The 72089-nt window shown below is 37.1% G+C and overlaps 5 protein-coding genes and 1 pseudogene across 5 annotated transcripts in view; all 6 read left to right on the top strand.

The window, feature by feature from the left end:
• The window catches only part of LOC102389129 (olfactory receptor 4F21-like), a 936-nt gene extending 646 nt beyond the window's left edge, over positions 1–290 (top strand). Inside the window, exon 1 of the mRNA XM_006062402.3 lies at positions 1–290. This exon is cut by the window's left edge and continues 646 nt beyond it. Coding sequence (XP_006062464.3) covers positions 1–290 — 290 coding nt within the window.
• Positions 291–15328: 15038 nt separating this feature from the next.
• LOC102389469 (olfactory receptor 4F15-like) lies at positions 15329–16264 on the top strand. Its single transcript, XM_044925531.1, has one exon. It carries the CDS (start codon positions 15329–15331, stop codon positions 16262–16264), a length of 936 nt encoding a protein of 311 aa, XP_044781466.1.
• A 19973-nt stretch (positions 16265–36237) lies between these two features.
• Positions 36238–37235, top strand: LOC102391774 (annotated as a pseudogene).
• Positions 37236–50617: 13382 nt separating this feature from the next.
• Positions 50618–51556, top strand: LOC102392445 (olfactory receptor 4F15-like). The gene has a single exon (XM_006062409.3). The coding sequence runs from the start codon at positions 50618–50620 to the stop codon at positions 51554–51556; it is 939 nt and encodes a 312-aa protein (XP_006062471.3).
• A 13734-nt stretch (positions 51557–65290) lies between these two features.
• LOC102389782 (olfactory receptor 4F6-like) lies at positions 65291–66229 on the top strand. The gene has a single exon (XM_006062404.3). It carries the CDS (start codon positions 65291–65293, stop codon positions 66227–66229), a length of 939 nt encoding a protein of 312 aa, XP_006062466.2.
• Positions 66230–68271: 2042 nt separating this feature from the next.
• On the top strand, positions 68272–71622 carry LOC102392757 (olfactory receptor 4F4). Its single transcript, XM_006062410.3, has 2 exons — positions 68272–68310; positions 70651–71622. Exons 1-2 carry the CDS (start codon positions 68272–68274, stop codon positions 71620–71622), a joined length of 1011 nt encoding a protein of 336 aa, XP_006062472.3.
• Positions 71623–72089: the final 467 nt, after the last annotated feature.

Raw genomic sequence — 72089 nt, 5'->3', positions numbered from 1 at the left:
TTTCCTACATCTTCATTTTGGTCACTGTCTGGAAACGTTCTTCAGGAGACTTATCCAAGGCATTTGTCACTTTATCAGCTCACATCACTGTGGTGGTTCTTTTTTTCACTCCATGCATGTTTCTCTATGTATGGCCATTCCCCAAATCATCAGTTGATAAATATGTGTTCATTGTTGACTTTGTTATTACCCCTATCTTGAATCCTTCCATATATACATTAAGAAACAAAGAGATAAAGGTAGCTATAAAAAGATTGAACAAAGAGGGACATTATGCCAGATTTTGCTGAGTAGAGCTGTGTTTGGAACTCTAAAACTATCCATCTATCTGTCCTTTAGATATCTACACTAGGCATCTGATATTTAACATGGCCAGATATGGACATGGCATCTACCCCACTGAACATATTCCTTGAGCTCTGTAGAGAATCAGCTCTTTGCCTTAACTACTACTGGAAAAGTGAATCCAACAACAACAACAACAAAAGGTTATTTTAGTATACAGTATCACTCTTTACTAAACCATATTTATAATTAAAAATGTATCATCTTGATAATAGAAATAATATAATGACATCTCTTCTGTTTCTCATAAGGTTTGAAAATAAGTGACAGACTTGCTTTGCTGAATGTTAGGAATCATCACGTAGAATATATGTAGAACTAGTAGATCTACCTAGCTACTCTTTAGTGTTCCCTCAGAAGAAGACCTAAAGACAAAATTTGATTATGGGTGACTTACTTGAAGGATGAGATGGTTGGATGGCATCACCAACTCAATGGGCATGAGTTTGAGTAAACTCCAGGAGCTGGTGATGGACAGGGAGGCCTAGCGTGCTGCAGTCCATGGGGTCTCAAAGAGTCAGACATGACTGAGTGACTGAACTAAACTGATTTACTTGAAAGCTTATTTTCAGAAACATCATTATTTAGCAAAGTGAGACAAGTGAAGAATGTAAATGTAGCTGGCGTGTAATCTTACTGTAGCCCTCTAGGGGACTCTATAAAGTCTGAGATTTAGAAATGCCCCAAGTAAGGAAAGGAAGCTGGAGTACTTCTTTAATTTCACCTTTAGAGAGTACATTAATTCCTTGGCATACCCAGCCTTTCCCACACAGGATACTGTATATGTGAGAAAGCCAGAAACAAGTCATCAGGTACACTTTCAGTTGCTGGCAATGGGAAACCATATCCTTGTTTGAAAACAATAAATGTCCAGGCATAGTCCACTTTAGTTCCTGTTTAACTCTACTTTATCCTGTCATAGACTCTTCAAAGTGGTGGTTTTCAATTTCACAAAAGAAAGACTCTAAACAGGAGAGACAGGCTGTAGCAGCATTGTTGCTCCTCACTGATACTTTCTTCCATTACCCATTTAAATCCCCCTCATCCTTACGCACTTCTTCTGATGATCCATGTTGCTTACCCAGTGAGATGACTGGGTTAATTTATGAGCATTTGAGTTGCTGGTTAAAATGTTCTTGCCAGCCTATTGTTGCTACATTGTGCTTTTACAGTAACCATCAACCATGGAGCCAACCATGGAGCCTAGAAGGATGTCTCATTTTAGAAATATTCTTCATTGTATAACCCATTAAGAAGCAACAACCCTATCTTTATCCAATATGGGATAAAAATGAGATTACTCAGCCTTCCGACTGTTGTTCTTCTAACATGAGGAAACTCAAATGACAGAAAAGCAGCTAAAAATTGTTTTTTAGAATCCATACTATGTCTCATCAAAAACGCATTCTCCCCACTTCAGCAGATCTTAAGATTTCAGGAATAGAAAACACAAACTGCACAAGAAGTTCACTGAAATTCATGGTAAGAGATACTACTGTTTTCTCTGTCCCTTTGTTTTATAGGGGAAGATCCCCTGTAGAAGAGCATGGCAACCCACTCTAGTATTCTTGCCTGGAGAACTCCATGGACAAAGGAGCCTGGCAGACTATAGTCCGTGAGGTCACAAAGAGTCAGACGAGACTGCACAATTAACACTTGTTTTACAGAGATGTGCATTTAATGTGCTTCCTAGGTGGCTCAGTAGTAAAGAATCTGCCTGTCAATACAGGAGACATGGGTTTTTCAATCCCTGGATCAGGAAGATCCCTTGGACTAGGACATGGCAATCCACTCCACAATTCTTGCATGGAGAATCTCATGGACAGAGGAGCCTGGTGGGCTACAGTCCATGGGGTTGCAAAGAGTCGAACACAACTGAGCACACATGAACATATTTTATCGGTAGGGGACATAGCACTTATCTAAAGACAGTTCAAAGCATATTATTTTGAAGCACAGACCCCCAACTCTGCAGTGTATCATCTTCAAACTAGTGCCCAGATTGTAATTTTTTTAAATTTTATTTTATTTTTAAACTTTACATAATTGTATTAGTTTTGCCAAACATCAAAATGAATCCGCCACAGGTATTGTAAGTTTAACAGGCTTTGCCAATGTGTTATCAGATCTCAGTTGTGCAGTATATGATAAGTTGAATTGGTTCCCTAGTTATGTTTGCTTTTGTGAATTTTCTTTGCTATAAAGTGAGCACTTTCAGCCTAAGGAAATATTATGTATGATTTCATGTTGAAAATCAGATACTGTGAATACTTGGCCAGTTGTGCTGGACAAAGCACTAAAAATGGGAAAGATAATCTATGCTCAGAATTATTTATTAATGCCAGGAAGGAAATATTTCTGTCTCTTCCATTTTAGAAGGGGTTAAATGTTAATAACTACCTTCAAGTGATTGATTTCCATCCTCGAAAGATGGTACCATTTGAAGAACCTATCTGTGCTGCCAACAGACCAAACATTCTACAAGGGTAGAAGTTAGAAAAAGCTTGTGTAAGAGCCTACTCCATAGTTCTTCTCCACAGGTGAACCTATTGTGCAAAAATTAGGTGGACTGAGAAGAGATTAACAATCATTATCCTTTCGGTTACCTAGCTAAACACTTTAACAAAGGTAATGATTGTTTAAATTCTCATTGCACAAATTAGTTGTATGATTCCTATCACCTAACTGCAATCTGACACATTCCACTCCAATAAAAAGAAAAATACTTAAATGGTTCTACTAGTGAATTTGCCAAACATTTAAGAAGAAAACAAGAATTCTTAAACTCCTTTAGAAATACATATTTTTTTAAGTTTATAAGGTTGAGACAAAAGATTTGAGTGTCAAACCAAACACACAAGAATCAGAGTTTTTACAGTTTTATAGTTTCAAACTATTGTAATAATTCAAAGGATTCAGGTAACTGGAAGACACAAAGTGAAGCAGGAGTCTGAGACTGCCAACGTAGCTTGCCCAGGTTCTTTCTTATTGCAATAGGATGCTCTCTGACCCAGATATAAAACGTGATCTCCAGTGATGCATTAAGAATATCACTTACAAAAAGTCATGAAATCTATTTTGGTCATGAAATCTCTCCCTATAACATTCCAGTAATTACAGAGGAACATTAATATTTTTCTGTAGGTCATGTACCCCATGGAACCTAAATTCCATATTAATTTACCAAGAGCAAACTAGAAGGACAAGATATATCCTGCTATTAATAACATTCCATTATCCATATTTTAATAAACATCACAAGGAAGAGACCCACTAAGTATGTATTCATGAAGATTTGACCAGATCATTTCTTCCTCTTATTCTCATTCAGTCTCTCCCAACCCATCATTCTACCTCTCTCTGTCTTCTCTGTTTCCACCTCTGTGACTCCTTTCTCCACCCACGCACTCTCTCTCCCCCTTCCACCATGCCTCTTTCTCTTGGTTACCATGAAACAGCAGATGAGTTACAGACCCATTATCAATCCTTTCCTTTCAATAACCATAAAATTTTTAAAGGTCAGTAACATTACAAGAAAGGGAAATTACAACCCAATTTGTGTATCTCTTCAACACAGACACAAAACTCTAAAAAGTCATAGTGAACTATAGCCACTGATATATAAGTAGGTGAAACACCAGATTAAGTCAGTTTTACTCACAGAATTTAAGATTGTTGGAAATCAGTCAAAGGAATTCACCATGTTAAGGCTACAAGGGGGAAAAAAATCATACAAACAACATGGTAGATATACAAAAAGTATTTGATAAAAACAAATATCCATTCTCAATAAATTTCATAGCAAAAGCTGTAGCAAATTAAGCATAGACGGTATAGTGGGTTTAATAGTGTTCCCAAAAAATTCACATTCACTAAAACCTCAATGTGGCCTTATTTGGAGATCAAACCATGTAGATTTAATCAAGGTAAGGCTCTAGAAAAGGTCATCCTGAACTAGAGTGGACCCAGAAATCAAATGAGCGACCTCAAAGGTACAAAGAAGGACACAGAGAAGCAAAAGAAAGGAGGTTCTATGAAGACAGAGGCAGAGATTCGAATTATGCCTCCACAAACCAAGGAATGTCAGCAACCACCAGAAGCTGGAGGAGGCAAAGAAAAATTATTTCCTAGAATCTTCAAAGGGAGCATGGCTCTGTCAGCACCTTGATTTTGGACGTCTGTCCTCCAGAACTTTGAAAGAACTAATTCCTGAGCTTCCCTGGTGGCTTAGTGGTAAAGAAGCCGACTGCCAATTCAGGAGACACAGTTCCATCCCTAATCTAGGAAGATCCCACATGCCGTGGAGCGACTAAGCCCATACACCACAACTACTGAGCCTGTGCCCCACTGCCTGGGAGGTGCAACTACCGAGCCCACGTGCAACTACTACTGCAGCCTGCGTGCCCTGGAGCCCATACTCCGCAACAAGGGAAGAAACTGCAGTGAGAAGCCCATGCAGCGCAACTGGAGACTAACTCCCATCACTGCAACTAGTGAAAGCCCAGCAACAAAGACCCAGCATAGTCAAAAACAAATAAATAAATTTTTTTTAAATGTTTAAGGAAAGTCAAGAAAAATTAAAAATTAAAAAATAACAAATTCCTGAATAAATAAATTTTTTAAGCCGCCAAGTTTGTGGTATTGTGTACAGAAGCCCTAGGAAACTAATTCTGTATATTTACATAAAAACTACAATATATATTGCAGATAACATGAAATATTAAGAGCTTTCCTCCAAGATCAAAAATATGTCCCCATTCTTGCTATAAGTACTTCTATTTTACTTAATGAGGGTTTTATGAGTAAAATAAGGTAGGAATACTAAATAAAATGTATACATATTTAAAGTTATAAATAAAACTGGCATTCTTCCTAGACAACATTGTCATGTACAAGTTAGTTATCTTTCTCATAGGCTTATATAGCATCTTCATAATAGTACTGAGAACCCTACTGCCTGCTTTATTTGAAGAAGGAAATGGCAACCCAATCCAGTATTCTTGCCTGGAGAATTCCATGGACAAAGGAGCTTGGTGGGCTATAGCCCATGGGTTCACAAAGATGTGGACACAACTGAGTGATTAACACTTTCATTTTTAGGCAGGGAACCAACTAGTGTAAAGCAAGGTATCTCACCCTCAGCATCATTAATATTAATATTGAGGCAATTAAGTCTCTGTTTGGGAAACTGTTCTATACGCTGTGCAATTTGGGGCAGTATCCCTGCCAGTAGCAGCAAATCTTCCTCCCGAATTTTGATAACCCAGAATACCTCCGTATAGTGCCAAATGTCACCTAGAGACAATATACTGAGATGAGAATCACTGTTTTAAGGGGTATCATGGGATACCCCTCAGTTCATTCTTATGGAGTTTAGGTCACATACAAACTGGTCTAGCAAAAAAGCAAATCTACATATAAGATAATGATGAAAGACTGAAGATTACACAAATAAATGTAAAGGTATTCTGTGCTCATGCATTGAAAGAATTAGTACTATCAAAATATCCATACTACTCAAAGCATGTATAGATTCAACACAATCTCTATCAAGCTCTAATGGGATTACTTACAGAAATACAATACACATGTATACCTGTGGCGGATTCATTTTGATATTTGGCAAATCTAATACAGTTATGTAAAGTTTAAAAATAAAATAAAATTTAAAAAAAAAAAGAAAGAAATACAATACACAAATATAAAATTGGTATGGAACTTCCCCCATAAAAAACATATAGCCAGAGGAATCTTCATAAAGAACAAAGCTGGAGGCATCATGCTCCCTGATTTCAAAATCTATTACAATGCTATAGTCATCAAAAGAGTTATTATATGAATGCAAAAACAGACGCATTGATCAATGGAAAAAAATCAGAGATCCCAGAAATAAACCCACACATAACCATTCAATTAATATATGACAAAACAGCCAGTAACACTTAATGAGAAAAGGACAGTTTTTTCAATAAATGGTGTTGAAAAAGTTGGATCAGATCAGATCAGATCAGATCAGTCGCTCAGTCGTGTCCAACTCTTAGACACATGCAAAACAAAGAAACTGAATCATTACCTCACTTCAGTCCAGTCACTCATTTGTGTCCAACTCTTTGAAACCCCATGGACTGCAGCACGCCAGGCCTCTGTGTCCATCACCAACTCCCAGAGAATACTCAGACTCATGTCCATGGAGTCAGTGATGCCATCTAACATCTCATCCTCCGTCATCCCCTTCTCCTCCTGCTTTCAATCTTTCCCAGCATCAGGGTTTTTCCAATGAGTCAGTTCTTCACATCTGGTGGCCAAAGTACTGGAATTTCAGCTTCAGCATCAGTACTTCCAATGAATATTCAGGACTGATTTCCTTTGGGATGGACTGGTTGGATCTCCTTGCAGTCCAAGGGATTCTCAAGCATCTTCAACAACACAGTTCAAAAGCATCAATTCTTCGGGGCTCAGCTTTCTTTAAGTCCAACTCTCACATCCATACATGACTACTATAAAAACCATAGCTTTTAGAAGGACCTTTGTTGGCAAAGTAATGTCTCTGCTTTTTAATATGCTATCTAGGTTGGTCATAGCTTTTCTTCCAAGGAACAAGTGTGTTTTAATTTCATGGCTGCAGTCACCATCTGCAGCGATTTTGGAGCCCCCCAAAATAAAATCAGCCACTGTTTCCACTGTTTCCCCCTCTATTTGCCATGAAGTGATGGGACCAGATGCCATGATCTTAGTTTTCTGAATATTGAGTTTTAAGCCAACTTTTTCACTCTCCTCTTTAACTTTCATCAAGAGGCTCTTTAGTTCTTCACTTTCTGCCTAAGGGTGGTGTCCTCTGCATATCTGAGGTTATTGCTATTTCTCCCAGCAATCTTGATTCCAGCTTGTGCTTCATCCAGCCCAGCATTTCTCATGATATACTCAGCATATAAGTTAAATAAGCAGGGTGACAACATACAGCCTTGACGTACTCCTTTTCCTATTTGGAACCAGTCTGTTGTTCCATGTCCAGTTCTAACTGTTGCTTCTTGACCTGCATACAGATTTCTCAGGAGGCAGGTCATGTGGTCTGGTATTCCCATCTCTTGAAGAATTTCTCACAGTTTGTTGTGATCCACACAGTCAAAGGCTTTGGCATAGTCAATAAGGCAGAAATATATGTTTTTCTGGAACTCTCTTGCTTTTTCCATGATCCAGAGGATGTTGGCAATTTGATCTCTGGTTCCTATGCCTTTTCTAAATCCAGCTTGAACATCTGGAAGTTCATGGTTCATGTATTACTGAAGCCTGGCTTGGAGAATTTTGAGCATTACTTTATTAGCATGTGAGATGAGTCCAATTGTGAGGTACTTTAAGCATTCTTTGGCATTGCCTTTCTTTGGGATCGGATTGAAAACTGACCTTTTCCAGTCCTGTGGCCACTGATGAGTTTTCCAAATTTGCTGGCATATTGAGTGCAGCACTTTCATAGCATCATCTTTCAGGATTTGGAATAGCTCAACTGGAATTCCGTCACCTGCACTAGCTTTGTTTGTAGTGATGCTTTCTAAGGCCCACTTGACTTCACATTCCAGGATGTCTGGCTCTAGGTGAGTGATCACACCATCTTGATTATCTGGGTCATGAAGATCTTTTTTGTACAGTTCTTCTGTGTATCCTTGCCACCTCTTCCTAATATCTTCTGCTTCTGTTAGGTCCATACCATTCTGTCCTTTATCGAGCCCATTTTGCAAGAAATGTTCCCTTGATATCTCTACTTTTTTTGAAGAGATCTCTAGTCTTTCCCATTCTGTTGTTTTCCTCTATTTCTTTGCACTGATCACTGAGAAAGGCTTTCTTATCTCGTCTTACTATTTTTTAGAACTCTGCATTCAGATGCTTATATCTTTCCTTTTCTCCTTTGCTTTTCGCTTCTCTTCTTTTCATTTGTAAGGCCTCCTCAGACAGCCATTTTGCTTTTTTGCATTTCTTTTCCATGAGGATTGTCTTGATCCCTATCTCTTGTACAATGTCACAAACCTCTGTCCATAGTTCATATACTGTATATTTGAAAGTCACTAAGAGAGTTATCTCAAAAGTTACTATCATAAGAAAAAATTTTTTCATAACTACATATAGTGACAGATGTTAATTAGGTTTATTGTAGTGATCATTTCACAATGTATACAAATATTGAACCATTATTTTGTAAACCTAAAAAGAATACATATAATGTTGCATGTCAGTTGTACCTCAATTTAAGAAGATGCTGTTAAGAAAATGAATAGACTAACCACTGAGACTAATGGACTAACCCTGCATATTTAACTTATATGCAGAGTACATCATGAGAAATGCTGGTCTGGATGAAGCACAAGCTGGAATCAAGATTGCCAGGAGAAATATCAATAACCTCAGATTTGCAGATGACACCACCCTTATGGCAGAAAGTGAAGAGGAACTAAAAGCCTCTTGATGAAGGTGAAAGAGGAGAGTGAAAAAGTTGGCTTAAAACTCAACATTCAGAAAATGAAGATCATGGCATCTAGTCCCATCACTTCATGGGAAATAGATGGGGAAACAGTGTCAGACTTTATTTTTTGGGGCTCCAAAATCACTGCAGATGGTGACTGCAGCCATGAAATTAAAAGATGCTTACTCCTTGGAAGGAAAGTAATGACCAACCTAGATAACATATTGAAAAGCAGAGACATTACTTTGCCAACAAAGGTCCATCTAGTCAAGGCTATGGTTTTTCCTGTGGTCATGTATGGATGTGAGAGTTGGACTGTGAAGAAAGCTGAGCACTGAAGAATTGATGCTTTTGAACTGTGGTGTTGGAGAAGACTCTTGAGAGTCCCTTGGACTGCAAGGAGATCCAACCAGTCCATTCTAAAGGAGATCAGCCCTGGGATTTCTTTGGAAGGAATGATGCTAAAGCTGAAACTCCAATACTTTGGCCACCTCATGCGAAGAGTTGACTCATTGGAAAAGACTCTGATGCTGGGAGGGATTGGGGGCAGGAGGAGAAGGGGACGACAGAGGATGAAATGGCTGGATGGCATCACTGACTCGATGGACGTGAGTCTGAGTGAACTCCGGGAGTTGGTGATGGACAGGGAGGCCTGGCTTGCTGTGATTCATGGGGTCGCAAAGAGTTGGACACGACTGAGCGACTGATCTGAACTGAACCTCTGAGAATATACACACACATACACACACCAAGAAATAATATACAGAATAGGTATATAATTTAGAATATATAAATAGAACTCACATATCAAGAAGGTACAAATATATAAATAACTTAAACAATAAAAAGGCAAACATGCCTTAAAAGATAGATTTCTTACAAAGCTAAACATAGTCTTACCATATGTCCAGCAATTGCACTGTTTGATATTTACAGAAATGAATTGAAAATATAAATCCAAACAAAAATCTGCATGTGAATGTTTATAGCAGTATTATTCATAATTGACAAAACTTGGAAGCAACCAAATGCCCTTCCATAAATGAGTGAAATATACAGACAATGTAATATTATTTAGCAATAAAAAGAAATGAGCTATCAAACCATGAAAAGACATGGTAGAACTTTAAATGCATATTGCTAAACCAATCTGAAATGGCTATAAACTATATGATTTCAACTATATGACTGTTTGGAAAAGGCAAGACTGGAGATGGTAAAAAAGATTAATGGTTGCCAAGGGAAGGTTAGGGGCTAAGAATAAATCAACTGAGCATTGAGGATTTTTTGTGAGTGAAACTATTCTGTGTGATTACATGATAATGGATACATGTCATTATATCCTTCTCAATACCCATAGAATGTACAACACAAAGAATGTAGTGTAATGTAAACTGTCAGTCAGTCAGTTCAGTTGCTCAGTTGTGTCCAACTCTTTGTGACCCCATGGACTGCAGCACGCCAGTCCTTCCTGTCCATCACCAGCTCCTGGAGAATGCTCAAACTCATGTCCTTGGAGTCAGTGATGCCATCCAACCATCTCATCCTCTGTCGTCCCCTTCTCCCGCCTTCAATCTTTCCCACCATCAGGGTCTTTTCTAATGAGTCAGTTCTTCGCATCAGGTAGCCAAAGTATTGGAATTTCAGCTTCAGCATCAGTCCTGCCAATGAATATTCAGGACTGATTTCCTTTAGGATGGACTGGTTGGAACTCCTTGCACTCCAAGGGACTCTCAAGAGTCTTCTCCAACACCACAGTTCAAAAGCATCAATTTTTCGGGGCTCAGCTTTCTTTAAGTCCAACTTTCACATTCATACATGACTACTGGAAAAACCATAGCCTTGACTAGACAGACCTTTGTTGGCAAAGTAATGTCTCTGCGTTTTAATATGCTGTCTTAGTTGGTCATAACTTTTCTTCCAAGGAGCAAACGTCTTTTAATTTCATGGCTGCAGTCACCATCTACAGTGATTTTGTAGCCCCCCAAAATAAAGTCTGTCATTGTTTCCACTATTTCCCCATCTATTTGCCATGAAGTGCTGGGACAGGATGCCATGATCTTAGTTTTCTGAATATTGAGTTTTAAGCCAACTGTAGACTTTAGTTAATAATAATGTATCAGTACTGGCTCATCCGGAGAAGGCAATGGCACCCCACTCCAGTACTCTTGCCCGGAAAATCCCACGGACGGAGGAGCCTGGAGGGCTGCAGTCCATGAGGTCGCTAAGAGTCGGACACGACTGAGCGACTTCGCTTTCACTTTTCACTTTTATGCATTGGAGAAGGAAATGGCAACCCACTCCAGTGTTCTTGTCTGGAGAATCCCAGGGACAGAGGAGCCTGGTAGGAGGCCGTCTATGAGGTCGCACAGAGTCAGACACGACTGAAGCGACTTAGCAGCAGCAGCAGCAGTATTGGCTCTTCAGTTGTAGCAAATACACCACTCTATGGCAAGATGTTAATGTAAAAGGACTTTGTGGAGGGCATGTGAGGAGGAATATGGGGATTCTATGCATAATTTTTCTGTAAATCTAAAACTGTGCTAAAAACTAAAGTTTATTCACTTAAAAAATACCGATTGAGATTTTCCCAGTCTAATTTGGCACTATTTTGAAACTCCTCTAATTTGCTCAAATATCAATTCACTATTTCTCAAAATTCCAAGTGTGACAAGTGGCTAAGAGTGTAGATGATGGTTCTCAAACTTATATTGGTGCCAAAAAGTCGTTCATATAACATGCAGTAACTCAGTGAACATCTAAAGCAAACCTGAAATTCTCTAATCTTTGAGAAAAAAGAATATATTTTCAGAGTAAAATGTTACTGCTCAATATCATATTGAATTTTTTGATTTCTCAGTAACTGTTCTGCAAATTGTAATAATTTACCCTTGGGAAAACCAATGTGCACAGTAAGACCTGGTTTCCACTAGAAGAAATTATGGACAATATCCAGTCCTGCTAATTGACTTCCTTTCTAATGGTATGAACTATTTTTAACTCTCTGTATTAAGAAATGAAGAAATGGTGGCAATTCAAAAAGATTATTAACTTCCTGTGTGCTTCAATCTCTTTCAGCTGCTGCTGAGTGAAGTGTGCAACTGAGCAGGTACCTAGAAAACCTGTTCTCCAAAGCCTAGCAACTGGTTCCAGTTTGCCTGCAAATCTTCCTTCCTCTATCTCCAGTTTCCTTTTGAATGATTTTCATTCACATTTTTTATATCCTCCTGGTCTCATTTTCATTACTTCAATTGTATTGTGAGGTAAATTTATCTTCAAAGAGAACTTATCTTTATTAAATTGATCTGTGAAGGGGCTTCAATTTTCCATTCTTTTTCTCTCCAAAATTAGATTCATGGAAATAAAAATTTATGTCTTAGCTATTTCATTCCAACAAATCACAATATGGCAGAGCAAGCTATCTTTATTTTTGGAAAGAATTGAATATCAAGTCTTAAAAATTAAAATTATTAAAAAAAGTTTATTGAGTACTCCTTATGTGCCAGAGAATGGTCTGATGTTTTCCATTTATTACTTCACTTAATCCTCACAACAACACTATAAGGTAAGTACTATTATCATCCTTATTTTACAGATGAGGAAACTGAGGAAAAGAGAAATGAAGTAACTCACCCAAGGACAACCTAACTAATAAATCAAGGAGATGGAGATTTGGACCCAGGTAGTCTGGTCCCAGAATCCATGCTCTTAATTATGACATTATACTATTTATGAAATTGTTCTTATACTATTTTTCTTATTTCTTTCACTAATTTCAAATTTTTCTTAGAAATTAGAAAATCCATAAACATTTCTTGTAAAATATAGGAAACAAGAGGTAATATTTAGGGAAAATATAAAATCATCTGAAACCCTACAAACTAAAGATCTTGCAGTATATAGTCTAAATATTTCTATACATGTTTACTTTATATGCAGTGTTTTGTACTCTATAATCTCTTTTAACTTAATGACAAATTAGGTATTTTAGGTTAGTTTATCAGAACTTCTAATTTATTATATGTGCATCAAAAATGTTATGATAATAAATCCAAAGGTATTTAAAAGTTCTCATCCTTATTTATGTAGCAGATTGCTTTTTACAGAAACCCTGCTTATCAAAACTGTACTGTTCTTTTGCTGATCAAATATCTGATAATGTTTTTCTGCTCAGCAATATTCTATACTATGTTTTTATGAAAATACTCCACTATAACTGGAGGGAAATTGTCAGATACTCTGTAGTGCCTATAAACGTTTTGTTTGAGGCAAAAGAGAAAGGTATCTTTCTAGTTTTATTGTATTAGGTGTAGAATCTAATTGGGAATGCAGGGTGTTGAGATCACTCCAAGAGGCACATGACAGGAAAGTGGCTGGTTTTCAGATTGTCCCATCAGTGTACAAGTATCAGTGAATTCAATTCCTGAAGTCATTTGGTGGAGATTTGCTCCAAATTCATCACAGGGGCTTCAAGGCCCCTGATTTTGCTTATTAATCACTACCATCAGGATGTTAGTGAAGATTATCCTTTAGTAGTTCCTACATTGTGCCAGAAATAGTGCTATGTACTGGGGCATACAAAATCAGCTAACAGTTCCTTTCCTTGAAAATCTTAGCTGAAAATAGAGAAATAATATACAAAAAAATTCTAATGTATTTTACTATAAAGAATACATAAAATATAACTAACGATAGTTTATAGAGAGAAACTATTTACTCTGGTTACGGTCTTCAATAAATTTTCCAGAGTAGGTGACATTTAATATATGTCTTGAAGAATAAAGGGAAAAAGAACAAATAAATTCCATATGTCACGGTATTTTTTCACATTTCTCTGTCTTTGCATATGTTTTTATTTGGGTTATTCCTGGTCATCACAAAGCAGAACCATTAAGGCTTTTGAGACTTTGGTTGACATTCTAACTCTGCCAGTTAGGAGCTATATAAACCAGAGCAGTCTATCAAATAATGGTGATGAAATGTATTCGCCTATAAAGTGAGAGAAGTATAACTTATTTCTTATAATATTTTGAGGATTTGAGAGGATATGGGTAAAACTATCTAGCACAAATGTTGCTTCCCTTTTCCCTTTAGGCATCACATTAACATTGAGTGCAGGAACAAAGGGGCCAGGAAAAGAGCCTTCTACATATGAAGCTTTGTATTTTAATCTGGGAAAGAAAATTTTGCCCAGAAGACCTTATTCTATATGTCATTATACAAATATAGGTTCCATGGTCTTCATAAACCAGCTCATGGCCAAGTGACATGGGATTATCATGCTTCATCTGGGGATGAGAATAAAGATATACCCTCTTTCAAAATTAAGAAATCTCTACCAAATATCTAAATAGGTAGGTGTTCCATTATCCAGAAATGGGGAGGGAAAAGGCTTTGGGATGGGCAACATATATAGTAATTAATTGGGGATGAAGGAAATGGGTTGATTGATGCTTCTAGATTCATAGGGAAATCTAGTATACTTGGAGGTGCTGGCTTTGAAAAGCAGTTCTTGGAGCATGTACTCTGAAAGTTCTTTTTTTTTTTTTTTAATTGATCAAAGATAATTTATTTAAAAATTTTTTTAAATATTTTATTTATTTATTTATTTATTTTTAATTTTATTTTATTTTTAAACTCACGATTCAGGTTCTGGCTTTGCCACTTATCTTTCCAGGGCTCAGTTTCCTCACTGGTGAAATGGGTATAATAAAACTGAACATATCTTAAGGAGACATTAGGAGGTTTGTACTCCCAATGTACTTTGATAATGTGCTTACAATTACCTGAGTGTAGAAGACATTCAAATGTTAGCTGTGATCATAGCTGATTCTTAATTATCATCATTATATTTACCATTATTTACACTCAGCTAATATTTTATTTTTAGTTTCTCATTAATTAACATATTTATTAAAAGTGGTCATGGACCAAAGAAGATATCATACCATAAACCAAGTATTATAATTATTAAGTCCTGTGCACCTGAGCTCCATTTAAATTTTAAAAGCTGACAGTAAGGACTGATTAAATATGTTCAAGTGTTTTTGTCCTGGTGATCTTAATAAGCTCAAAGAAGTTTGAGAATATTAATGGACTTATAAATGTTTAGTTTAGAGCATACAGAATTAGTGTGAAAGTTGTATTAAACTATTAATACAATGATTAATACTTGTAAAACTGAAGAGGTGATGGTTATTTGGTGTGAGAACACTTAGGCAATGGTCAGAAAAACGATCTAAAATTTTTTGAGAAAAAAATAAATTAAAAAGGGACTAACTATGGAATGTTAACTCTTTTGGGTTCCATCTGCAAAATTTACAGTCCCAATTTTACCTTCAGATATCATCTATAGTACAATAAATTTGTTGCTAACCTTATTTCTTTCAAATTCTTAAGCTTCTCCTCTCAATCAAGTATATCTAATTTAATTATCAATAAAATAGACAATCTACGTCTGAACCAGCGATACCTAATCTTTTTAATTTTTATCCTCAGGTCACTTGAAAATCAGCTTTTCTGTCCCTGTCAATGGGTGGACTAAATGACTCTATGGTCAATGAGTTTGTGTTATTGGCCCTTTCTTGCTCTTGGGAGAAAAGGCTTTTTCTTATTTTGCTATGTTCTTTGCTCTACTTAGCGGTCATCTTGGGAAACCTGTTTATTTTCTTTTTAGTAATTTTTGATTCTCACTTACATTCTCCTATGTACTTCCTACTCGCCAACCTGTCCCTCATTGATGTGGGCCTTTCCTCTACCACAGTCCCCAAGATAATCACAGACCTCTTAAATGAAGACAAAATAATATCTTTCCAAAGTTGTATGACACAGATATGTTTCATCCACACCATAGGAGGAGTGGAGATGGTGTTACTTATAGCCATGGCATTTGACAGGTGCACGGCAATATGTAAGCCTCTTCACTACTTGAAAATCATGAACCCTAAAATATGTGTTTCATTTGTAATCACTGGCTGGGTAATTGGGGTGATCCATGCTATGTCTCAACTTTTATTTGTTATAAAATTGCCATTCTGTGGGCCTAAGGAAGTAGACAGCTTTTATTGTGACTTTCCTAAGATTATAAAACTTGCATGCACAGAGGGAGCCAAGCTTGAGTTTATTGTTACTGCCAACAGTGGCTTCATGAGCATGGGCACCTTCTTCCTGCTGATCCTTTCCTACTCCTTCATTTTGGTCACTGTCTGGAAACGTTCTTCAGGAGACTTGTCCAAGGCATTTGTCACTTTGTCAGCTCACATCACTGTGGTTTTTTTGTTTTTCACTCCATGCATGTTTCTCTATGTCTGGCCTTCTCCTCCACCATCACTTGATAAAAATCTGTTCATTGTTGACTTTGCTATTACCCCTGTATTGAATCCTGCCATCTATACACTGAGGAACAAAGACATAAAAGTATCAATAAAAAGATTGCTCAAAAAGATATTTTATTCCAGATTTTGTTGACCACAGCATTTTTTTGAAGCTTGAAAACTGTATATCCAGTTGGCCTATCTCCACTTAGGCACCTCAGACTTATCATTCCCAGAATAGACTCATCATCTGCCATCCTATATCTGCTACTACTTTGTCTGTGGAGTATAAGACCATTACCATAATTGGAAATGTAAATATATTATACTAAGAATTGATATCCTTACAGAGAACAGCATGATCTGACAAAGAAAATTTTGAATTTTGGGTTATTTTTCAAATAAAAAGATATAATGATATTGCTTCTGTTATTCATAAGGTGTAAAAAATAACCTGTAAATGTGTTGTGATTAATGTTAAGAATCACCACATTGAATTGCTATATATATAGTTGCAATGATTTTACTTATTATTTAAAAGAGACAAAATTTGAGAATGCAAGTAGTTTTATTTGGAAAGGTTTCCTAGAACACAATTGTTCAGAAGTGGGAATATGAAACAACAAAGAGAAGATGCCAATAAAGGGTATATTAATTGGTATCCTACTACTATACACAAGTGGGGAGAAATCCTGCTGTGACTTTCTAAAAAACTGTATAGATTCTATGACTTACAGTTGTCCCACCTGAGATGCAAGGAAGCTGTTTATTTCTGTACTAGTATACCTCTCATAGGGGCTTCCCTGTAGCTCAAACGGTAAAGAATCTGCGTGCAGTGCAGGAGACCAGAGTTCAATCCCTGGGTCAGGAAGATCCTCTGGAGAAGGGAATGGCAATCCACTCCAGTATTCTTGTATGGAGAATCCCATGGACATAGAAGCCTGGTGGACTATAGTCCATGGAGTTGCAAAGAGTCAGACATGACTGAGCAACTAACACACACATAGCTCTGAGGCATTAACTCCATGGCATTTCTAGGCTTCCCCACACAGTGGGTTGAACAATTTGATAGCCAGGAAAATGTCTTCAGGTAGAATGTTCTGGAACTCATAGTGTTGCAGAAACCAGTAATCGAGAAAACAAGAACCACACTCTGAGAGTTGGAGAACTTAGGTTTATTATGTCAGCAGGCCCAGAGGAGCTAACACTCTAAGCTCTGAGCCCCAAACAAAGGGGTTACAAAGTTTTTATAGACAGACTATAGTGGGCAACACTAGATGTTAATAGGCTGGTTTGAACTAAGGGGCTTCACGCGCATGGGAACAGCAGTCAAGATGGGGATGCCTGACCTTTACACAGACAGGCATGATTAAGTAGGTTTGCAGGGGCTGGGCAATAGCAAAGAGCAGGACAAGGGTGAGTAAGATAAGCTCCAGTTCCTAATATTGTAAGTCCCCACTTTCTGAGACTACGTGGACCTCCAGACTTTGCAAGGAGCAAGCTGAATTACAGAGGCAGAATGAGCAGGATGTTATATAAAATTTTAACTTTTCCTCTTCAGTAATAGAAAACAATGTACATTCTTGGAAATATTAAGTGCAGAGGGACATGCATGAGGTGTTAAGAGCATCAGATATCTTGCTTAGAGGCATTCATATCCCATATAAGTTCACCCCATCATTAATTTTTCAAACACAAGAGTGTAAATGGAGCAACTGTTAATTTGTCATTGCACATGCACCTAGGGTGGTATTCATCATCAACTTTCTTTAATTTTTTTAATGAAGCATAGTTGATTTACAATATTATATATTACTTTCAGTGTACAGCATAGTGCTTCAGTATTTATGCAGATTACACTCCATTATAGGCTATTACAAGATATAATGGCTATAATTCCTTGCGCTGTACAGTATATTCTTATTGTTTATCTATTTTATATAAAGTAGTTTGTATCTGATATCCATCAACTTCCTCCTCTACAACCCTTTCTAGATCATCCTTACAATTATCCATCACTTTTGCTGATCGAGATTACATGCCCAGATTCATATCTTCCTACTTGAGCAGTCTAAGTCCAAGTCCATAATCTTCTCAGACTGTAATTTCTACAGCTGCTCATTTAAAGCTATCATCCATTACTTTTGATGCAAATGTAGCAGCAACTATATTTATTCATGATAATGAAGGTTAATTATCCCTAGAGTGATAGATACTTGTTTCATTGTCTGATGATCTACTGACACAAGAAAATCAAAATGACCAGAGAGCTACCAAAATTTTAGGTTTATTGGAATCCTTACTCTATCCTCAGAAGGAGCATTTTCCCAACCCTGTAGAGCTCAAAGTTGTAGGTTCAGAAAGCTCAAGTTATCCAATGAAGTAATGGTGAATAAATCCACTCACCATCTACCCTGGGTTCCCAAACCTATGCATTCTGGGGCACAATACTTTATAATATCTAATGGTTCAAAGTTAAAGCTCAGAGTGCCATTTCCAAACTGGGACTAACTTGCATCTTAACCTATACCTTTAAAAAGTAATTCCCACATTCTATGAGCTGACAACTTCTGTTCACTGAAGCACCAGTGGATCACTTGATTGTGTGCTTGTTTCTACTTTTTTTCTTGTCAACATATTCCTTTGTCCTAAGCAATGTTATGAAGGACATTAAGAATTCTATGTGTTTTTGGATCACCTAACGTCCAAGGTCCATCTAGTCAAGGCTATGGTTTTTTCAGGGTCATGAATGGATGTGAAAGTTGGACTGTGAAGAAAGCTGAGTGCTGAAGAATTGATGCTTTTAAACTGTGGTGTTGGAGAAGACACTGGAGAGTCCCTTGGACCGCAAGGAGATCCAACCAGTCCCTTCTGAAGGAGATCAGCCCTGGGATTTCTTGAGAAGGAATGATGCTAAAGCTGAAACTCCAGTACTTTGGCCACCTCATGTGAAGAGTTGACTGATTGGAAAAGACTCTGATGCTGGGAGGGATTGGGGGCAGGAGGAGAAGGGGACAGTAGAGGGTGAGATGCTTGGATGGCATCACCGACTCGATGGACATGAATTTGAGTGAACTCCGGGAGTTGGTGATGCACAGGGAGGCCTGGTGTGCTGCAATTCATGGGGTCGCAAAGAGTTGGACACGACTGAAAAACTGAACTGAATGGCCAAGGTATTGCTGTAAGAGTAGTCAAAGCCATACCTGGAAAATATATGTATTCCAGAAAAACAACTTGTTGTTCTTCCAACATGGAAGGGATCCAATATAAATAACTTGCCATTAAGTTGACGATAAAATTACTAAATAGATGGAACCATATCAAGCATTGAGCACTCATCCATGTGTGCTTCTGAAAGGTCAAACATTTAAGGGTGGCAATATCTAGAATTGCCTTTATGAGAAGTAACCATTCTGAAAGAACGCATAGAAAAACTTCATTCTTGCCATTTATATTTATTTCATTCATGGGCCCAGTGTACAAGTAAAAAACCCACAGAAAGACTTCATCCTTGCCTTTTAAAACTTCTTCATTAATGAGCCATTGTGTAAGCCCTGGAGTGCCTAATCCAGGTTATCAACTCTGCTATTTAACACTATTCTTGGACTACAATAAGATAAGGAACATAAATAAGATGTATTTATTTGTATTTATATGTCTTTCTTCCTGCTTTCCAGCTAAAGGAGCAATTATATCACATCTCAATATGGCCCAAGTATAACTATCACTATCCATTTTAAGTGACAATGTCACAGTTATACAGAAATAATAAAACTGATTCACACTTCTGAGGACAAATATTATAGACAAGAGTCACTTGAAATGTCCAGCAAAGAGCTAGATTGATTGCTATTTTTGCTTTCCCTAAAAACACAAAATAGAAAGATTCAGTTCAGTTCAGTCATTCAGTCATGTCCAACTCTGCAACCCCAGGGACTGCAGCACGCCAGGCCTCCCTGTCCATCACCAACTCCCAGTGTTTCCCCAAACTCATGTCCATTGAGTTGGTGATGCCATCCAACCATCTCATCCTCTGTTGTCTCCTTCTTCTCCCATCTTCAATCTTTCCCAGCATCAGGGTCTTTCCAATGAGTCAGCTCTTTGCATCAGGTGGCCAAGTATTGGAGTTTCAGCTTCAGTATCAGTCCTTCCAATGAATATTCAGATTATGAGACTGACGCGCTGCCTACTGCACTAAGAGGGCAGACCCAATGAATATTCAGGACTGATCTCCTTTAGGATGGACTGGTTGGATCTCCTTGCACTCCAAGGGACTCTCAAGAGTATTCTACAACACCACAGTTCAAAAGCATCAATTCTTCAGTGCTCAGCTTTCTTTAAGCCCAACTTTCACATCCATACATGACTACTGGAAAAACCATAGCCTTGACTAGATGGATCTTTCTTGGCAAAGTAATGTCTCTGCTTTTTAATATGCTATCTAGGTTGCTCATAATTTTCCTTCCAAGGAGTAAGCATGTTTTAATTTCAAGGCTTCAGTCACCATTTGCAGTGATTTTGGAGCCCAAAAAAATAAAGTCTGCCATTGTTTCCACTGTTTCCCAATCTATTTGCCATGAAGTGATGGGACCGGATGCCATGATCTTAGTTTTCTGAACATTGAGTTTTAACCAACTTTTCACTCTCCTCTTTCACTTTCATCAAAAGGCTCTTTAGTTCTTCACTTTCTGCCATAAGGGTGGTATCATCTGCATATCTGAGGTTATTGATATTTCTGCCAGCAATCTTGATTCCAGCTTGTGCTTCATCCAGCCCAGAATTTCTCATAATGTACTCAACATATAAGTTAAATAAGCAGGGTGACAATATACAGCCTTGACGTACTCCTTTTCTTATTTGGAACCAGTCTGTTGTTCCATGTCCAGTTCTAACTGTTTCTTCCTGACCTGCATATAGGTTCCCTAAGAGGTAGGTCAGGTGGTCTGATATTCCCATCTCTTTCAGAATTTTCCACAGTTTATTGTGATCCACACAGTCAAAGGCTTTGGCATAGTCAATAAAGCAGAAATAGATGTTTTTCTGAAACTCTCTTGCTTTTTCAATGATCCAGAGAATGTTGGCAATTTGATCTCTGGTTCCTCTGTCTTTTCTAAAACCAGCTTGAACATCTGAAAGTTCATGGTTCACGTATTGTTGAAGCCTGGTGTGGAGAATTTTGAGCTAGCATGTGAGATGAGTGCAATTGTGCGGTAGTTTGAGCATTCTTTGGCATTGCCTTTCGTAGGGATTGGAATGAAAACACCTTTTCCAGTCCTGTGGCCACTGCTGAGTTTTCCAAATTTGCTGGCATATTGAGTGTGGCATTTTCACAGCATCATCTTTCAGCATTTGAAATAGCTCAACTGGAATTCCATCAGCTCCACTAGCTTTTATTGTAGTTATCCTTCCTAAGGCCCACTTGACTTCACATTCCAGGATGTCTGGCTCTAGGTGAGTGATCACACCATTGTGATTATCTGAGTCATGAAGATCTTTTTTGTACAGTTCTTCTGTGTATCCTTGCCACCTCTTCTTAATATCTTCTGCTTCTGTTAGGTCCATACCATTTGTCCTTTATTGAGCCCATATTTTCATCAAATGTTCCTTGGTATCTCTAATTTTCTTGAAGTGCTCTAGTCTTTCCCATTTTATTGTTTTCCTCTATTTCTTTGCACTGATCACTGAGGAAGGTTTTCTTATCTCTCCTTGCTAGTCTTTGGAACTCTGCATTCAAATGGGTATATCTCTCCTTTTCTTCTTTGCCTTTAGCTTCTATTCTTTTCACAGCAATTTGTAAGGCCTCCTCAGACAGCCATTTTGCTTTTTTGCACTTCTTTTTCTTGGGGATGGTCTTAATCCCTGTCTCCTCTATAATGTCACAAACCTCTGTCCATAGTTCATCAGGCACTCTGTTTATCAGATCTAGTCCCTTAAATCTATTTCTCACTTCCACTGTATAGTCATAAGGGATTTGATTTAGGTCATACCTGAATGATCTCGTGGTTTTCCCTACTTTGTTCAATTTAAATCTGAATTTGGCAATAGGGAGGAAAATAATGAGATGGAGGAAATAAATGGAATATCAGTTCCAGAAACAAGAAAGATAGCACTAAGTCGTGTCCAACTCTTTTGATCCCATTAACTGTAACCTGCCAGGCTCCTCTGTCCATGGGATTCTCCAGGCAAATACTGGAGTGGGTTGCCATTTTCTTCTCCAGGGGATCTTCCTGATCCAGGAATTGAACCCAGGTCTCCCACATTGCAGGCTAATGGTCTACCAACTGAGCTACATAGGAAGCTCCAGAAGAAAGTCTTCCCTAACCAGGAATCGAACCCCAGCCATTGCAGTGAGAGCACCAAATCCTAACCACTAGACCACCAGTGACAGTTATACAGAAATGATAAACCGGACTCACACTTCTGAGGATAAATATTATAGACAAGAGTCTTTTGACAATTCCCAGAAAAGTGCTAGATTGATTGCCATATTTGCTTTCCCTAAACACATAAAATAGAAAGATTAACCCATATAATATGAGATGGAGGAAATAAATGAAATATCAGTTCCTTAAACAAACAAATTAGCAATTTCCTAGTGTCTCAGACTAGGAAATTTCCTAGTGGCTCAGACTAAGTAAGAATCTGCCTGCAATGCAGGAGAACTGGGTTCAATCCCTTTGTCAGAAAGATCCTCTGGAGAAGGGAATGGCAACCCATTCCAGTATTCGTGCCTGGAGAATTCCATGGACAGAGGAGCCTGGTGGGCTACAGTCCATTGGGTCGCCAAGAGTCGAACACAACTGAGCACTAACACTTTCACTAGGTAGGAAATCTGTGCTGTTGAATATATATTCATGATAATAAAGATACAGTCATTATAATATTTTTAAAGGGCTCAAAGAGATCCAACTTTTATCCCATAGTAAATTGGATTCTCAAAACAAAAGTGGATAAATACATATAATTATAAATAGTTAAACATTTGAACAAACAAGAAAGTTTGGTTTTTTGCCTCACAATCAAAATTACATACATACACAGTATTTCAAAATAATTTGGGTCAAAATATTTTAAAATTACCTTATAAAGCAACTTTTAAAATGGAGGTGAAATTCATATAACTGTAGAATTTATATGAAATTACTCCATTTTAGCAACAAGTAAAAAGTAGAACAGACTGCAAAATAAGCAGTTTTTCTTAGATCCATAAGAGAGGGGAGAACAAAGGGCAAATGCACGATACTGGATGCTTGGGGCTGGTGCACTGGGACAATCCAGAGGGATGGTATGGGGAGGGAGAAGGGAGGAGGGTTCAGGATGGGGAACACATGTATACCTGTGGTGGATTCATTTTGATATATGCCAAAACCAATACAATATTGTAAAGTTAAAAAATAAAAAAAAAAATAAGTCAATGTGTCAACAAAATAAAAAAAAAAAGATTAGAGAGAAGGAAAAATACAAGTTATCATGGTTTATTGGAGCACAGACAAACAGAAACTGCTGCAGAAATCAGTGCCAGGGTAGGAAAACTTGAACCATAATTGATGAATTGCTGGAGGCTCAGTGTGGACAACTTTGAGAGTTAAAAATTGTCTGGGAGACCCAGCCATACAAGATCCCAACAATATTGACTTGAGGAGTTTGAACATATTGCCACAGAAAATATTTTAGAAAAATCTCCTCAGATTTCTAGCAGAGGGAGGGAATAGCGACCATTTTGAAATACATCAGCACACTCTGGTGTGTGTGTGTGTGTGTGTGTGTGTGTGTGTGTGTGTGTGTTTAACAAGCCCTTCCCTCAGAAGAAAACAGTTAACTAAAACCTAAGCTATTGAAGTATTATCTGATGCTAACTTATCTGGGAAAGGGAAATACCCAGCTCTAGTCCATTCTAGCCAATTTGTTTCATTAAAGGGAGGAGAAACAAAACTGAGAAACACTTGTGAAGCTTACAGTCCAGAGGCATGGGGACACTAAAAGACTACGACCTAATCATAGGACTATAGAACACTTCCCCTTTGCCCACACCTCCTCACCAATTAACCAAAGCCTTTTTACTGTAGTTTCTTTTCCCCAGTACATCATGTCTAGCCATCAGAGAAAAATTACAAGGCATACACAATATAAAAAGCATAATTTGAAGAGGTAGTGAAAGCATTAGAACTAGACACTGCAGGGACATCAGAATTATCAGGACTCCGTCATGGATAAAGTGAGGGAGAAATAGAGACTTTCTCAGAAAAGCAAGTGAAGGAATTTGTTGCACTAGATATGCCATGAAAAATGTTAAAAGGAGTTCTTGAAAGAAAAAGAAAATAATGTAGGTCAGAAACTCAGATCTAAATACCAAAGTGAAGAGCAGAGAAGAAAGAGGCAAAGGTAAAATAAAAACTTGCATTTTCCTTATTCTTAATTAATCTAATAGATAACAGCTTAAAATAATTATAGCAACAATGTATTCAATCATATATATGTTTATATCTTATGCTTATATGTATGCTTACATATAAGACTATGTTATATTCTTATATATGTCTATATCTTATGTTTGTATCTTAAGCTTATATGTTTATATCTTATGCTTATATGTATGTTTATGTCTTATGCTTACATATATGCTTACATATAAGAATAATGAATGACAACAATGAGACAAGAAGTGAGAGGAAGGAATTGGGACTGTTTGTTATTAATAGTATCAGGTATTCACACTACCCATGAAGTTCAGTTCAGTTCAGTGGCTCAGTTGTGTCTGACTCTTTGCAACCACATGAACCGCAGCACGCCAGGTTTCCCTGTCCATCACCAACTCCTGAAGTCCACCCAAACCCATGTCCATTGACTCGGTGATGCCATCCAACCATCTCATCCTCTGCAGTCCCCTTCTCCTCCTGCCCTCAATCTTTCCCAGCATCAGGGTCTTTTCAAATGAGTCAGCTCTTCGCATCAGGTGGCCAAGGTATTGGAGTTTCTGCTTCAACATCAGTCCTTCCAGTGAATATTCAGGACTGATCTCCTTTAGGATGGACTGGTTGGATCTCTTTGCAATCCAAGGGACTCTCAGGAGTCTTCTCCAACACCACAGTTCAAAAGCATCAATTCTTCAGCACTCAGCTTTCTTTAGTCCAACTCTCACATCCATACATGACCACTGGAAAAACTATAGCCTTGACTAGATGGACCTTTGTTGGCAAAGTAATGTCTCTGCTTTATATTATGCTGTCTAGGTTGGTCAGAACTTTCCTTCCAAGGAGTAAGCATCTTTTAATTTCATTGCTGCAATCACCAAAAGTGATATAGTGTTATTTGAAAGTGGACTTAGAAAATTATAAATGTATATTCCAAACTCTAGATTAAAAATCAAAAAAAGTAAAACAGAAAAGAAGTACAAATGATATACTAAGAAAGAAGGAGAAGGGGATGACAGAGGATGACATAGTTTGATGACATCAGCGACTCAATGGACATAGGTTTGGGTAGACTCTGGCAGTTGGTGATGGATAGGGAGGCCTGGCATACTGCGGTTCATGGGGTCGCAAAGAGTCAGACATGACTGAGTGACTGAACTGAATTGAAGAAAGAAGAGCAAATGGAATCAACAAAAATGCTCAATTAAAACCACAGAAGGTAGGAAAAGGGTGGAAGACAAAAGTAAAAACAAAGAATCAGGACAAAAAATAGAAAACTATAATAAATATTGTAGAAATTAATCCAAAATTTAAATAATCACTTTAAATGTCAGTAGTCTAAGTGTATCAATTAAAAGACAGAGATTGAATTCTACCAAAAATTTAGAGAAGAGCTAACACCTATCCTACTCAAACTCTTGCAGAAAATTGCAAAGGAAGGTAAACTTCTAAACTCATTCTATGAGGCCACCATCACCCAAATATCAAAACCAAAGATGCCATAGAAAAAGAAAACTACAGGCCAATATCACTGATGAACATAGATGCAAAAATCCTTAACAAAATTCTAGCAAACAGAATCTGACAACATATTAAAAAGATCATACATCATGACTAAGTGGACTTTATCCCAGGGATGCAAGGATTCTTCAATATCTGTAAATCAATAAATGTAATACACCATATTAACAAATCAAAAGATAAAAACCATATGATTATCTCAATAGATGCAGAGAAAGCTTTGACAAAATTCAACAACCATTTATGATAAAACCCTCCAGAAAGCAAGCATAGAAGGAACATACCTCAACATAATAAAAGCTGTATATGACAAACCCACAGCAAACATTACCCTCAATAGTGAAAAACTGAAAGCATTTCCCCTAAAGTCAGGAACAAGACAAGGGTGCCCACTCTCACCACTACTAGTCAACATAGTTTTGGAAATTTTGGCCACAGCAATCAGAGCAGAAAAAGAAATAAAATGAAATCAGATTGGAAAAGAAGAAATAAAACTCTCACTGTTTGCAGATGACATGATGCTCTACATAGAAAACTCTAAAGACACCACCAGAAAATTACTAGAGCTAATCAATAAATATAGTAAAGTTGCAGGATGTAGAATTAACACGCAGAAATCCCTTGCATTCCTATACACTAACAATGAGAAAACATAAAGAGAAACTAAGGAAACAATTCCATTCACCATTGCAACAAAAAGAATAAAATACTTAGGTATATATCTACCTAAAGAAATAAAAGACCTATATATAAAAAACTATAAAACACTGGTGAAAGAAATTAAAGAGGACACAAATAGAGAAATATACCATGTTCATGGATTGGGAGAATCAATACAGTGAAAATGAGTATACTACCCAAAGCAATCTATAGATTCAAAGCAATCCCTATCAAGCTACCAACAGTATTCTTCAAAGAACTAGAACAAATAATTTTAAAATTTGTATGGAAATACAAAAATAAAAAAAAAACCCTTGAATAGCCAAAGTAATCTTGAGAAAGAAGAATGGAACTGGAGAAATCAACCTGCCTGACTTTAGGCTCTACTACAAAGCTACAATCATCAACACAGTACAGTACTGGCACAAAGACAGAAATATAGATCAATGGAACAAAAGAGAAAGCCCAGAGTTAAATCCATGCACCTATGGACACTTTATCTTTGACAAAGGAGGCAAGAATATACAATGGATTAAAGACAATCTCTTTAAAAAGTGGTGCTGGGAAAACTGGTCAACCACTTGTAAAAGAATGAAACTAGACCACTTTCTAACACCATACACAAAAACAAACTCAAAGTGAATTAAAAATCTAAATGTAAGACCAGAAAGTATAAAACCCCTAGAGGAGAACATAGGCAAAACACTCTCTAACATAAATCACAGCAGGATCCTCTGTGACCCACCTCCCAGAGTATTGGAAATAAAAGCAAGAATAAACAAATGGGACCTAATTAAACTTAAAAGCTTTTGCACAAAGAAGGAAACTGTAAACAAGGTGAAAAGACAGCCTTCAGAATGGGAGAAAATAATAGCAAATGAAGCAACTGACAAAGAATTAATCTCAAAAACATAAAAGCAACTCCTGCAGCTTTTCTCAGTTCCAGAAAAATAAACGACCCAATCAAAAAATGGGCCAAAGAACTAAATAGACATTTCTCCAAAGAAGACATACAGATGGCTAACAAACACATGAAAAGATGCTCAACATCACTCATTATCAGAGAAATGCAAATCAAAACCATAATGAGGTACCATCTCACGCCAGTCAGAATGGCTGCGATCCAAAAGTCTACAAGTAATAAATGCTGGAGAGGGTGTGAAGAAAAGGGAACCCTCTTACACTGTTGGTGGGAATGAAATCTAGTATAGCCACTATGGAGAACCGTGTGGAGATTCCTTAAAAAACTGTAAATAGAACTGCCATATGATCCAGCAATCCCACTGCTGGGCATACACACCGAGGAAATGAGAACTGAAAGAGACACATGTACCCCAATGTTCATTGCAACACTGTTTATAATAGCCAGGACATGGAAGCAACCTAGATGTCCATCAACAGATGAATGGATTAGAAAGCAGTGGTACATATACACAATGGAGTATTACTCAGCCATTAAAAAGAATACATTTGAATTAGTTCTAATGAAGTGGATGAAACTGGAGCCTATTATACAGAGTGAAGTAAGCCAGAAAGAAAAACACCAATACAGTATATTAATGCATATATATGGAATTTAGAAATATGGTAATTATAACCCTGTATGCGAGACAGCAAAAGAGACACAGATGTATAGAACAGTCTTGGACTCTATGGGAGAGGGAGAGGGTTGGATGATTTGGGATAATGGCATTGAAACATGTATAATATCATATGTGAAACGAATCGCCAGTCCAGGTTCAATGCATGAGACAGGGTGCTTGGGGCTGGTGCACTGGGATGACCCAGAGAGGGATGGGGACGGAGGTGGGAGGGGGGTTCAAGATGGGGAACACATGTTCACCCGTGGCAGATTCATGTCAATTTATGGCAAAACCACCACAATATTGTAAAGTAATTAGCCTCTGATTAAAATAAATAAATTTATATTTAAAAAATAAAATAAAAGAGATTATCAAAGTGGATTAAAAAACAATCCAACTACATATTGTCTATAAGAAATCCACTTTAAATATAGAAACATCCATTTAAAAGTAAATGGATGGAGAAAAACATACTATGTTAACACACATCAAAAGAAAACAGAATGGCTATATTAATTTCAGAAAGAACAAACTTCAAAGTAAGGAAAATTATCAGGGATAAAGAAAGGTATTACATAATAATAAAGAGGTTCATTCTCAAAGATTACATAACAATTTTTAAAATATGTGCAACTAAAAACAGCATTAAACTACATGAGGCAAAATCTGATAGAAGTACAAGGAGGAATAGTGAAATAACAGAGAAGGGCAAATACCATATGATTTCACTCATATATGGAATATATTTAAAAAATAAATAAATAAATGAACAAAACAAACTGAATAAAAACAAACACCCAAATACAGAGAACAAAATAGTGATTACCAAAAAAGAAGGATCAGTGGGGAGGGCAAAATGGGTAAATGGGATCAACTTTATGGTAATGGATGAAAACTAAATTTTTAGTGGTTAGCATGCTGCAGGGTATACAAAAGTAGAAGCACAATTTGTCCACATGAAATCTACATGATGTTATAAACCAATGTTGCCTGAATAAAAAATAAAATATACATATCATTAAAATTAAAAATACAATAGATCTTCCAGTTTCGTGGAGAAATTCTTAACATCACTAAGCATAGCATGATGATTTGATTTACTTATATTGTGAAATGATTACCACAATAGGTCTAGTTACTGTCTATCATTTCATATAGACACAATAAAAAGAAAAAAGTAATTTCTCCTTGAACTCAGGATTTACTCTCTTAATGACTTTTCTATGCACCTTTTAACCATCTTCCTCCAATTCCCCCACCTCCCCAACACCTAGTAACTACAAATTTATCTTTTATTATTAATCCAGTGTTTGTTAGATTCCACATATAAGTGAGATCACACACTATTTGTTTTCTCTGACTTATTTCACACAGTATAATGCCTTTAAGGTCCATCCATGTTTGTTTGCATGTATTACATTGGAGTATAGTTGATTGATGATATTGTGTTACTTTCAGGTGTACAGCAAAGTGATTCAGTCAGAAATATACATTTATCTATTCTTTTTTAAAATCTTTTCCCATTTAGGTTGGGAATATTGAGCAAATTTCCATGTCCTACATAGTAGTACTGGAAAATCTTTGTTGGTTTTCATGTAGGTTATTCATTTTAAATACAGTAGTGTGTATCTGCCAATTTCAAACTTCCAATTCATCCCTCCCCACTTTTTTTCATTGGTAACCATAAGTATGGGCTTCCCTAGTGGCTCAATGGTAAAAATCTGCCAGCCAATGCAGGCCCCACAGATCTGAATTTGATCCTTGAGTCAGGAAGATCCTCTGTCTGGAGGAGGAAATGGCAACCCACTAAAGTATTCTGGCTGGGATAATTCCATGGACAGAGGAGCTGGGTGGGCTATCCAAGAATGCTCAGATTCCTTATACAAAATGGTGTAGTTTTGCATATAACTTACAAATATCCTTCCACATACTTTGAATCTTCTAGATTTAAATTTTCTAGATTTTTTTTTATCATACCTAATAGAATATATATGCTATGTAAATAGATGACAGCATGTGGCAAATTGAAAGTTTTGCTTTATGAAACTTTCTGGAATTTTTTTCAATATTTTTTTTAATTTTATTTTATTTTTAAACTTTACATAATTGTATTAGTTTTGCCAAATATCAAAATGAATCCGCCACAGGTAAACTTTCTGGAATTTTTTTCAATATTTTTGATCCATTGTTTGTTGAATCTTCCGATGAGGAAACATAGATGTGGAAGGCCAATTGTATGTACCACAACTTCTATATCCATTCATCCATCAATGCACACTTAGTAACTTAGTCCGTGTCTTGACTACTGTAAAAAATTCTGCCATGAACTTGGGGGTGCATATATCTTTTTTGAATTAGTATTTTTGTTCACTTTGTTATATTCCCCAAAACTAAATCGATGGATGATATGATAGTTCTTGTTTTGTTTTTGTTTTTTTTTTGAGGAACCTCTATAATGTTGCATAGGGGTTCCACCAATTTATATTTCCACAAAACAGTTCCCAAGGGTTTCCTTTCCTCCACATTCATGTCAACACATGTTATGAAATGCTTTTTGATGATAGCCATTCTGACAGATGTGAGGTCATGTCTTTGTGGTTTTGATTTTCAGTTCCCTGATGATTAGTGATAGTGAGTATCTTTCAGGTTATTGTTGGCCATCTACATGTCAGTTAATAGATAAAAAGAACTAAATGGGAATAAATCAAGAATGGTTATGGGAATACTCCCCTTACATAAAGCCTTTTGCTTGTTTCTGGAAAAAAATATTGATACATAGGGCTCATTCTCTCCCAATCCATGAATAAGAGCACCAGCAAGAATTGTATATGACTTCTCACTCTTTCCCAACTCAGTAATTCTAAATGAGTTCATGGTTCTATATTTTTTGTTTTAAATGGTACTTATGTCTCACCTACCCAGTGCATTATCTTTCTCAATATTGAAGATATTCTTACTTTTTCTTTCTTTTTTAATTTCTCATCACCAAGTATCTCTTCTGGTTTTTTTTCCTTGGGAAAATCAACATGACTTATAGACCTGGTTCCCAGGGGAAATCAATAAAATGTTTGTTGTTAGGGATCTGAGAAGTGTCAATGGGTCACCAATACCTAGTATTACTAATTAACCGTATTCCCACTGGGAAAAAAATACATATTTTTTTCCTGGAGGTGATTACACTCCAAAGCAGAAATCAAAATTATTAAATTTCTACAAATGCTGCTGTACAACCTAGAACAGAAGAGGTAGGTCATTAAAATGCTCCTAATATTGAGCAATACCACAGCAATCTCTCTCATATTTCTCTTCCACTTTCTGTCTTTATTTCCTCCTGTCTCCAGTCTCCAAATTCCAATCCTTTGGACACTATTTCACTAAATTATGCTATGCCTGAAGAAGGGGCTGACATTTATGATGCCTCTCTTTGGTGATGAGATACTATAATTTGGGGTTATAATTTTTCTTTGCTCCTTATGCTAAGTCACTTCAGTCATGTCTGACTCTCCGTGACTCCCCGGATTGCAGTCCACCAGGCGCCTCTGTCCATGGGATTCTCCAGGCAAGAAAACTGGAATGGGTTGCCATTTCCTTCTCCGTGCTCCTTAGAAGAGAGGGAATTTCCAGTCACTAAAGTCTGAACACCAACATTCTGATTTTTTGCTTGAAAAAAATCTACTTTAAAATATTCCTTTGGCCTGAATGTTAAAGCCAAAATATCCAGCAGAGATAGCAACCAACTCTTATGAGACTCTCCGTCTGGAGATTTCTGAGTCTTTAATGTTTTCTAAAAAAGCAAAAGAACTAAGTATTTTTAATTGGTTAGAATACAGTCTTTCCTCATGTGCTAAGCATGAATTCAGTATTTCAAGATTAACTAACTAAATGCTAGGATTCCTGATAACTTCTGAACTGAAGATGTTTTAAATTTTTAAACAGATTAATCAGTACAGCATAGTGTATGCAGTTATAAGTAAGTCTGATTTCACTACATATTTTTAGCATTTCTTTTTAGATATATTTCTTCAGTCAGTCTTATCTGTTTTAGAAAATAATAAGAGTCTATTCAAAAGAATAAAATTAAGTTGACAAGATAAAGTGGGGGAGTTATTAGTGCTTTCCCATTGTTTTCAGTGTATGATTTATCTATTCCAAATAATGGACACACCAGGATTCTATAATGTGGCACATACATTAACATTTCTCTAGAAAAAGAAGCATGTACATATTTGGGCCAAATTTGACATAAAACATCCAGGGTTTTCATCATAGTACACTCAGTAATTGTCAATCACCAACCAAGAAATGGTGGTTTAACCAAGGCTAACAAAACTAGTAAACTAGTGTCAAAAATCATAATAACACTCTACCTCTAATATCACATATATGCATACTTCATTCCCTCCATAAATCTCAGTGTTCTTTTTCATTTTCTTGGCCCTCTTTCTCCTCTGTTACTCTCCTCTCATTTTCTTTTCATTTTTATTGCAAACATGTGGCCAATTTAGAAAAATATAAAATATATTCAAAATTTTAGTATTAAAATGACATTCATTATCCAAAGTTATCAAGAGATGTTATTGTATATGTGAACATATTTGTGCAATGTAAACATATCAAGAGCACAACAAAAAAAACACTCATTTGTAACCAATTTTTGTCACAATAATTTAGTGGACATGACAACAAAACTATATTTGCATCTATGATAATGGCCATATTTATTTTGGTACCAATCTTATCAACTTCCCCTTTCTGTATATCTTTTCATAACTTATCTCTTTTTAATATACTTCTATTTTTTCTCTTTACATTGGATAATGAATGGATTCAAATATGTCTTATAGATAGACATCTATAATCATTCTGTTTATATTAAGTGATGATAGATACTCTCCTGTATTTAAAAGTTGTTGGTAGCAATTTTAGTTCAGTTCAGTTGCTCAGTCGTGTCCGACTCTTTGCGACCCCATGAACCACAGCAGGCCAGGCCTCCCTGTCCATCACCAACTCCCGGAGTTCACTCAGACTCACCTCCATGGAGTCGGTGATGCCATCCAGCCATCTCATCCTCTGTCGTCCTCTTCTCCTCCTGCCCCCAGTCACCCCTAGCATCAGAGTCTTTTCCAATGTGTCAACTCTTCACATGAGGTGGCCAAAGTACTGGAGTTTCAGCTTTAGCATCATTACTTCCAAAGAAATCCCAGGGCTGATCTCCTTCAGAATGGACTGGTTGGATCTCCTTGCAGTCCAAGGGACTCTCAGCAGTCTTTTCCAACACCACAGTTCAAAAGCATCAGTTCTTCAGCACTCAGCTTTCTTCACAGTCCAACTCTCACATCCATACATGACCACAGGAAAAACCATAGCCTTGACTAGAAGGACCTTTGCTGGCAAAGTAATGTCTCTGCTTTTTAACATGCTGTCTAGGTTGGTCATAACTTTTCTTCCAAGGAGTAAGCGCCTTTTAATTTCATGGTTGCAGTCACCATCTGCAGTGATTTTGGAGCCAAGAAAATAAAGTCTGACACTGTTTCCACTGTTTCCCCATCTATGTCCCATGAAGTGATGGGAACAGATGCCATGATCTTCATTTTCTGAATGTTGAGTTTTAGGCCAACTTTTTCACTCTCCTCTTTCACCTTCATTAAGAGGCTTTTTAGTTCCTCTTCACTTTCTGCCATAAGGGTGGTGTCATCTGCATATCTGAGGTTATTGATATTTCTCCTGGCAATCTTGATTCCAGCTTGTGTTTCTTCCAGCCCAGTGTTTCTCATGATGTACTCCGCATAAAAGTCAAACGGCATTTTAGCAAAACAAAGCTTAAAATACTTGAAGACAAACTGTCATGACCTTTATGGTCTGTAGTTTTTACATTTTCTTAGTTTATCATGACTAAATATTTTGTTTCAGTGAAGACATCATTACTTCTCAGTTTCATATTTGAATTGCCAGTCATTAATCCTATAACACAGTGCTCACAGCACAAAATCTCTCTCAATCCTAATAAAATACTGAAAAATCCTCTTTTTGAGTCATTTGAAAATCCTTCTTTGCAGTTTGGAGTTTCCCTTGATTTAAAGTGTGTTATAATTCTCCAAGTGTCAGAAACAATCAGAGAAGTAAAACTTTTAGTTTCATGCTACCATCCTACATGCAACATTCATGCCCTCATTAGTTGGTAACTATTCTATGTGTGATTAATGCCTGAGATTTCTTAAGTGTGAAGTAAAAGAAAAATAGAGATTACATTCTCCTAGAGTGTGTGTGAACAATTATGATTTGCTTGAACACTTCAAATATACCTGATAATTCATGATATGTAAGCTGTTATGTTAAATAAATATGAATAACATGGAAGAAGTCAGAATTATTGCACAATAAGCTTGGTAAAGTAGCTCTCTGCTAGGAATATGTTACTCATTGTTCCTAATTCCTCCACCTTACTTGCCATGTTTCCACATAATTTCTTTCTTTGTTGCACTGGCCTAACTTTTGATTATCTCATTTCTTTTTTTTTTTTTTTTAATTTTATTTTATTTTTAAACTTAACACAACTGTATTAGATTTGCCAAATATCAAAATGAATCTGCCACAGGTATACATGTGTTCCCCATCCTGAACCCTCCTCCCTCCTCCCTCCCCATTCCATCCCTCTGGGTCGTCCCAGTGCACCAGCCCCAAGCATCCAGTATCGTGCATCGAACCTGGACTGGCAACTCGTTTCATACATGATATTTTACATGTTTCAATGCCATTCTCCCAAATCTTCCCACCCTCTCCCTCTCCCACAGAGTCCATAAGACTGTTCTATACATCAGTGTCTCTTTTGCTGTCTCGTACACAGGGTTATTGTTACCATCTTTCTAAATTCCATATATATGCGTTAGTATACTGTATTGGTGTTTTTCTTTCTGGCTTACTTCACTCTGTATAATAGGCTCCAGTTTCATCCACCTCATTAGAACTGATTCAAATGTATTCTTTTTAATGGCTGAATAATACTCCATTGTGTATATGTACCACAGCTTTCTTATCCATTCATCTGCTGATGGACATCTAGGTTGCTTCCATGTCCTGGCTATTATAAACAGTGCTGCGATGAACATTGGGGTACTCGTGTCTCTTTCCCTTCTGGTTTTCTCAGTGTGTATGCCCAGCAGTGGGATTGCTGGATCATAAGGCATGTCTATTTCCAGTTTTTTAAGGAATCTCCACACTGTTCTCCATAGTGGCTGTACTAGTTTGCATTCCCACCAACAGTGGAAGAGGGTTCCCTTTTCTCCACACCCTCTCCAGCATTTATTACTTGTAGACTTTTGGATCGCAGCCATTCTGACTGGTGTGAAATGGTACCTCATAGTGGTTTTGATTTGCATTTCTCTGATAATGAGTGATGTTGAGCATCTTTTCATGTGTTTGTGAGCCATCTGTATGTCTTCTTTGGAGAAATGTCTATTTAGTTCTTTGGCCCATTTTTTGATTGGGTCATTTATTTTTCTGGAGTTGAGCTGTAGGAGTTGCTTGTATATTCTCGAGATTAGTTGTTTGTCAGTTGCTTCATTTGCTATTATCTTCTCCCATTCTGAAGGCTGTCTTTTCACCTTGCTAATAGTTTCCTTTGATGTGCAGAAGCTTTTAAGGTTAATGAGGTCCCATTTGTTTATTTTTGCTTTTATTTCCAATATTCTGGGAGGTGGGTCATAGAGGATCCTGCTGTGATGTATGTCAGAGAGTGTTTTGCCTATGTTCTCCATTTCTTCTATTCACTTACCATCATTCTTTCAGCTCCCCTATCTGTAAGTCTTCTCACTTCATATTTTGGCATTTACAATATGTTTTCCACAGATTCATTGATGAACAAATAATGTATTAATTTTGGTACTCACATTTCTCATTTCTTTCTTATTTTCTACCTTCAGACTATTTCAGCTTCTTCTCTACTGATTGAGTCAATGGATGGAGTAAATGACTCTATGGTATCTGAATTTGTACTAATCAGACTTTCAAATTCATGGAAAATGCATCTTTTTTTTTTCTTCTTTTGGTTCTTTTTTGTGTTCTACATGGGAATCATCCTGGGAAACTTCTTTGTTGTATTCACTGTAATTATTGACTCACATTTACACTCTCCTATGTACTTCCTGTTGGCCAACCTCTCTGTTCTTGATCTAGGTCTTTCCTCTACCACAGTACCCAAAATGATCTCTGATCTTTTCACTAACTGCAACATCATTTCTTTTATAAAATGTATGACACAGATATTTTTCATTCATGTCATGGGTGGAGTTGAGATGATGCTGCTCATAGCCATGGCATTTGACAGGTATACTGCAATCTGTAAGCCTATCCACTACCTGACAATTATGAGCACCAAAATGTGTGTTTCCTTTGTAGTGGTTGCCTGCATAGTGGGGATAATCCATGCTGTATCTTAGTTTTGTTTTTGTCATAAACTTGCCTTTTTGTGATCCCAATAAAGTAGACAGTTTTTATTATGATTTGCCTCGGGTCATGAAACTTGCTTGTGTAGACACTTACAAGCTAGAGTTTGTAATTATTGCTAATAGTGGCTTTATTTCCATGGCTGACTTCTTCTCTTTAATTATATCCTACATTTTCATTTTGGTCACATCTGGAAACCTTCAGGAGACTTATCCAAAGCATTTGTCACACTGTCAGCTCACATTACTGAAGTAATTTTGTTTTTTATGCCATGTATGTTTCTCTATGTGTGGTTTTCCCTGCAACATCACCGGATTTGTTTATTGCTGTCTTTGCCATCACCCCTGTCTTGAATCCTGCCATTTATACATTATGAAACAAAGATATGAGAATTGCCACGAGAAGACTGGGCAAACGGATTGTAGGCTCTAGTGGGATCTTATATGAATGGAGCAAATCTAGAATACAAGACACTTTAGGCTCACCAAAAACACTGAGAGTCATGTGACTATCATCATTACTATGCTAAGAATTACTATTTTGAATGATAGTTCAACAAAGGTACACCTGTAGAATCGGATGTGTCAAATCAGAGTTGACTTTATTTTGCCAATTACAGGGAATAAATTGACTTCATCTACTTTCATGGAGAAGAGAAAACTGAGCTGATTTCCAGGTGTAAACTTAACATTCAAATACCATTTTCTGTGTGACATTTCTTGCATCTTTCTTTACTAGGTGTGATTACTGTCAATTACAAATAAATATCTCAAAAAGTGCTAGAAATTTCTCATAGCAAAATAATGGATTAAATAGATAAAATGTAAGTTTAATTATGGGGAAACAATGGAAACAGCGACAGGAGTTGTGATTGACAGGGAAGCCTGGCATGCTGCAGTCCATGGGGTCACAAAGAGTTGGACACAACTGAGCGACTGAACTTAACTGAAGTTTAATTATAAATAAAGTATATTTTTAAATTTTCTATCTCAATTTTAGTTTGATTTAAAATAAGAATAAAATCAGCTATGTATTTCCTATGTTAAGCCTTGAACTCAACACTTGACTATACTTTGAGCTTTTTTAGTTTAGGATGCTATTTCAATTTTGAGTTTAGACTTGAATGAGATTTGAATGACTGCAGGTAGAAAATTTTTTAACACTATCAATACTTTAGATAAATACAGACCAAAGATTTTTGGACTCTTTTCTGTCATTCTGAAAATGAATGTCTTCTAATATTCAATCAGCCTGCTGCTACTCCTGCTGCTAAGTCGCTTCAGTCGTGTCTGACTCTGTGCGACCCCATAGATGGCCTCCTACCAGGCTCCTCTGTCCCTGGGATTCTCCAGGCAAGAACACTGGAGTGGGTTGCCATTTCCTTCTCCAATATTCAATCAGTCTAGTTTATTCTTTTTTTTTTTTTTTTTTTTTTTATTTTTAAACTTTACATAACTGTATTAGATTTGCCAAATATCAAAATGAATCCGCCACAGGTATACATGTGTTCCCCATCCTGAACCCTCCTCCCTCCTCCCTCCCCATTCCATCCCTCTGGGTCGTCCCAGTGCACCAGCCCCAAGCATCCAGTATCGTGCATCGAACCTGGACTGGCAACTCATTTCATACATGATATTTTACATGTTTCAATGCCATTCTCCCAAATCTTCCCACTCTCTCCCTCTCCCACAGAGTCCATAAGACTGTTCTATACATCAGTGTCTCTTTTGCTGTCTCGTACAAAGCATAGCCATAATAGCTGTTTCACAAGATACTAATCACCCAAAGATGGCATTTAGAGGTCCTGGTTTCCTTGAATATGTTTTCTTATCTATCAGACTATCCCCTCCCACAAGAGTTTATGTATCTCAGTTTGATAGCCTTGGATAAACGGAAAGCCAAAAATGTTGAGGCATAATCAACTTAAATGAGGATTTCTACATCTGGAATATAAAGGTTTTGTTGAAGATACACATAACCTTTTTTTTTTTATATGCTTCTATTGTTCTGGAAATAAAATCTGCTCAATTAAAAAAATCGAAAGCTTATTTTTTGTCCTGTGTTTTTTCAGAAATCTACAGTTACATCTCTGACTTTCTCATATAAATAAATCAACTATACTTCTTTTTAATTTTTTTTATTCATCTGGACAGGAATTTTTTTTTGCTTAATTATCGCTGACAACTCCTTCCTTTAAATACTCTACTGGGCCTCTGAAACACTACAATCTCCTGGTTTCCTCGTACACCTTGGGTAATTCCTTCCCAGTATCTGTTTGTTGCGTTTCCCTCATTTGCCCAACCAACAAACTTAGGATTCCTCAGAATTGTATCTTTGGCCTATTCTCACTTTGTATTCTGTCCCTAGATGATATCCATTCCCACAGTTTTCATTACTATGCCTAGCTTTTAGCTTGGGGCTCTCAAAGCCAGGTTACTAGTTCTTGAGTTCCTAATCCACAAATCTATCTTCTTACTTGGATGCTTCACAGACAATGCCCACTCAGCAGGTATACAACTAACATGTCTCCTTTTCCTCACACCCCTTCTTTCAAAGTTACAGCAAATGGGTCAAACACCCAATTGCTCAACTCAAAATTTGGTGTAATAATAGACTGTCTATAAAAGAGACATGTGGACTCACTTATAGAAAAAGGCAAAGTGGTTTAAGAGGCTTTACAAATAGCTGAGGAAGGAAGAGAATCAAAAGGCAAGGCAGAAAGGCAAAGATATACCCAACTGAATGCAGAGGTCCAGAAAATGGCAAGGAGAGATAAGAAGGCCTTCTTAAGTGAAGATTGCAAAGAAATAGAGGAAAACTATAGAATGGTAAAGAGTAGAGATCTCTGTAAGGAAACTGGAATATCAAGGGGAACATTTCATGAAAGGATGTATACAATAAAGGACAGAAACAGTAAGGACTTAACATCAGCAGAAGAGATTAAGAAGAGGTGGCAAGTATAAACAGAAAAACTAGACAAGAAAGATCTTAATGACCCAGATAAGTATGAAGATGTGGTCACCTACAGCCAGACATCCTAGAGTATAAAGTCAAGTTGGCCTTAGGAAGCATTATTATGAACAAAGCTAGTGGAGGTGATAGAATTCCAGCTAAGCTATTTCAAATCCTAAAAGATGATGATGTTAAAGTGCTGCATTCAATATGCCAGCCAGTTTGGAAAACTCAGTAGTGGACATAGGGCTGGAAAAGGTCAGTTTTCATTCCAATATCAAAGAAGGGAAATGCCAAAGAATATCCAAACTACCATACAATTGCACTCATATCACATGCTAGCAAAGTAACGCTCAAAATCTTTCAAGCTAGACTTCAGCATTATGTGAACTGAGATGCACAAGCTGGGTTTTGAAGAGACAGAGGAATCAAAAATCAAATTGCCAATATTTCTTGGATCATGGAAAAATCAAGGGAGTTCCAGAAAAGCATCTACTTCTGCTTCATTAACCAAAGCCTTTGACTCTGTGGATCACAACAAACTGAAAAATTGTTAAAGAGATGTAGAGTACCAGACCACCTTACCTGTCTCCTGAGGAACCTGTATGAAGGTCAAGAAACAAGTCTTAGAACCAGACATTGAACAATGAACTGGTTCCAAATTGGGATAGGAGTATATAGTCACCTTTTGGTCCCAAATTGGGAAAAGACTGTATATTGTCATCCTACTTATTTGACTTACATTCAGAATAAATCATGTGAAATACCAGGCTGGGTGAATCACAAGCTGGAATAAAGATTGCCAGGAGAAATATCAACAACCTCAGATATACAGATGATACACTCTAATGACAGAAAGTGAAAAGGAAGTGAAGACCCTCTTAATGAGGGTGAAAGAGGAGAGTGAAAAAGTTGGCGTAAAACTCAACATTCAAAAGACTAAGATCATGGCATCCAGTCCCATCACTTCATGGCAAACAAAGGGGGAAAAGTGGAAGCAATAACAGATTTTATTTTCTTGGGGTCAAAAAACACTATGGACAGAGACTGCAGACATGAAATTAGAAGATGCTTGCTTCTTGGAAGAAAAGCTATGACAAACATCAGTTCAGTTCAGTCACTCAGGCATGTCCGACTCTTTGCGACCCCATGAATAGCAGCACGCCAGGCCTCCCTGTACATCACCAACTCCTGGAGTTCACCCAAACTCATGTGCATCGAGTCGGTGATGCCATCCAACCATCTCATCCTCTGTCGTCCCCTTTTCCTCCTGCCACCAATCCCTCCCAGCATCAGGGTCTTTTCCAATGAGTCAACTCTTCACATGAGGTGGCCAAAGTATTGGAGTTTCAGCTTTAGACTGGTCTCCTTTAGGATGGACTGGCTGGATCTCCTTGCAGTCCAAGGGACCCGTAAGAGTCTTCTCCAGCACCACGGTTCAAAAGCATCAATTCTTTGGCGCTCAGCTTTCTTCACAGTCCAACTCCATATCCATACATGACCACTGGAAAAACCATAGCCTTAACTAGACGGACCTTTGTTGGCAAAGTAATATCTCTGCTTTTTAATATGCTTTCTAGGTAGGTAATACTTTCCTTCCAAGGAGTAAGCATCTTTTAATTTCATGCCTGCAATCACCATCTGCAGTGATTTGGGAGACCCAAAAAATAAAGTCTGACACTGTTTCCACTGTTTCCCCATCTATTTCCCATGAAGTGATGGGACCAGATGCCATGATCTTCGTTTTCTGAATGTTGAGCTTTAAGCCAACTTTTTCACTCTCCACTTTCACTTTCATCAAGAGGCTTTTTTCTTCTTCTTCACTTTCTGCCATAAGGGTGGTGTCATCTGCATATCTGAAGTTATTGATATTTTTCCCAACAATCTTGATTCCAATGTGTGCTTCTTCCAGCCCGGCATTTCTCATGATGTACTCAGCATAGAAGTTAAATAAGCAGGGTGAAAATAACAGCCTTGATGTACTCCTTTTCCTATTTGGAACCAGTCTGTTGTTCCATGTCCAGTTCTAACTGTTGCTTCCTAGCCTGCATACAGGTTTCTCAAGAGGCAGGCCAGGGTCACAATAAACTATTCCACAGTTTATTGTGATCCACACAGTCAAAGGCTTTGGCATAGTTAATAACGCAGAAATAGATATTTTTCTGGAACTCTCTTGCTTTATCAATGATCCAGCAGATGTTGGCAATTTGATCTCTGGTTTCTCTGCCTTTTCTAAAACCAGCTTGAACATCTGGAAGTTCACAGTTCACGTATTGCTTGCTGAAGCCGGCTTGGAGAATTTTGAGCATTACTTTGCTAGAGTGTGAGATGACTGCAATTATGTGGTAGTTTGAGCATTCTTTGGCATTGCCTTTCTTTGGGATTGGAATGAAAACTGACCTTTTCCAGTCCTGTGGCCACTGCTGAGTTTTCCAAATTTGCTGGCATATTGAGTGCAGCACTTTCACAGCATCATCTTTCAGGATTTGGAATAGCTCAACTGGAATTCCATCACCTCCACTAGCTTTGTTCGTAGTGATTCTTCCTAAGGCCCACTTGACTTCACATTCCAGGATGTCTGGCTCTAGGTGAATGATCACACCATCGTGATTATCTGGGTCATGAAGATCTTTTTTGTACAGTTCTTCTGTGTATTTTTGCCACCTCTTCTCAATATCTTCTGCTTCTATTAGGTCCATACCATTTTTGTCCTTTATCGAGCCAATCTTTGCATGAAATGTTCGCTTGTTATCTCTAATTTTCTGGAAGTGATCTCTAGTCTTTGCCATTCTGTTGTTTCCTCTATTTATTTGCATTGACTGCAGAGGAAGGCTTTCTTATCTCTCCTTGATATTCTTTGGAACTCTGCATTTAAATGGGTATATCTTTCCTTTTCTCTTTTGCTTTTCACTTCTTTTTTTCACAGCTATTTGTAAGGCCTCCCCAGACAGCCATTTTGCTTTTTTGCATTTCTTTTCCATGGGGATGGTCTTGATCCCTGTCTCCTGTACAATGTCACAAATCTCCATCCATAGTTCATCAGGTACTCTGTTTATCAAATCTAGTCCCTTAAATCTATTTCTCACTTCCACTGTATAATCATAAGGGATTTGATTTAGGTCATACCCAAATGGTCTAGTGGTTTTCCCTACTTTCTTCAATTTTAGTCTGAATTTGGCAACAAGGAGTTCATGATCTGAGCCACAGTCAGCTCCCAGTCTTGTTTTGGCTGATGGTATAGAGCTTCTTCATCTTTGGCTGCAAAGAATATAATCAATCTGATTTTAGTGTTGACTGTCTGGTGATGTCCATGTGTAGAGTCTTCTCTTGTGTTATTGTAAGAGGGTGTTTGCTATGACCAGTGCATTATCTTGGCAAAACTTTGTTAGGCTTTGCCATTCTTCATTTTGTATTCCAAGGCCAAATTTGCCTGTTAATCCAGGTATTTCCTGACTTCCTACTTTTGCATTCCAGGCCCCTATAATGAAAAGCACATATTTTTTGGGTGTTAGTTCTAAAAGGTCTTGTAGATGTTCATAGACCATTCAACTTCAGCTTCTTCAGCATTACTGGTTGGGGCATAGGCTTGGATCACTGTGACAAACATTGACAGTGTTTTAAAAAGTAGAGACCTCACTGCCAACAAAGGTCCATATAGTCAAAACTATGGTTTTTCCAGTAGTCGTGTATAGATGTGTGAGTTGGATCATGAAGAAGGCTGACCACCAAATAAATGATGTTTTTGAACTGTGGTGCTGGAGAAGGCACTTGAGTGTCCCTTGGATGGCAAGGAGATCAAACTGGTCAATCCTAAAGAAAATCAACACTAAATATTCATTAAAACAACTTCAGATGAAGTTGAAGCTCCAGTACTTTCACCACCTGATACGAAGAGCTAATTCATTGGAAAAGACCATGATGCTAGGAAAAAGTGAAGACAAAAGAAGGGGGAAACAGAGGATGAGATGATTAGATAGCATTACCAACTCAAAAGACATGAATTTGAGCAGACATCAGGCAATAATGGAGGGCAGAGGAGCCTGATGTGCTACAGGCCATGGGGATGCAGTCAGACATGACTTAGTTACTGAACAACATCCTCGTAATCCACAGTGGATTAGTCCAGGATTCCCCCACAGACAAAAAAATCCGAAGATGCTCAAATTCCTTTTACAAAGTCATATAGTTGTATAAGGTATTTGCATACAACCTACACAAGTGTGGGAAGGCCTTCTGAGACAAGAAAAGTTTCATATGATACCACATCATCCACATGGGAGAGAAGCCCTTCAAGTGCATGGAATGTGGGAAAGCCTTCCACCACAGGTCACAGCTCATGATGCACCAGCGGATCCACACCAGAGAGAAGCACGTGTGGGAAGGGCTTCTGTGACAGCACCAGACTCATTCAACACTCCATCACCCATACTGGGGAGAGGCCCTACAAGTGCCTCAAGGGTGGGAAGGTCTTCTACCACAAGCCATACCTCAACAAGCACCAGAGGATCCACAGAGGGGAGAAGCCCTATGTATGCACTGAGTGGGGAAAGGCCTTCATCTACTGCTCCACTTTTATCTTACATAAAAGGGCCCACACTGGAGAGAAACCCTATGAATGCAAAGAATGTGGAAAGGCCTTTAGCAATCGGTCAGGCCTCAACTGGCACTTCACCATCCACAGTGAAGCGAAGCCCTACAAGGGCACAGCGTGTGGGAAAGCCTTCAACCACAAGTCATACCTCACCAGCCACCAGCAGATTCACAGTGGAGAGAAGCCCTACAAATGCATGGAGTGTGGGAAGGTCTTCTGGTGGAGCACAAGCCTCATTCAATACTCCATCATCCACACCAGAGAGAAGCCCTATGAGTGAAGTGAGTGTGGAAAGGCCTTCAGTCACAGCTCATCCCTTACTGAGAATCAAAGGGTTCATAATGGGGGAAACCCTGTCAATGTAACAGATGTGGGATGACTCTGCACACTTATGTAGTTCCACACTTAAGAGTTCAACCTTTAAGAACTCCCTCTGGGGAGAGACACCTGCATGTAACCCCTGAGGAAAATCTGAGGAAGGAATAGCTTACTCAGAATCTAATCATTCATACCCAAAAGAAATCCCCTCATTTTTCTTCCCTGTGAAAAAACCTATTGCAGGATATCAGTTTTCATCCAAAGAGTCATGTTAGAAATGGACTCAGCCTAGAAACATTCTATATCTGAAAATTCACACAGAAGAGTGGCCCAATCTTTATTGTGCATTTAGCAGAGAATTCAGGCACATCTTCCTCCTCAGTTTACACTGCAAAATGATCTCAGGGACACTTAAACAAAAGAGGGGGAGACATGAGAGAGAAAAGAGAGAAATACAAACACAGCTTTCATATTTCCATGATAAGCCTATGGCATTTGTCATCCCTTAGTTTATTTGAGGTAAGAGGAGCATTGTTGCAGAGATCAGAGGACCTCATTCCTTTTATTTATCTGGTATATACATGCATTGCTGCCCATTGCCAGGAGAGTTAAACAGTTGAGGGTACATCTTAAAAGATTTACTGAAAGCCACCTTTGCTTCCTAGTAGCTCAGATGGTAAAGCATTCACCTGCAATGCAGGAGATCAGGGTTCTGTCCCTGGGTCAGGAAGATCCTCTGGAGCAGGAAATGACAACTCACTCCAGTATTCTTGCCTGGAGAATTTCATGGACAGAGGAGCCTAGTGGGCTACAGTCCCTGGGGTTGCAAGAGTCAGACACAACTGAGCAACTAACACACACACTACACACATTCTTCCTTATACTTGAAATCTTCTAGACTATTTATAATATCTAATAGAATATAAATGCTATGTAAATATATGCCAGCATGTGGCAAATTAAAATTTTGCTTAATGGAACTTTCTGGAATGTTTTCCAATATTTTTGATCTGGAGTTGGTTGAACCCTCACATATGGAACTAGAGATATGGAGGGCCGGCTGTATGTACCACAATTTCTTTATCTACCCATCTATCAGTGGGCACTTAAGTTGTTTCCATATATTGACTATTGTGAAAACTTCTGCTACGCACATGAAGGTGCAGATATCGCTTTCATTAGTGTTTTTGTTTCTTCTGGTTTTGATTTATCATTGTATATAAAATCATATATGGATTATATGATAGTTTTAATTTTTAGGAACCTCTATAGAGGTTTCACTAATTTGCATTCCCACAAAACAGTACACATGGGTTCCCTTTTCTTCAAATTCATGTCATCACTTTTTTATTTCATATCTTTATGATAATAGCCATTCTGACAGATGAGAGGTGATACCATTGTGGATCTGATTCACATTTCCTTAGTGATGGTTAACATCTTTTCATGTATCTGTTGGACAACAATATGTCAGTTAATAGACAAAAATCACTAAATGGGAATAAATCAAGAATGGTTATCAGAATATGCCCCATGCATAAAGCCTAAGGCTTGTCTCTTGAAAAAAAAATATTGATAAATGAACCTCATTCTCTCCCGGTCAATGAACGAGGGTGTCAGGAAGAATTGTGAATGACTTCTTACCCTTCCCCACCTCAGTAACTGTAAGTGAGTTTGTGGTTCCACATTTTCTGTTCCAAATGGTACTTATTTCTTGGCCATCCAGCACATTATCTCTCTATATATAAAGGAGATATTCTTACGTCTTCTTTTTTTTCTTACTTCTCATCACCAAGTAACTCTTCTGATATTTTTTCTCGTGGGAAAATTAACATGACTTGTAGACCTGGTTCCCAGGAGAAATCAATAAAATGGTTACTAGGGACCTCAGAATATCAATGGGTCCCCCAAACCTAGTGCTACTAATTAAGTATAATCTCACTGGGAAAAAAAACTTATATATTTTTGTCCTAGAGGTGATTATACTACAAAGCAGAAATCAAAATTATTGTGTTTCAACAAATGCATCCTAGAAAAGAAGAGGTAGGTCATAAAAATTTACCTAATACTGAACCATATCACAGCAATCTCATATTTCTCTAGCACTTTCTTTCTTTTCTCCACTTCCAATTATTCCCAATCCTTTTGACACCATTCTTCACTAGATTATATTATGCCTGAAGAAGGGACCAATATTTATGATGGCTGTCTTTGGTGAGTTAGTATCTCAAGGTTCCTGCATCTCTCACCATCTTCTTCATCATCTTATAAGATGAAGTCCCTGCATTTCCCATTGTGGAGACTGAATATGCCCATATCTTGCCCATTCCATTCCCATCCATGCTTCAAACAGATTACCATTTGAAGTGACTATTTGCCCTCATATGAAAATGATTGGATTCAGTTAGTTCCCTCTATTTGGCATATTTGATAAACCCCTCAATGATATTAGTGATGAGTGGATCAAGAATTAAAGAGAGTATGATAAGAATGAACATGGCTTAATAGAACTTGTGTCCATTAGTTCTGTAAGTATTCTATAACCAGTGAGCTAAGGTGGTTCAGGGTAGAAATTAAAAGAAAAAAATAATGAATATGGTATATCAGTGAAGAACTGAGTTTTGAACAGCTTTCCTTCTGTGTGTTCTCAATCCTAAGGTGGTTATAATTTCTCTTGGCTCCTTAGAGGAGAGGGAATTTTTAATCACGGAAGTCAGATTACCTACATTCCATCTGATTTTTTGCTTGAAAAAAATATTTTGAAAAGGTTTCCATGTTCTAAATGTTAGAGCCAAAATATCCAACAGAGATAGCAACCAACTTTTATGAGACTCTGCCTCCGGAGAAGTTCTGAGTCTTTAATGCTTTCTAAGAAAGCAAAACAGGACTTCCCTGGTGGCTCAGATGGAAGAACGCAAAAGAAATGAGTATTTTAAACTTGTTTGGTTATACTCTTCCCTCTAAGCAAGAACTCAGTATTTCAGAATTAACTAGCTAAATATTAGAACCAATTCCTGATAAGTTTTAAACAGATTAATCAGTACACATAGTGTATGTAAAGTTATAAGAAAGTTTGATTTCACTCTGCAGTATGCCTTTTTACCTTTTCTTTTTAGACATATTTCTTCACTCAATCTTATCTGTTTTGGAAAATATAAGGGACTATTGGAAAGAATAAAATTCAATTGACAAACAAAAGTTGGAAAGCTATTAGTGCTTTCCCACTGTTTTCAGTGTATGACTTATCTATTCCAAATAACGAACAAACCAGGATTCTATAGAATGTCACATATATTAACATTTCTCTAGAGAAGGAAGCAAGTACATATCTGGTCCAAATCTGACATAAAACATCCAGAGTTTTCTTCATGTACTTCCAGTAATTGTCATTCACCATCCAAGAAATGGTGGTTTAACCAAGGCTAATAAAACTATTAAACTAGTGCCAAAAATGCTAATACTACTCTAACCACCACATATATGCATACTTCACTGCCTCCATAAATCTCAATGCTCTTCTTTTTCATTTTCTTGGCCCTGTTTCTCTCCTTTCATTTTCGCTTTTTATCACAAATATGTGGTCAGTTTAGAAAAATATAAAATACAGATATTTAAATTTTTAATATTAAAATTACCTGAAGTGTCATTATCCAAAGTTATTTTCTTGAGATGTTATTGTATATGCAAACATATTTTTGTAATGTATAATATTAATAGCACATCATATAAGACACTTATTTGTAACCATTTTTTGTCAATAATTTAGTGGGCATGACAAAAAAAATAATTTTACATCATTTATAATGGCCATATTCATTTTGGTACCAATCTTATCAATTTCCTGTTTCTGTTTGCCTTTTCATAGCTTCAGTTCGGTTCAGTTGTCCAGTCATGTCCAGCTCTTTGTGACCCCATGGACTGCAGCACTCCAGGCCTCCCTGTCCATCACTAACTCCCGGAGTTTACTCAAGCTCATGTCCATTGAGTCGGTAATGCCATACAACCATCTCATCCTCTGTAGCTCCCTTCTCCTGCCTTCAATCTTTCCCACCATCAGGGTCTTTCTTAATGAGTCAGTTCTTTGCATCAGGTGGCCAAAGTATTGGGAGTTTCAGTTTCAGCATAAGTCCTTCCAATGAATATTTAGGACTGATTTCCTTTAGGATGGACTGGTTGGATCTCCTTGTAGTCCAAGGGACTCTCAACAGTCTTCTCCAACACCACAGTTCAAAAGCATCAATTATTTGGCACTCAGCTTCCTTATAGTCCAACTCTCACATCCATACATGACTACTGGGAAAACCATAGCTTTGACTAGACAGACCTTTGTTGGCAAAGTAATGTCTCTGCTTTTTAATATGCTGTCTAGGTTGTTCATAACTTTTCTTCCAAGGAGCAAACGTCCTTTAATTTCATGGCTGCAGTCACCATCTTCAGTGATTTTGGAGAAAAAAAAAAAAAAAAAATTTAATCTGTCACTGTTTCCCCTGTTTCATAGCTTATCTCCTTTAATATACTTTTATTCTGTCTCTTTGTATTGGATAACGAATGGATTTAAATATGTGTTATACATGATTTCATCAATGTTTACGTTTATTTGTAGTGATAATAGATACTTTCTATTAAAAAGTTGTTGGTAGCAGTTTCATTCACCTTCAGATAGCATTTTAGCAGAACTAAGCTTCAAATCAGAGAAGGCAATGGCAACCCACTCCAGTACTCTTGCCTGGAAAATCCCATGGATGGAGGAGCCTGGTAAGCTGCAGTCATGGGTTTGCTAAGAGTCGGACACGACTGAGCGACTTCACTTTCACTTTTCACTTTCACTTTTCACTTTCATGCATTGGAGAAGGAAATGGCAACCCACTCCAGTGTTCTTGCCTGGAGAATCCCAGGGACGGGGGAGCCTGGTGGGCTGCCGTCTATGGGGTCGCACAGAGTCAGACACGACTGAAGCAACTTAGCAGCAGCAGCAGAAGCAAGCTTCAAATACTTGAAAGACAAGCTGTTGTGACCTTCATGGTCTGCAGTTTTTTTCATTTTCTTAGTGCATCATGACTAAATATTTTGTTTCAGTGAAGGCATCATTGTTTCTCAGTTTCACATTTGAATTGCCAATTACTACCATCTGAGTCACCAGGGAAGACCAATCCTATAGCACAGCTCTCAAAGCACAAAATCTCTCTCAAGCTTACCAAAGTACTCAATAACTCTCTTTTGGGGTTTTTAGACACTCCTTCTTTGGAGTTTCCTTTGATTTAAACTGTATCTTAATTCTCCAAGTATTGTAAATTAGAGAAGTAAACCTGTTCATTTTATGCTACCATCTTAAGTGCAACATTCATGCCCTCATTTGTTGGAAACTCTTCTATGTGTGATTAACACTTGTGTGGACAAATGTGATTAAGAGTTTGAACACTTCAGATATGCTGATTATTCATGATATGGAAGATGTTATGCTAAAATATTTATGAACAAGACTGAAGAAGCCAGAACTGGGCTTCCCTGTCAGATTAGATGGCAAAGAATCTGCCTGCAATGCAGGACACCTAGGTTCAATGCCTGGATTGGGAAGATTCTCTGGATGAGGGCATGACAACTCACTTCAGTATTCTTGCCTGGAGAATCCCCATGGACAGAGGAGCCCGGCGGGCTACAGTCCATAGGGTTGCAAAGAGTTGGACACAACTGAGCAACTAAGCTCAGCACAAGCTTGGTAAAGAAGCTCTCTCCTAGGAAAATGTTACTCTTTATTCCTAATTCCTCCATTTTACCTGCCATATTCCCATATGATTTCTTTCCTTGTCTTTATGGTCTAATTTTTATTATCTCTTTTCTCCTATTCAATTATCTTCCTTTAACCTGCCCCTCTCTGTATTTCTTCTCACTTCATATTTTGGCATTTACAACATGTTTTTCCACATAATCATTGATGGATAAATAAGGTATTAATCTTTGGTACCCATATATCTCAATTCTTTCTTATTTTCTACCTTCAGAATACTTCAGCTTCTTCTCTGATTGAGTCAATGGATGGAGTAAATGACTCTGTGGTATCTGAATTTGTACTAATCGGACTTTCAAATTCATGGGAAATGCATCTTTTTCTTTTTTGGTTCTTCTTTGTGTTCTACTTGGGAATTATCCTGGGAAACCTCTTCATTGTGTTCACAGTAATTATTGACTCTCATTTACACTCCCCCATGTACTTCCTGTTGGCCAATCTCTCCCTCCTTGATCTAGGTCTTTCCTCTACCACGATGCCCAAAATGATCTCTGATCTTTTCACTAACTGCAACATCATTTCTTTTCCAAAATGTATGACACAGATATTTTTCATTCATATCATGGGTGGAGTTGAGATGGTGCTGCTCATAGCCATGGCATTTGACAGGTATACTGCAATCTGTAAGCCTCTCCACTACCTGACAATTATGAGCTCCAAAATGTGTGTTTCCTTTGTAGTGGTTGCCTGGATAGTGGGGATAATCCATGCTGTATCTCAGTTTGTTTTTGTCATAAACTTGCCTTTTTGTGGTCCCAATAAAATAGACAATTTTTACTGTGACTTTCCTCAGGTCATGAAACTTGCTTGTGTAGACACTTACAAGCTAGAGTTTGTAATCATTGCTAATAGTGGGTTTATATCCATGGCTACCTTCTTCTCTTTAATTATATCCTACATTTTCATTTTGGTCACTGTCTGGAAACGTTCTTCAGGAGACTTATCTAAAGCATTTTTCACACTGTCAGCTCACATCACTGTAGTAATTTTGTTTTTTATGCCATGTATGTTTCTCTATGTGTGGCCTTTCCCTACAACATCATTGGATAAGTATTTGTTTATTGTTGACTTTGCCATCACCCCTATCTTGAATCCTACCATTTATACATTGAGAAACAAAGACATGAGAATTGCCATGAGGAGACTGGGCAAACAGATTGTAGGTTCCAGTGGGATCTCATAATGAATGGAGCAGATCTAGAGTACACGATGCTTCAAGATCACCAAAAACAGAGTCATGTGACTATCATCATTACTATGGTTAAGAATTACTATTTTGAATGATAGTTCAACAAAGATGCGCCTGTAGAAATTGATTATCAAGTTAGAGTTGACTTTATTTTGACAATCACAAGGAATAAATTGACTGCCTCTACATTCATGGAGAAAAGAGATGAGAAAAGAAAACTAAGCTGACCTCCACATGTAAACTTAACATTCAAATACCATTTTCTGGTGCCATTTCCTAGGACTTACTGGGTGTAATTACTCTCAATTATAAATAAATACCTCAAAAATTGACAACTATATCTCATAGTAAGCTAATAGATTAAGAATCTAAAATGTAGGTTTGGGTAAATTATAAATAAAGTATATACTTCTAATTTTCTATTTTAATTTTATCTTAATTAACAGTAAGAATAAAATCAACTGTTATTATTTATGTTTAGCCCTGAATTTTAGACTTGACTACACCCTGAGCTTTTTCAGTTTAGGATGCCATTTCAATTTTGTTTAGATTTCAGTGATTGCATGTACAGAATTTCTTTAACACTATCAATATTTTATATGAATTTAGACCAAATATTTTTGCACTTTTTTTCTGCTTCTCTGTTATCCTGAATATGAAGACCTTCTAACATTCAACTAGCTCAGTTTATTCTTTTAAAAAGATGTATAATTAATAGCTGCTTCACAGCATAATAATCACCCAAGAATGTGTATTTAGAGGTCCTGGTTTCCTTGAATATGGTTTCCTGGTCTGTCAAACCACCACCCCACCACCACCACAAGCACCATCCCCTCCTTCACCCCACGGCCCAATACAAGAGTTTATGTATCTGTGTTTGATAACCTTGGAATAATAGAAAGCCAAAAAGGTTGAGGCATAATCAATTTAATTGAGGATTTCTACATCTAGAATAAAGACTTCGTTAAAGTTACAGGAATATACAGTAACATCTCTGTCTCCTCTGTATAAATAAAACAATCTAATATGTCTTTTAAATTTTTTCTAATTTTTTTTCTTTTTTTTAATTTTATTTTATTTAACTTTACAATATTGTATTGGTTTTGCCGTATATCAAAATGAATCTGCCACAGGTATACATGTGTTCCCCATCCTGAACCCTCCTCCCTCCTCCTTCCCCATACCATCCCTCTGGGTCATCCCAGTGCACCAGCCCCAAGCATCCTTTTTTCTTATTCATCAGGACAGGAATTTCTTTTTAACTTAATTATTGCTGATAACTCTTTCCTTCAAATACTCCACTGGGCCTCTAAATCACTATAATCTCCTGGTTTACCTCCTACCTCTTGGGTAATATCTTCCCAGCATCTGTTTGCTGAATTTCCCTCATTCGTTCAACCAACAAACTTAGGATTCCTCAGAATTGCATCTTTAGCCTGTTCTCACTTTATATTCTGTCCCTAGGTTGCATCCATTCCCATGGCTCCACCTCAAACCTCCTGTTCTTTCAAAGTCACAATAAACGGCTCAAACACTTGCCCAGTAGCTCAACCCAAAATCTGGGGTGATAATGAACTCCTCCCTCACTCTGATCCTCAATATTCAATAAATCAGCAAGTCTATTAATTCCACTTTATAAACATTTCTTATATACCTCCCCCTATTTTCTTCTACAATGTCACCATTCTTGTTGAAACCATCACATATTATTTTTTAGAATAGAATTTTAAGTCAACTATGTGGTCTTCATGCTTCAAATCTTATCCCATTATCTTCATTTCAGTAGAGAGGTTTTTAAAAATATAAATCTAACCATGTAGTTGTTTTGCTCAATGACTCTAACATAATTGTCATAGACCTTAAATTAAAACATTACCTCTCTTTCAAAGTTTATCAGGCCACCAGAGACCTGGTTTCCACCATGTCTCCTGCCCCTGAGAACAACATGCTCTTTCCCTTTAACTTCAGATTCAATTTGGTGTTTTTTTTAACTTGCCTGGAAACTTCAAACTCTCTCATCTCTGATGCTTTGCACTGATGAACATTCTGTCTGAAACACTTGTCTTTCATGTTTCATCTAGTAACATCTACTTATTCTTCAAACCTCAGTTTCAGCAACACTTGACCGGGGAATAATTCTCAGGACCTGGGTTCAAGAACTCTCTTCTTATTGTGTATTATTATAGCACTCCTTATTACCACTTTTGTAACATTAGTGACACTCATGATTTCCTATTCAATGTAAGTCTTCCTCATTACACTTAACTTCCATGAGAAGAGGAGCTGTTTAATGCTGCCATCATATTTACTGCCAAACATTAGTATCAGTAGCAACAGTACAGAAAACAATCAATAAACATTTGTCATTAAATACAGACTGAGGTCAGAACGAGAAAAACAAAAATCCTATGTAAACACATATATGTGGAATTTACTGAGCATGCCCCCGCCCATCAGAACAAGACCCAGTTTCCCCCACAGTCAGTCTGTCCCATCAGGAAGATTCCATAAGCCTCTTATCCTCATCCCTCAGAGGGCAGACAGAATGAAAACCATAGTCACAGAAAACTAACTAAATTGATCACATGGGCCACAGCCTTGTCTAACTCAATCAAACAATGAGCCATGCCATGTAGGGCCACCCAAGATGGACAGGTGATAGTGGGGAGTTCTGACAAAACATAGTCCACTGAAGAAGGGAAGGGCAAAACATTTCAGTTTTCTTGCCTTGAGAACCCCATGAACAGTATGAAAAGGCAAAAAGATAGGACACTGAAAGATGAACTCTCAGGTAGATAGGTTCCTGGAGAAGAGTGGAGAAATAACTCCAGAAAGAATGAAGAGATGGAGCCAAAGCAAACACAATGACCAGTTGTGGATGTGACTGGTGATGGAAGTAAAGTCTGATGCTGTAAACAGCAATACTGCATGGGACCCTGGGTCAGGTCTATGAATCAAGGTAAATTAGAAGTGGTCAAACATGAGATGACAAGAGTGAACATTGGCATTTTAGGAATCAGTGAACTAAACTGGACTGGAATGGGCTAATTTAATTTAGATGACCATTGTATCTACTATTGTGGGCAAGAATCCCTTAAAAGAAATGGAGTAACCATCATAGTCAACAGAGGAATCCAAAATGCAATACTTGGGTGCAATTTCAAAAACAACAGAATGATCTCTGTTTCCAAGGCAAACCATTCAATATTACAATAATACAAGTCTATGCCCTGACCAGTAATGCTGAATAAGCTGAAATTGAATGGTTCTATGAAGACCTACAAGACCTTCTAGAACTAACACACAAAAAAGATGTCCTTTTCATTATAGGGGACTGGAATGCAAAAGTAGGAAGTCAAGAGATACCTGAAGTAACAGGCAAATTTGACCTTGGAGTACAAAATGAAGAATGGCAACAAAGTTTTTCCAATGGAATGAACTGGTCATAACAAACACCCTCTTACAACTACACCAGAGAAGACTCTACACATGGCCATCACCAGATGGTCAATACCAAAATGAGATTGATTATATTCTTTGCAACAAAACATGGAGAAGCTCTATACAGTCAGCCAAAATAAGACTGGGAGCTGACTGTTGCTCAGATCATGAACTCCTTATTGCCAAATTCAGACTGAAATTGAAGAAAGTGGAGAAAACCACTAGACCATTCAGTTCAGTTCAGTTCAGTCACTCAGTCGTGTCCAACTTTTTGGGACCCAATGAATCGCAGCACCCCAGACCTCCCTGTCCATCACCAACTCCCAGAGTTCACTCAAACTCATGTCCATCGAGTCAGTGATGCCATCCAGCCATCTAATCCTCTGTTTTCCCCTTCTCCTCCTGCCTCCAATCCCTCCCAGTATCAGAGTCTTTTCCAATGAGTCAACTCTTCACATGAGGTGGCCAAAGTACTGGAGTTTCAGCTTTAGCATCAGTCCTTCCAATGAACACCCAGGGTTAATCTCCTTTAGAATGGACTGGTTGAACCACCTTGCAGTCCAAGAGTCTTCTCCAAAACCAGAGTTCAAAAGCATCAATTCTTTGGCACTCAGCTTTCTTCACAGTCCAACTCTCACATCCATACATGACCACTGGAAAAACCATAGCCTTGACTAGACGGACCTTTGTTGGCAAAGTAATGTCTGTGCTTTTTAATATGCTATCAAGGTTGGTCATAACTTTCCTTCCAAGGAGTAAGTGTCTTTTAATTTCATGGCCACAATCACCATGTGCAGTGATTTTGGAGCCCACAAAAATAAAGTCTGACACTATTTCCACTGTTTCCCCATCTATTTCCATTCAGGTATGACCTAAATCAAATCCCTTATGATTATACAGTAGAAGTGAGAAATAGATTCAAGAGACTAGATCTGATATACAGAGTGCCTGATGAACTATGGACAGAGGTTCATGATACTGTACAGGAGACAGTAATCAAAATCATCCCCAAGAAAAAGAAATGCAAAAAGGCAAAATGGTTGTCTGAGAAGGCCTTACAGATACCTGAGAAAAGAAAAGAAGCTAAAGGCAAAGGATAAAAGGAAAGATATACCCATCTGAATGCAGAGTTCCGAAGGACAGCAAAGAGAGATACAAAAACCTTCTTCAGTGATCAATGTAAAGAAATAGAGAAAACAATAGAATGGGAAAGACTAGAGATCTCTTCAAGAAAATCAGAGATACCAAGGAAACACTTGATGCAAAGATGGGCTCAATAAAGGACAGAAATGGTATGGACCTAACAGAAGCAGAAGATATTAAGACTAGGTGGCAAGAATACACAGAAGAACTATACAAAAAAAAAATCTTAATGACCCAGATAATCACGATGGTGTGATCAGTCACCTAGAGCCAGACATCCTGGAATGCAAAGTCAAATGGGTTTTAGGAAGTATCACCATGACAAAGCTAGTGGAGGTAATAGAATTCCAGCTGAGCTATTTCAAATCCTAAAAGATGATGCTATGAAAGTGCTGCAGTCATAAAGCAGCAAATTTGGAAAACTCAGCAGTGGCCACAGGATTGAAAAAGGTCAGTTTTCATTCCAATCCCAAAGAAAAGCAATGTCAAAGAATGTTCAAACTACCATATTATTGCACTCATCTCACACACTAGCAAAGTAATGCTCAAAATTCTCCAAGCTAGGCTTCAACAGTATGTGATCTGAGAACTTCCAAATGTTGAAGCTGGATTTAGAAAAGGCAGAGGAACCAGAGATCAAATTGCCAACATCCATTGGATCATCGAAAAAGCAAGAGAGTTCCAAGAAAACATCTACTTCTGCTTTATTGATTATGCCAAGGCCTTTGACTGTGTGAATCACAACAAACCGTGGAAAATTCTTAAAGAGATTAGAATACCATACCACCCACCTTACCTACCTCCTGAGAAATCTGTATGCAGGTCAAGAAGCAAGAGTTAGAACTAGACGTGGAACAACAGACTGGTTCCAAATTGGAAAAGAGTATGTCAAGGCTATATACTGTCTCCCTGAATAAATTATTTAATTTTTATTCAGAGTACATCATGCAAAATGCCAGGCTGGATGAAGCACAAGCTGGAATCAAGATTGCCAGGAAATTTATCAGTAACCTCAGATACACAGATGACACCACCCTTATGGCAGAAAGTGAAGAGGGACTAAAGAGCTTCTTGATGAAAGTGAAAGAGGAGAGAAAGCCAGAAAAAGCTGGCTTAAAACTCAACATTCAAAAAACAAAGATCACGGCATCTGGTCCCATCACTCCATGGCAAATAGATGGAGAAACAATGGAAACAGTGAGAGACTTTATTTTCTTGGGCTCCTAAATCACTGCAGATGGTGATTGCAGCCTTGAAATTAAAAGATGCTTGCGCCTTGGAAGAAAAGTTATGACCAACCTAGACAGCATATTAAAAAACAGAGACATCACTTTGCCAACAAAAGTCCATCTAGTCAAAGCTGTGGTTTTGCTAGTTCATGTATGGATGTGAAAGTTGGACTACAAAGCAAGCTGAGTGCCAAAGAATTGATGCTTTTGAACTGTGGTGTTGGAGAAGACCCTTGAGAGTTCCTTGAACTGCAAGGAGATCAAATCCTAAAGAAATCAGCTCCGAATATACATTTGGAAGGACTGATGCTGAAGCTGAAGCTCCAATACTTTGGCCACCTGATGCAAAGAATTTGCTCATTTGAAAAGACCCTGATGCTGGGAAAGATTGAAGGCAGGAGGAAAAGGTGATGACAGAGGATGAGATGGTTGGATGGCATCACTGACTCGGTGGACATGAGTTTGAGCAAACTCTGAGAGTTGGTTGTGGACAGGGAAGCCTGGAATGTTGCAGTCCATGGGGTCACAAAGAGTCAGACACAATTGTGCGACTGAACTGAACTGTGGAATCTAGACAAAATGGTACAGATGAACCTATTAGCAAAGCAGAAACAGAGAAGCAGACATATAAAACAAATGTATGGACACCAAGGGGTCAAGGAGTGTGGGATGAATTGGGAGACTGGGAATGACATATATACATTACTATGTATAAAATAGATAAGTAATGAGAACCTACTGTATAGCACAGGGAACTCAACTCAGTGTTCTGTGTTGATATAAATAAGAAGGGAATCCAAAAAAGAGGGGATAAATGTATATGGATAGCTGATTCACTTGACTGTACAGCGGAAACTAACACAACATTGTACAGCAACTATACTCCAAAAAAATTTTATTTAAAAAAATAGAAATTAATTAATTAATAAACCCCAACAAAGAATAAAAATTAACAGTGTGAATAATTTGTTGCATAGAAATTGGGATTTCTTTTTACTTTTGATCAAAGATCACCCAGATTTAAAGAAATCCTCCCCTTTTTTTTTCTACTTGTCTCTCCTTAATTTTTTCTGCCTCTATCTCCTTAAGTAGAACTGAAATCTACTGTGAAATATACCAGTGAGTTCTTTTTACAGGCTTTGTCGATTCAAATCTTGAGCCAATCTCAGCCTGTGAATCACTGGTCTCGGGCCTCTCTGATACTCTCAGGTCTCAAGAACTCTACATTAACAATTTCTGATCTTCTACTGGGACTGAGGTTTCTCCACTGCCAACTAACCTGTGTCGCATGTCCCAGGAGAGAACCTCACATAGCCCAGGAGATGCTCTGTGCCTAGCGGCCAGCTTCCTAGGATTCTATTTCTGCCTATATTCTCCCTCATTCATCTGAATATGCTGTTTTCCATGGTACCCCAATCTCCTCACTTAGAACAAAAGCACAATCATTTTACTGGCATGGTAGAATGATTTATGGAGTTCTATACTGCTCACAGAGCTTCTCTGGTGGCTCAGATGGTAAAGAATCTGCTTGCAATGTGAGAGATCTGGGTTCGATCCCTGGGTTGGGAAGATCCCCTGGAGGAGGGCATGGTAATCCACTCCAGTATTCTTGCCTGGAGAATCCCCATGGACAGAGGAGCCTGGTGGGCTACAGTCCATAGGGTCGCAGATTCAGACATAAACTGAGCAATTAAGCACAGCACACGCACTTACTGCTCACAGTGTTTTGGACAAGCCCTGGGTGTGGGGGAGGGCAACAGGAGAAATTTTCTACTAATTTGGAATGTCACTATTTTACCAAAATTAATTTAGACAAGCCATAACTCTGCTGCTTTTCTAGAGTATATGGCTTCTGGGCAGGAGAAAATGATATGCAACTCTAAACAAAGATAGAGCTTTGATACCTTGAGCCCACCATGGCAACCTGGAGATCAATTTTTTTTTTTTTTAATAAAGTCAGCCTTTTTCAGAGAAATCCACTAGGCTTATCTTGATGATTTTTACAGGTCATCTGAATATTTATCTCCTTCTCAGGTAAACATGCTCCTATTACAGACAACTCAAAATAACTCCCTACATTATTTTCTCTTCAGACATTGATCCAACAAACCCAAAATTTACTTGTATCCAGTCAAGTCAGGAAAAATAAAGTTCAAAACCATTTAAGACCTTCACCCCCAGTAGTCCAAAGTTTATGAGCACAAGTAGAGTCAGAGGTAAACATCTGCCATAATTAAAAACAGGAAAAGTATTATGAATTATGAGAATTATCTTTACCTATCAAGGGTTTAGATTTATTTCTTCAAGTCTGGTACTATGAATATCTTGTTTCTCAGGATATATTTTCACACCTTCATCTCAGTCACTCAAAGCAAGATCATCCACCATAAAGAGGGGTTTTTATTATACAATCCAATATGTTATATCAAAATCTTCCTGTAAAACAGATTCACTTTGCTGTATACCTGAAACTAATACAACATTGTAACTCAACTATATCCCAATAATATTTTTTTAAAAAAACCTTCCTTCTTTCCCTCTGTTTCATCACCAGAAAAATTTTTCAATATTTCTCTCTTGGGGAAACCAATGTGACTCAAAGATTTAGTCCCCAAGAGAATCTAATAATGGGCTGAGTATTAGCCATCTTTGCTGCAGCAGCGAGTCACTCTCTTATGCAGCTAATTAGGTTATTTCTCATTATGGATAATCTTATATATAGCTTTGTCTTTGAGTGGGGTGGGAGTGCTTTTTACAAATATAAAAGAGTACACTCTCTGACTTTCTCTTCTTCTAAAAATATACACCCTGTGACTGAACAGGCAAGTAAGAAAGACACTTTTAAATTACAAAACCATCCCTGTCATGGTTGCTTCCCTCTCCCCATAACCCTCGACCTTCCTTCAATTTCCATTCCCCTGTAAAATACTGTGTCAGTTTTCTCTTTTGAAATCTATTTGTCCTTTCATCCTATACCATCTCTTTCCTATGATCAAATTTCAATCATTGAATTGCATTGTCTTCTAAAATTAATTACACACACACACACACATATACCTTCTGATATTTTTAACTTCTTAATGTGAAAATTTTTCAAGATTCACGTTTCTGGCTTTTGTGCTTTCCAATTCATTTTAAACTTCGTTTTCCATTGTGCAAAACAGAGTTCTGGACTCAGTGTATTCCTATACTATTTAAGAACCAAATTCTGTTTTAAACAAAAGGAAATCTCAGTCCTCAGCCTCCAGGATTCTAGTGTGATTCCCTCTCCTTCACTATTACTTTCCTCTGAATTTGAAGGCTCCAGCCAATGCCTAGACTGAGAGCATATGCTCAGATTCAAAGAAGATTCTGGTGTTGTGCCAGAGGATGGTACAGAGGAGATGCTGGCTGAAAATTCTGAAAGAGAACTGTTCAAGGACTGGCCAGGTTGTTTGAAGAAATAGGAGAGGGGATAAGGAAGAGCAATACCCAATGGGGAAAAAAATAGTCTTTCAGAAAGGGACAGCTCATTTTATTTTAAAAGGAAAGAGAACTCAGGGATGAATAGGACTCTTCCAATTTGGTGTGACACAATCAAATATAAACAGTCTAGCTTTTTAATGGCTTTTCCTACAAGCAGGTGTAGATCGTGAGTGAGGAAGGTCATTGGACTGAGTTAGGCTGGCTTCTAGTGCTGGCTCTGTGAATGTATTGCTGCAAATACACTGGGCATTTAACCTCCTGGGTTGTTTTCCATCTGTAGAATGAAATAACTGGGCAACATAATCTCAAAGTTCTTTCCCACTTCTATAAAAATGTATCATTCTAATAATCTTTTTTGTTTAAAGATTTGTCTCTCCAGGCATTGGATAACTGATAAATTTTAAATCTCCAATAGGAGAGATGGCAAGTTCTAAGGGGACTTGGCTTTTGAAGAACTCCTGGGAACTTCACACAGTCACCAGTGTTTCCTAAGAAGGCAGAGAAACCAAGTATGTGGTCTTTTTCTCCAAACAAGCACTCTCAGGTCATCAGGACTTCTTGAATAATGATACACATTAATTCTAGATGTTTATAACAGAATGGGTGGGCCCTTCTTCATTTATCTTAAATACTCATGATTATATATATATATATATATATATATATACACACACACACACACACACACACACATATCTCATTAGGTTATCATTAGGAAGCACAAGCTTGTGGAGAAGGTGTTGTTAACTTCAATTTCTCTATATATTTGTGAGGACTTCTATTTTGTTTACATGGGCAATTTAGTGATAATTTCTGGACAATTTATTCTTCAAATATTCCTTGAGCTTTTTCTATGTGCCAGCCTGTTTTAGTCAAGAGACACAGTGTTGGACAAAGCAGAAAGTGTACCTACGTAATGAACTTTAATTTTTACATTTTACAAAAAGCTATAAATATTAGAAATAAGGAAAGCAAAATACTGACTGGAAGTTAAAGGGGTGTTTTTAATCAGTTACTTCCTAATGTTTTAGAGGTGACCTGTCAGCTGAACCACCATGCCAAAACTATACCCACTCCATACTGTCAAACCCCTCTGCCACATCCATTTGCTTAATGTCTTAACTTTTCTTCATATCAGTGACTATTTTCCCTAAAATTTTATTATTACTTTCCATCCTTTCAGGCAAAATGTACTAAAATAGTGAATGGAAATGCAGATAAAGCTCACACTCTTAGGTGTTCATAATGTATTGATGTGTGTTGATGTAAACAATGACAGGCAATTAAGCAAAGATGTGCAACATTGCACCAATGTCTCTTTTAATCATCATTTTATCCTCTTTATTTGTCCTAGATTTTATTTATTCCATCCCCTGTTTTCATTTAATTCTTCACTCCCTTTCTATTTTCATTCTTCCTCTTTATTTAGATCTTCTTTCCTGCCTGTTCCCTAGACATGTTACTGACTGACTTCACCACACTACTATGCTTATAGCACCATGTTTTATATTGTAATTATACCAAACCCACTCCAGCATTCTTGCCTGGAGAATCCCAGGAACAGTGGAGCCTGCTGGGCTGCCGTCTATGGGGTCGCACAGAGTCGGACACGACTGACGCGACTTAGCAGCAGCAACAGCATAATTAAAGATTATCAATAAATTTAATTACACTTTTAAATGGAATCTTATAGTCTTTAGGCTAATAGACTCAAAGAGTATTGGATTTTTCTCTTTGTGAGTGAGTGAGCTCGCTCTGTCGTGTCTGACTCTTAGCAACCCATGGACTGCAGCCCACCAGGCTCCTCCATCCATGGGATTTTCCAGGCAAGAGTACTGGAGTGGGGTGCCATTGCCTTCTCCAGTTTAAAAAACTTAATTATCACTCACACTCCAAGACAAGCACCATTTCATCAGTACTAAGCTAATACAGGTGGAAATTTTCAAATATGACTAATCAATTTAGAGAAAACTTCAATTGTTTTTATAAGATGAAACATCCACTTTCATGATGATGGAGACTTGAAGAATTGAGTTTATATGTTTAATGTTAGCTTTATAGGATAAAATCTTTGATCATAAGCAGTCAACATGATTCTTAAGCTTCAGCTTCATTACTCCAAGATAGTGACTTGAATGATGAGATGAGGAAATCAACACCTTCTGCTCAGCAGAATAGAGGGTATTGCCATGAAATCTTCTAGGGATGACTTTCTGAACTCTATAATGCTCCCCAGATTCAATTCCACTCCCCAAATTCTTTGCCCTTATGCCCCTGTGACCTGGGTGATTTAAATATGGATATGAAGTCCATTGATAATTGAATGAATAAATTTCAAATGGTTATCATAGTTTTCAGAGAAAATGCTAGGAAGGGTTTTTAGAACATCTAGGTGAGAGAAGGTAGAAGACAATAGAAAAATTAATCAAGAGGCAACAGAAACAATAGTATATTGCTGAAACAGGAAGTTAATCAAACCTTTCCTATTTCCACCATCAAAATCCAGATCCATCAGGACACTATACTTATTTAGCTACATTCTGCCCTAATACTATCATCTATTAATCAATTCTGACAGCTTATGAAAATGTCTAATTGGATGAGAGAAGTATTAAAGTCCTTGACTTCTCCAGCTAGTCTTCTAATAATTACAAATTATTCTTTGTTTTTGAACCTTCTTAATAAATCATTCTTTAGCTCTCTATGCTCTTGGATGTTTTTATCAAAAAATCTAATATAAATATGATAGCTATACTGAAAGATATTTAAAATCTAAAGGATTTTTCAAGTTCTAAAAAATAAAAGTCAACTACTGTACTATGCAATCTGTTTACTTTTCGTACACTTAATATTATAAATAAAATTCTTACTAATGCTATTATAAATTTCTATTAACTTATTTTAATAACTATAATATTTTCCTTCATAACAGAATTAAACCTAATGTTTGACATCTAAATTGTTCAAAGTTTTATCAACTGTAAAGTATGACAAACATTTTTGTGCAAAAATCTTTTTTGATACAAATAGAATTCCACAAGGAGTACTACTGCACCAAGTGGTATGGAGTCGAGATTCTTGACACATGATTTCAAAATATTTTCTTTAATAATCTTTAGTTTCTTTTTTAATTGGTGGAAAATTGCTTTATCTTGTTGTGTTGCTTTCTGCCATACTCATGCACGCTCTTGAGCCTCCCTCCACTCCTCCCAACCCCCACCTCTAGGTCATCAAGGAGCACCAGGCTGGGCTCCCTGTGTTATATAGCAACATCCCACTAAATATTTCACACATTACAGTGTATACATGTCCATGCTACTTTCGCAATTCGTCCTACCCTCACCTTCCCTCTGTGTGTCAAGTCCCTTCTCTGCTATGTTCATCAGTACCATTTCAAAATATTTTCTTAATTTTAGATTAGTCTATATTTCTATCAAGGGTGTATGAATGTGCCTATCTCAATGAGTGTTTGACAACAATACTACAAAACTTTTTTAACTTAATAGAAAAATAATAGCTTTATATTTGATTTGATTTCTGAGGAAGATATATATATATATGCAAAAATACATAGATAGTTTACTTTTCTGAATTCTCTCTTCATATCATTTGTCCATTTATCTATTAGGCCTCAGAGGTTTTATTAAATGATTTGAACTGTTTAAAAATATTATGAAGATATCAATCTTTTGTCTGTCTATGGTACTTCAAATTCATGTAAGATTTTTAAGGTAGATTGTTTTTAATTACATGTAGGAAATAGCATTCAGAGGTATCTTAACAGTTATTAGGAATGTCTATACTCATTTCTAATATGTGTAGTGTATCAGATGGTAAAGAATCTGCCTGCAATACAGGAGATCCAGGTTCAACCCCTGGATCAGGAAGATCCCTTGGAGAAGGAAATGTCAACCCACTCCAGTATTCTTGTCTGAGGAATTTCGTGCACAGAGGAGCTTGGCGGGCTACAGAGATCTCCAAGAGTTGAACATAACTGAGTGACTAACACTTTTCATATTCACTTCTAACTTCTATTTAACTTTATTGTTCATGATTATATTTTTTAAAGGTTATCTATTTTTTAATCATTTTATATGCTCTTATACCCTCTTCCAATTTTCTAGGATTCAGTATTTTGGTTTTTAACTTTTATTATTTCACTTCATCTGTATTCCTTCAGTTTATGTTATATGTTCTTTCCTAACACAATAAATTGTCTGATTGCTCACATATTTAAATAAATAGGATCATTTAAAGCAAAATATTGTCTCTGAGTGAAGCTTTGTTGTATTCAATATTTTATACCCTGGTTCCCATTATTTTGTAAGTAGTCTATAATCATTTAAGTTAAAGGACCAATTTTAAATTATCAACATTTAAGTTGTATTAAGTTGATCCCTCCTTTTTTTTGTTGCAGGTCACTTGACAGTCTTCTTGTCTTTATAATTCAATGGACCAAGTAAATGGCTCTGTGGTAACTGAATTTGTGTTACTGGGACTTACACAATCCTTAGGGATGCAGTTTTTACTTTTTCTCTTCTTCTCTGTATTATATTTGGGGATTATCCTGGGAAACGTCTTCATTGTGGTCACAGTGATTTTTGATTCCCACTTACATACCCCCATGTATGTTCTATTGGCCAACCTGTCACTCATTGACCTAGCCCTTTCATCCACCACAGTTCCCAGGATGATCTCTGATCTTTTCAGTGACTGTCAAATCATTTCTTTCCGCAACTGCATGCTACAAATGTTCTTTATCCATGTCACAGGAGGAGTGGAGATGATGCTGCTCATAGCCATGGCATATGACAGGTACACAGCAATCTGCAAGCCTCTCCATTATCTAACTATTATGAATCCCAAAATGTGCATGTTTTTAGTAGTTGCTGCTTGGATAATTGGAGTGACTCATGCTGTGTCTCAGTTTGTCTTTGTCATAAATTTACCCTTCTGTGGACCTAATAATGTGGGGAGCTTTTATTGTGATTTTCCTCGGGTTATTAAACTTGCATGCATAGATACTTACAAACTAGAATTTGTAGTCACTGCCAACAGTGGCTTCATATCTATGGGCACCTTCTTTCTCTTAATTATATCATACATCTTCATTCTGATCACTGTCCGACGACATTCTTCAAAATATTTATCCAAAGTGTTCTTCACTCTGTCAGCTCACATCACTGTAGTGCTTTTGTTTTTCCTTCCATGCATGTTTCTCTATGTATGGCCTTTCCCTACAAAGTCACTGGATACATTTTTTGCCATTGTGGACTTTGTTGTCACCCCCGTCTTAAATCCTGCCATATATACTTTAAGGAACAGAGATATGAAGGTGGCAATGACAAGGCTAAGTCAACATGTTTTAAATTCTAGGGAAGTGACATGAGAGATTTCATTGATGAGAGCACAAGATAAATGTCATGAATCATCAAGACCCTTGTGGTCACCATGAACACTATAGAATGTGTTCATTTTCATTATTGCTTTTAAAAACTGAGAAGTTGGTTCTTCCCTAGTGGTTCAATGGTAGAGTCCACCTGCCAATGCAGAGGACATGGGTTTGATCCCTGATCCAGGAGGATCCCATATGCCGCAGAGCAACTAAGCTCATTGACCACAACTGCTGAGGCTGTGCTTTAGAGCCCAGCCACTGAGCCCACATGCTGCAACTACTGAAGCCTGCATGCGCTGGAGCCTGTGCTCTGCAACAAGAGAAGCCACAGCAATGAGAAGCCTATGAACCACAGCTAGAGAGTAGCCCTGGATTGCCTCAACTAGAGAAAAGTCCATGCAGCAACAAAGACCAAGCACAACCAAAATAAATAAATAAAATTATAAAACAACAACCCAAAAAAACTGAGACGCCTACAAAAAAGAAGGTATTAAATCAAAGAATTTCATTTACATAGAGTTGCAGCTTACATTTCTACCTAATCTCCAAACCTAAACTGTAGTTACCACATGGCTGCATTCAATATTCATGTGGATATTTTACATCTACAGATAGATATGTACACTTGTATATATGTATATATATATGTATACACACATATACATGTAATTTAACTTCATCAGTATTTTCCATTTGATAACAAGCATCACTGGAAATCAATTAATATTTCTTATGGAAATTACGTAGATCCAAAGATAAAATATGGCTTTATGTAAACTAGTAGACAGTAAAATTGAGGAAGAAGCAATTCTCATCATACTTGTATTTTAATTAGATAAATAGGAAGGTCAACACTATGACACTACATTAATAATTAAAATTGCTTTTAGACTTTGATAATGTATTTCATACAATATTGTTTTAGAAATAGAGTCTATTATTTTCTATTATGCAAAATTTTGCCTATTTTCCAGTTTTTTTCAATATTTGTGTTCAAAGCATATCTTGATTCATTCTTTAAAAGTATCTACAATTCTGTAAGTATTTGAAAGGACTTATTTACTAGAGAAGGATACTCCATTGAGATCTCAGCTTCTTCAATGTGTTCATTTTTAAGTAAGGGCACTTAGAACAAAGAAGATGGCATGTTTCAGGTAAAATCTGGAAAGTCTGCTGGTCATGGAGCACAGCTGAGAGATCATTTGGATTCTTTCTATGACTGATTTAAGGAACATTAACTGTGATAAGTCAGTTCAGTTTAAACCACTGTATGGTAATTAAAGCTACTCAATAAAAATGATAAATAATAAGAACTTAGACTTATTATTCATCAAGGTATTTTTCCTATATTTTCTCCACAAATTCTAAGCTATCTGCTTTCTATAAAATCTAAAACATTATTATTTGCTTTCTTCTTAACACATGTGAATTTTAATTGCACAATTTTATCAATTGTTTTACTATGATTCCTTAAAAATTTACTTTTAAATTCAGTGAGGGTCATAGAAGTACCTGAGTTAGCCAAGAAACTGTGACATTAACCCTTAAATCAAGATGATTTTGTGTATTTCCTCAGGGGAAAGCTTGTGGGACTATAAAAGTTAGTCTCAATACCCAAAGTTCAGGATAACTATTTTCAGATCTCTTCATCTGCCTCTAGTCACTTCCATAAATGGTTTTTAATTAATGAAGTCATTTGCTAAGGAGGATTAGTTTATATCAATTTTCTTCTCTTGGAAATTGTATACTTCATGAGAAAGTACAAATAAAAGAAAAGTCTACACACCTTGCTCTGAAAATTGCTGTAGTGTCTTCCAGTTATGAAGGAGGTAGGTAGAATATGAAAGTGAAATATATTAGCAAAACTAACCAAACTGTAGCATTTGTATTGACAATAAAATGCTTCTATTAGTAATAACCCATTCTATAGAATTCAATTTTATGTGTATTTTTCAGAAAAAATGGAAGAATCCTGAGGTTGGTGAAACAAATTCATTTTGCTGAAGAATAGTATATTTGAATTCTTGCTTGTTACCATGGTAGAAAATCTTTTCACTGCAAATGAGAAGACTTTGGTAAATCTATACTGACATAACTATCGAGTTTGTTGTCTTCTCTCAGTGAAATGATTTCACATCAGTAAACATCCAAAGAAAATACTAAATAACATTCCTTGACTTTAAAGAAACATCCAAATCAATCAATCATGTCAGAAATGATCTCACAATAGGAATCCCATCCTCTTTATTGTCGATGACAAGTATGATTATATTTGTGCTAAGGAGAAGGGGACTAAAATTACTTTATGACTTGTTTTACTACTAGACTTCTTTTTATACTTGGAAATAAATTAGAATTGCTAAATATTTATAGGATTTTAAAAACAGTAATATGGAGCTTTAGGATAGGGCTATGGAATGGATAATGAAGAAAAAATGTAATTTCCAAGGACTGATTAAGTAGAGAAAACGTAATACTACTCCCCCAAGAAATTTGATGAGCCATACCCTATCCTTTCATGACTCCTTGAGACCCGTCAATTTCCTCTCCTCTCTTTTGTAGCTTCCCCTTCAAGCTACTGTTTCATTTTCTACTTCATTTACTGCAAAACCTCTGGACTCCCCAATACATATATGAAATGACTTTCGCAACTTACATCCAACGACCACTTTTCAGGCTCTTAATTTTCAGGTAGCAACTTACAAAGATATTCCAACAATACCTTTACATTTTATTATCATCATCCTTTACTTTCTTCCAAATGTATTACTTCTTCTAAAAATAATCTTTATGTTATATATTGCTATGCTAACTCTTATCATAGTTATTATCAGAATTAAAGCTGTGACAGTGTTCACAATTACTCAGAATTTAAAAATTAGCATCATTTTTTTATCTTATATATGTGTTGACACATGTCCTGTTATTACTACCTTTTATAATGGCTATTATTTAACTGCTTACCATTTGTTAGAAATTTATTAAACAATTGCTCATAATTCTGCAACAGTTCATGTCAACATAATAAAACAAGAATCCTATAGTAGGCATTCTAGAATACTTTTCCAATTTCATTTCCTATTAAAATTTTTTCACATTTTATCTCAGCAAATATTTTCCTCACTTTTAAATTTTTATTTTTTAAATTTTATTTTGTTTTTTAAGCTTTTTTGACCACCCCACACAACATGTGAAATCTTAAGTTCCCCCATCAGGGATCAAACTCACATCCTCTACAGTGGCATACTCTTGCTTTTAACTTCTTTCTCTCATTTTTAAACCTTATTTTTGTGTTGTTATTCTTTTCTTCTATTTTTCATCTTTAATTTTATTTTGGCATAAATCTTTCTTCTAAGCATTTTCATATTACCAAATGTTAAGCATCAATTCTATCCTCTATAAATTCTTATAATTTTTAGTTTCTCTTTCAGAATTCTCATAAATGTAAAGTTCCCATAAGACTGAATCTCTACATCTGTCTTAGTTTTCATATTGCTATCCAAGCTCCTGAGAGATTATGAAAATTATATTTAAATTATGTCCCTCCCTCAATCCTGATAGAGTATTAGATTAGTGGGGATTTAGAAAAGTTTTGATCCAATGCAGTCATTTAAAAGATAGGGAAATGAAATGTTGCTATGATAATTATTTTTAGAATACAAGTAAACTTTTAAATGATTATTGAGGAGCCAGGGTTTTTCTATGAATCAGAGGTGATAACTCTCACTACTAATAATCATCTAAATCTATTGTGTAATTACCAAATAAAAAAGTTGAAATTCATAATAACCATAAGAAGGAATATAATTGGTATTTGCATTTACAAAATGGCAAAAGAAGTCTTAAAGAGGATGAATTCAAGATCCACAGATGCACACAAAACCCACTGTGATTGCCTCACATTAAATTGTGAATGAGGGTTTGTTTTATTTTAATAGAGAAGTTTCCAATAACTGTATACAAGATTATTGTGGTGAACTATAAGGCTACTAAAAATACCTTCTCAAAAATGCATGTCGTGAAAAGGCTTTGTAGATGTGACAATCATAGAGTTTTGTATGTATTTAAGAGCTATGATACGATCCACAGAATATGAACTGTTTTGGAGTTCAGCAAAAGAGGACACAAATGCACGGTGAGGGTATAAATTTAATGTGGCAGACAGGGTAACATGAAAAAAAGCATTTTATTAGGAATAAGCCCTAACATAAGTGGAAACATTAAAGCTTGGACAACTGGACTATAAGCATATCCAGGCAAAGAGTGTGGGATAAAATTGAGTTTAGATTGTAGGCATTTTGAATTCCTTTATGTAATAAAGCACAGAATGTCATCATGAGTGTGAACATAATGACACAAAATGGGGCTCTGAATTTGAACACAATATTTCTGACTTTCTTCTCACTCCATTCAAGGTAACTACAGAGTGTATTTCCTGGAATGAATCAATAAGTGAAACAAATCACTCCACGGTGACTGAGTTCATTTTTCTAGGATTCTCCAATTCTCAGGAACTCCAGATTTTCCTATTTGTGTTCTTTTTTGTATTCTATGTAGGAATTGTGTTTGGAAACCTTCTTATTGTCATAACTGTGGCTTCGGACTCCCACCTTCACTCCCCCATGTACTTCCTGCTGGCCAACCTCTCACTCATTGACCTGTGTCTGTCTTCAGTCACAGCCCCCAAGATGATTGCTGATTTTTTCAGTAAATGTAAGGTCATCTCGTTCAAGGGCTGCCTTGCTCAGATATTTCTCCTGCATTTCTTTGGTGGGAGTGAGTTGATGATCCTTATAGCCATGGCCTTTGACAGATACGTAGCAATCTGTAAACCCCTTCACTACACTACAATTATGCGTGGCAATGTATGTGTTGGCTTTGTGGCTGCTGCATGGGGAACTGGCTTCCTCCACTCAGTGAGCCAGTTGGCCTTTGCAGTGAACTTACCTTTCTGTGGTCCCAATGAGGTAGACAGCTTTTATTGTGACCTTCCTAGGGTCATCAAACTTGCCTGCACAGATACCTATAGGTTGGATATCATGGTCATTGCTAACAGTGGTGTGCTCACTGTGTGCTCTTTTTTTCTCCTAATCACCTCATACACTGTCATCTTAGTGACCATCCAGCATCTCCCTTCAGAGAGGTCATCCAAGGCTCTGTCTACCTTAACTGCTCATATCACAGTAGTTCTTTTGTTCTTCGGACCATGTATCTTCATTTATGCCTGGCCATTCCCCATCAAGTCATTAGATAAATTCCTTGCTGTCTTTTATTCTGTGGTCACTCCTTTCTTGAACCCGATGATATACACACTGAGGAACAAAGACATGAAGACTGCAATGAGACAACTGAGAAAATGGAATATCAATTCTAGGATAAAGTCTTAGATCTCTTATAAAATTAATCTGTAAGATTAATCTGAGATAATGACATATTATACAGTATCAGTAAGTTATTTAGAAAATCTAATGAAAAATGATATCTTCCATTTCATATTCTGTATCAACTGTCAAAGAATATTTACATACACAACCTCATGTTATTCTTTGACAGTCTTGTTATATTTTTGAATACAGAGGGAAACTTAACATTTTACTTTGAAAATATGATCCCACTAATTCTTCTAACAATTAAAGGCATAAATATGTTAACATTTGTACACTCCTGTGCCTTCTTGGATGGTCCTGAGGGTAAAACAGAGAAAGATAGAAACTAGGTTGACTTAGGATATTTTTTTTTTAATTTCTATTTGGCTCATTTTACCTAAAAATATCAAGAAGCAAATGTTATACACCTAATTCAAAAAAATATACATGCTTAGTGATAATAATATATATGTCAACTTTTAAGAGGT

The sequence above is a fragment of the Bubalus bubalis genome, chromosome 11 (assembly GCF_019923935.1).
Source record: "Bubalus bubalis isolate 160015118507 breed Murrah chromosome 11, NDDB_SH_1, whole genome shotgun sequence".
Taxonomy (NCBI): Eukaryota; Metazoa; Chordata; class Mammalia; order Artiodactyla; family Bovidae; genus Bubalus; species Bubalus bubalis.
The sequence above is the reverse complement of the archived record's forward strand: the minus strand, read 5'-3'. Positions and strand labels throughout refer to the sequence as shown.

Excerpts from the sequence above, each read along its gene's own strand:
- LOC102389469 (XM_044925531.1), top strand. The coding sequence starts at position 15,329 with ATGGGTGGACTAAATGACTCTATGGTCAATGAGTTTGTGTTATTGGCC.
- LOC102392445 (XM_006062409.3), top strand. The coding sequence starts at position 50,618 with ATGGATGGAGTAAATGACTCTGTGGTATCTGAATTTGTACTAATCGGA.
- LOC102389782 (XM_006062404.3), top strand. The coding sequence starts at position 65,291 with ATGGACCAAGTAAATGGCTCTGTGGTAACTGAATTTGTGTTACTGGGA.
- LOC102392757 (XM_006062410.3), top strand. The coding sequence starts at position 68,272 with ATGGTAGAAAATCTTTTCACTGCAAATGAGAAGACTTTG. Across the intron at positions 68,311-70,650 it reads CTGCAAATGAGAAGACTTTG|GTAACTACAGAGTGTATTTC; the intron begins GTAAATCTATAC and ends ACTCCATTCAAG.